Source organism: Folsomia candida, unplaced genomic scaffold (assembly GCF_002217175.1).
Source record: "Folsomia candida strain VU population unplaced genomic scaffold, ASM221717v1 Fcan01_Sc005, whole genome shotgun sequence".
Classification (NCBI taxonomy): domain Eukaryota; kingdom Metazoa; phylum Arthropoda; class Collembola; order Entomobryomorpha; family Isotomidae; genus Folsomia; species Folsomia candida.
The window spans coordinates 9,096,445-9,165,773 of record NW_019091197.1 but is presented as its reverse complement, the minus strand read 5'-3'; the positions used below and the strand labels follow the sequence as shown (position 1 = coordinate 9,165,773).

The 69,329-nt window shown below is 37.7% G+C and overlaps 11 protein-coding genes across 11 annotated transcripts; 5 read left to right on the top strand and 6 right to left on the bottom strand.

Moving 5' to 3' along the window:
* Positions 1 to 2,290: 2,290 nt before the first annotated feature.
* On the bottom strand, positions 2,291 to 3,056 carry LOC118435923. The gene is made up of 2 exons (XM_035852453.1): positions 2,747 to 3,056; positions 2,291 to 2,613 (listed from the first exon to the last, which is right to left on the bottom strand). The coding sequence occupies exons 1-2, from the start codon at positions 2,823 to 2,825 to the stop codon at positions 2,291 to 2,293; spliced, it is 402 nt and encodes a 133-aa protein (XP_035708346.1). The 5' UTR covers positions 2,826 to 3,056.
* Positions 3,057 to 3,302: 246 nt separating this feature from the next.
* LOC118435922 lies at positions 3,303 to 4,709 on the top strand. The gene is made up of 3 exons (XM_035852452.1): positions 3,303 to 4,323; positions 4,400 to 4,521; positions 4,599 to 4,709. The coding sequence occupies exons 1-3, from the start codon at positions 3,948 to 3,950 to the stop codon at positions 4,707 to 4,709; spliced, it is 609 nt and encodes a 202-aa protein (XP_035708345.1). The 5' UTR covers positions 3,303 to 3,947.
* A 126-nt stretch (positions 4,710 to 4,835) lies between these two features.
* On the bottom strand, positions 4,836 to 6,942 carry LOC118435970 (oocyte zinc finger protein XlCOF6-like). Its single transcript, XM_035852546.1, has 3 exons — positions 6,777 to 6,942; positions 6,132 to 6,555; positions 4,836 to 6,036 (listed from the first exon to the last, which is right to left on the bottom strand). Exons 2-3 carry the CDS (start codon positions 6,531 to 6,533, stop codon positions 5,056 to 5,058), a joined length of 1,383 nt encoding a protein of 460 aa, XP_035708439.1. The 5' UTR covers positions 6,534 to 6,555; positions 6,777 to 6,942; the 3' UTR covers positions 4,836 to 5,055.
* A 3,437-nt stretch (positions 6,943 to 10,379) lies between these two features.
* LOC118435740 (probable isoprenylcysteine alpha-carbonyl methylesterase ICMEL2) lies at positions 10,380 to 12,064 on the top strand. Its single transcript, XM_035852144.1, has 3 exons — positions 10,380 to 10,518; positions 10,636 to 10,857; positions 10,971 to 12,064. The coding sequence occupies exons 1-3, from the start codon at positions 10,458 to 10,460 to the stop codon at positions 11,507 to 11,509; spliced, it is 822 nt and encodes a 273-aa protein (XP_035708037.1). The 5' UTR covers positions 10,380 to 10,457; the 3' UTR covers positions 11,510 to 12,064.
* A 2,974-nt stretch (positions 12,065 to 15,038) lies between these two features.
* Positions 15,039 to 17,770, top strand: LOC118435921 (beta,beta-carotene 15,15'-dioxygenase-like). The gene is made up of 5 exons (XM_035852451.1): positions 15,039 to 15,169; positions 15,245 to 15,476; positions 15,564 to 15,649; positions 15,978 to 16,465; positions 16,630 to 17,770. Exons 1-5 carry the CDS (start codon positions 15,039 to 15,041, stop codon positions 17,355 to 17,357), a joined length of 1,665 nt encoding a protein of 554 aa, XP_035708344.1. The 3' UTR covers positions 17,358 to 17,770.
* Positions 17,771 to 17,776: 6 nt separating this feature from the next.
* On the bottom strand, positions 17,777 to 22,257 carry LOC110850132. The gene is made up of 2 exons (XM_035852394.1): positions 21,966 to 22,257; positions 17,777 to 21,453 (listed from the first exon to the last, which is right to left on the bottom strand). Exon 2 carries the CDS (start codon positions 19,713 to 19,715, stop codon positions 18,393 to 18,395), a length of 1,323 nt encoding a protein of 440 aa, XP_035708287.1. The 5' UTR covers positions 19,716 to 21,453; positions 21,966 to 22,257; the 3' UTR covers positions 17,777 to 18,392.
* Positions 22,258 to 42,549: 20,292 nt separating this feature from the next.
* On the bottom strand, positions 42,550 to 44,341 carry LOC110850514 (retinoid isomerohydrolase). The gene is made up of 6 exons (XM_022097950.1): positions 44,211 to 44,341; positions 43,920 to 44,148; positions 43,744 to 43,829; positions 43,633 to 43,670; positions 43,188 to 43,562; positions 42,550 to 43,121 (listed from the first exon to the last, which is right to left on the bottom strand). Exons 1-6 carry the CDS (start codon positions 44,339 to 44,341, stop codon positions 42,550 to 42,552), a joined length of 1,431 nt encoding a protein of 476 aa, XP_021953642.1.
* A 985-nt stretch (positions 44,342 to 45,326) lies between these two features.
* LOC110850251 lies at positions 45,327 to 47,902 on the bottom strand. The gene is made up of 6 exons (XM_022097711.2): positions 47,770 to 47,902; positions 47,237 to 47,622; positions 46,414 to 47,160; positions 45,895 to 46,339; positions 45,677 to 45,807; positions 45,327 to 45,586 (listed from the first exon to the last, which is right to left on the bottom strand). The coding sequence occupies exons 1-6, from the start codon at positions 47,801 to 47,803 to the stop codon at positions 45,488 to 45,490; spliced, it is 1,842 nt and encodes a 613-aa protein (XP_021953403.2). The 5' UTR covers positions 47,804 to 47,902; the 3' UTR covers positions 45,327 to 45,487.
* A 329-nt stretch (positions 47,903 to 48,231) lies between these two features.
* Positions 48,232 to 51,439, bottom strand: LOC110850513 (piwi-like protein Siwi). The gene is made up of 11 exons (XM_035852450.1): positions 50,825 to 51,439; positions 50,391 to 50,738; positions 49,891 to 50,319; positions 49,664 to 49,814; positions 49,454 to 49,598; positions 49,250 to 49,379; positions 49,047 to 49,157; positions 48,878 to 48,988; positions 48,616 to 48,783; positions 48,370 to 48,539; positions 48,232 to 48,259 (listed from the first exon to the last, which is right to left on the bottom strand). The coding sequence occupies exons 1-11, from the start codon at positions 51,437 to 51,439 to the stop codon at positions 48,232 to 48,234; spliced, it is 2,406 nt and encodes an 801-aa protein (XP_035708343.1).
* Positions 51,440 to 58,364: 6,925 nt separating this feature from the next.
* Positions 58,365 to 63,454, top strand: LOC110850511. The gene is made up of 2 exons (XM_022097948.1): positions 58,365 to 62,775; positions 63,249 to 63,454. Exons 1-2 carry the CDS (start codon positions 58,365 to 58,367, stop codon positions 63,452 to 63,454), a joined length of 4,617 nt encoding a protein of 1,538 aa, XP_021953640.1.
* A 783-nt stretch (positions 63,455 to 64,237) lies between these two features.
* LOC110850287 lies at positions 64,238 to 66,387 on the top strand. The gene is made up of 3 exons (XM_035851968.1): positions 64,238 to 64,613; positions 64,725 to 64,777; positions 64,854 to 66,387. Exons 2-3 carry the CDS (start codon positions 64,753 to 64,755, stop codon positions 65,348 to 65,350), a joined length of 522 nt encoding a protein of 173 aa, XP_035707861.1. The 5' UTR covers positions 64,238 to 64,613; positions 64,725 to 64,752; the 3' UTR covers positions 65,351 to 66,387.
* The last annotated feature ends 2,942 nt before the right edge of the window (positions 66,388 to 69,329 follow it).

Here is a 69,329-nt window from a genome sequence, read left to right as displayed (position 1 = left end):
GAATTTTGGAATGGTTTCCATGGCTACTTGTAATCCACCCGGGTTGAGTTACAGTGTAATTCATACTGTGTAAATATTATTTACATACATTAATTTAGAAATGCCAGGAAATGACAAGTCGTTAAATTAGAGACAATGCATATCGACGATGTCATATCATAAATTTCAAATTTATTGATTTTTATGAAGGTATTGTAGTTTAGCCGATTTACAAACTAATTATCAGATTTTTTGGCAAATACATTATTTGTAATGCCAATACATGTATTGTTCAATATACTTAGAATTTGTAACATTGCAAGAAAATTTGGCAGTATGAAAAATAATTGATTTTAAATAAACAGTATCCTACTGCCGCTGTCATTTGCATTAACTTAATTATAATGATCGTTCATCACGAATTAATTTATCAAAAGTTAAGTTATATTATTTAATTAAGAGGAGTTATATTAGTTCATCAAGATCAACTCAATCCTGGATTGAGTTGATCCGCAGAGTTGGTGCGGTGGTGGCGCTGGCTCATAGCTCCTCCTCTACCCGGGTTAGGGCAAAAAATGAAATTTTAAAAGTGTCCAAATTTTAAAAAAAATTTCTATCGTGTAGCCCATGTAATTGTGCGTCTAACCATATGCTTGGTTCCCGTTTGAACCACTGAAAATTTTGCAGAAAAAAATAAAAACTGAACGATTTTTATGTTTTTTAAAAATTTGAGATTCACATTATATAGAGTTTTCAAAAAATTTAAATTTGAGATTTCGAATTAATTCTCAAAAACTGTTATCAAGCTTGCTCTTTCAAATTAAATTTAGTTGGAATCCATATTCCAATTGATAGTGGAGAAATATTTTTTTGAAATCAGGTAGTTGACGTATCCTGTGTCACGTTAAAGAAAACCGGTTTTTGTTTTTTATGCAAAATTTTGCGTGATTCAAACCGGAACCGTATATATATTTAGATGCACGAGGACAAGACCTACATGATAGAACCAAAAATTATGAAATTTGGACAATTTTGAAATTTCATTTCATTGGGCGGTCCGTAAAGATTTTGGGACCAATAAAAAACTTGGGCAAATCGCGCAGGATACCTATCCACACTGCAAGATTTGCCCAAATCGGACAGACTAGAGTTATATGTGAGTAGCTCGGTGCTTTTCATGTAGTAAGTCTCATTTCTCAGGAAAAATGGACACTGTCGGAATATTGTCATTTTGACAATATTTTTTTGCACGTCTCCAAACATGACGTAATGCTTGCAAATTCTAGTAAATTATTCATAAACAAATCTTGCAAAAACTTTGAGCACTTTATTACTCGTAATAAAAATAGAGGCGTAATTGACAGAATAAATTTTACAAATCCGTGTCGCTCTGACCATCTTGTGGATCCCAGCCGTCCTCACCTTCAACAATTTCGTCGCCCTCCGTCCCAATTTCCGGTGTTTGTGCTGAATTACTAAAATTGATGCATTTAAGCCATGGACGTTTCAATTTTTTCCGTTCCTCCACAACGCGTGGGAGTGGGATGGGTGGTCCAAATTTAGGTTTTCGACTCCCCTGAGTGTGTGTCCTTTCGTGTCGGACGAGATTGTAGGTTCTGAAATTGAAATAAAGGATAAATTTAACTTTTTCAAATTATTTTGAATGTTAATGATGTAATTAATGATTGAAATTCCATACCTGGAGAAAGTTTGCTCGCACGCGTACACTTTCTGATTATGAATTCCATGAGATTGAAAATGATTTACGAATCTCGCCTCACTTTTAAATCGTAGCTCGCAAAGGTCACACGCAAACTTTTTTGCATTTGCATTTTTATGGAATTCCTGGTGGACTTGCAAACTCTGCCTTTGTGCAAACTGCTTGTCACAGACTTTGCAGGAGAATAAGTTTTGCACATTTTTTTCTTCCTCATCCCGCTCGTGTCGGTTCAGGTGGAATTTTAAATTTTGTTGGGTTTGAATGGTGATTTTGCATCGAGCACAGTTGCGCTTTGTGACCCTTCTTGTGTGCCGTGTTTACGTGACGGATAAGATTGTACTTTCGTGGGAAAATGCTTCTGCAGGTGGAGCAAGTGAAAGACTTGGTGGAGTTATCGCTGAGGGGTGGAGGTGGCTTAATGATAAGTCCGAGGGTGTGGTTTTTCTGGGAAGGACGTTTCCGTATGGAGGATTTGGCCTAGAAAATTAATACAATTAATGAATTTAGTTCATCTCCATCAGTACCTTACTGACGTCACTGACGACGAGTTATTTTAATTAATAAATAATTGTAATTGCTAAAATGAAGTTGTTAAGTGCCTACCTGCGTGGAGGAGGCGGAATTTGAAACTTCTGATGATGTAGAGTGATTAAGGTCGGCGAGAGGATCGCCATGGTCGATGAAGTGAAAGGTGTTGCTTCCACTTTCTCCAGGATTGGCAGGATTATTATCCGATGGGTCGTGTGAAAGTAGATCGAGAGGTATCATTTCTTCTTCGTCGGACGCTACTTCAATCGCTTCAATTTTTACGCCTTCTTCAATGTCGAATTGATCGTTGATAAGTTGGCGACTGTCAACACTTGTGTGAGAAAGAGAAATGGTTCCGTCCAACTCATTTCCGGTGGGGACACTCGCTGTAAATGGATACATTTATTTATGAATTGTATTGAATATATTTAAGTAGTTAATGATGAATTACTAATTAACTATTATTAATTGATGGCCGTTCTTTAATTTTTATACTTATATTTTTAAATAATTTCTTACTTGTCGTGTAGTTAGTCCAGTTAACCAATTCTGACACCATTTTCTCCAATTGGGTAACTCGCTGGAGAAGGTGATCCATATTTGAGTGCTATTTAATTAATGAAATTTTTTATGTGGCAAAGTAATAATTAAATTAAATTTGCCTGTTTTTTCTTGCAAAAAGATTCACCATCAACTTCTGCTACTTTCTCCCGCACTTCGTCTCACCACCACCACCATCGATCTTACTTTGTTGCAAAAATTCGCGTCCAAAATATGGAAAAACTTGATGAACTATTTCTGACAGAAATTATTACTAAAATAAACTCTATAAATACAATCATATAATTTAAGACAGCTATTTGATTAATGCATTTATTTTTAGTTATGGCTATTCATTTAACTTAAAAGATATGAGAATGAGAAAATAAGTCCTTGTTGATCCTATATTTTCATATCGTACAAATTCACATTTCATAAATTTTGAGCTATAGTTAAGTCCGATATTTTTGCAATTAAAAACCCATCAGATTTTTAAATCCTTAATATAAATTTTTAGCAATGTGACATTTTGCACTGGAAAATCCGCTCTTGCCCCGTGGCACAGCCAACACTAAATTATAATCACTCAACGTTTATTTCGCAACAGAGTTGGATTTGCTGATTTTTGTTTACGAATTTTAATAATTGTTGATAAATAAAATGTCCCCACTAAGATTGCAGTTAGCTTGTGAAGATGAAAGATCGCCGAAGACAGGTATGTCGATAATGTAAAATAATTTATTTTATAACAACTAGCAGAAGTTTGTATTTACAATTATTTCCAAATTAATTGAAAACTTTTAATTTTAGGGAACATTATCTCCAATAATAATGAAACGATGGAAGAATGTAATCTCGATGACGACCCGATGCTGACAGCGCTTTTCAATCCGTTGGTAGCTTTTATACTTTAGTATTTAGTTAATTAATTCCATTAAAAATTGTATCTCAAAATTCCTCCATCTCTTTTCCAGGTCCTGCAATCAATATTTTCCTCCTTACACCTCTCTGACCTTAAGTCGGTTCGCCTCGTTTGCAACTTTTGGAATGATCACAGTGGCCTCGTCGCCCTGGGGAAGAAAGGGTATCTCAATTTGAAAAAGACCTGGCCTTGTTGTCAAATCTCCGATCCGCCCGAATTCGACACCGCTCTAGCAAAAAGGGTCAAAGTTACGGCAAGATGTCGCTGTGCTGGGTCGGATCACCTCGTCGACGCCGCTCTGACCGAAAACTTCTCCTCTTTTGTTTCCCCTATCAAGGAAATTGTGGAGGAAATGGTGCTCGAAGTGGACCTCAATTTTCTCGCTTTTTGGAAACTTTGGAGATTAAAGATTTCCAGAGACTGATGGAATTGTTTCCGTGTGTGAAGAAGCTTAATCTGGAACTGGAGACGAATTCTGACCTGTGGTCGGGATCGAGGGACAAGAAGACGCACTTGAAGAATTTGCTGGACGTGTTGGCCGACTGGAAATTGGAACGGGGTCACGTCGTCGTCAACTTTGCGGAGGATGCCGACATTGTGGAGGCTGTCGTTAGCGGAATGTTGGAGTGGACTGGTAACTAAATATTAAGATAAGGTTGGGGAGTACTAATTTATCTATTTAATTGAAGTGTCGTCATTTATTTAAATAGGGCGGAAAACAGCAGTTTTCCATCGTTCGCATTCTCGCATGAATTTTGGGATGGTCGTGCTGATCAAGGATCCATTTATGCCGTGTAATAAATTTGACTGGGTTGAATTTCGTGGGTTTGCTGTAAGTTGTTTACGTAACTTTTAATTAATCATTTAAAGTAATAATATGTTTTTAACAATTGATATTTGTTAATGCAGAAGAACACTTGGGCCGTGCCAGACACTGACGTTTGGGAAACCGTGCTAGAGGCGAAGATTAAGGAATTTGCCGAAAAACGGATGTGTTCTCGGCACAGACGTTCCCAGTGATGTGACGCTATAAGAGTGACGAAATTTTTTTACTTTTTGACTACTTATTATTTTTATAAAATAAAAGTTTTATTTAGTGATTAAAAATTTATTAAGTATATAAATTATTTTATTACTCTTGGTCGGGTAGTAAAAATCATACTTAATTTAATTATTAATTAAGGAATCAGTCTAAATATACATATAATTACTTTTTATGTACCAAAACTATCACCATTTTTTAATAATCTTTACCCGAAACACCCCATGATAAGTACATATCTCATTTCCTCTCCTTATCCCTCCTTTCCCTCCACCCACGTCTTGCTCGCCTCATCGTACACCACGTCCACGCCATGCTTCCCCTTCACATGCGCCACCATCCCAGCCGTCGTCGCCAACCTGGAGAAACACTTCTTGATCGGACACCGCTCCAAATCCGCCAGTCCATGCACCGCCGTCCTGTGCCCTTCAACGCCCCCATCGTCGGGAACGACCTCTCACACCCCGCAACCCCACACGGTTTCCCAGCCCCCACCCCATGCTCCACCAGTTTGTGATACTTCACCCCGTTCCAATTAGTAAACTGCCTCCCACACCCCGCCACTGGACAAGTCCGCTTCACCTCCTCGTGAACCGCCCGCATGTGCCGCTTCAAGTTCGCTTTCTCCGTGTACGTCCTCCCACATCCCGGCCATGCGCAGGGGAAGCAGTCGCGCTGACCGAGGTGGGTCGCCTCATGGCTGGTCAGTCTCTTCTGGTCGGCGAGCTTCTTGCCGCACGTGGCGCACGAGAAGGGCGACTCGTCCAGATTGTGGAGAATCGCGTGCTTCTGCAGGCCATCTTTTGTCGTGAAGCATTTGCCGCAGGTGGGACACACGATTGGCTTCCGGTCCGTGGTGGCGTCGTGGTTCGCTTTGACATGCTTTCGGAGCGTGCTCGCCTGTTTGAACGCCGCCGAGCAGAGGTCACACTTGACGGTGCGTTCCGTCGAGTGGGACAACAAGTGCTGCTTCAGCTTCCAACCGGAAGTGGAGCGGTGGTCGCACAAGTGACAGGCGTAGGGGCACACGTCGTCGTGCAGTTTGAGGTGGGCGCCGAGTTCGGGGCGGAATTTGAACGCCTTGTCGCAACTGTGGCAGAGGAACGTTTTCGCGGAGGAGTGGCGGGGGAGGTGGATGGCGAGGTCGGAGGGGGCGCGGAACTTGGTGTGGCAGATGGGACAGGGGTACTTCCAGCTCGACCGGATGTGGGAGAGGGAGGAGGTGTGGGCTTTTAAGAGGTGGACTTTGAGGCTGGTGGGATCAGTGTAAGATTTCGGGCAGGTGGGGCAGAAATAGGGGCGGAGCTGGAAGCAAAGAGAGTAAATTTGAAAAGTTTTAGTTTTAGATTTTTTTTGAAATTTGTATAATTTTGGAAGAAATTTATGACAGATTTATTTACCCGGGTGTGCTTATGGCTGTGCGCCTCCAAAGATAATCTGTGGAGGAAGACGTCCTCGCAGAAACAGCAGACGTAGTGGGTTATCCCCTTCTCGATTAGTTCGGCCCGACCGAGGTGGGTGGTTTCGTGGTGTCGTTTCCTACCTTCAGAAACGAATTCAGGTTTTCCGCAAATTTTGCAGGGGGTGGAGACGGGGGCAGAATTATGAGTCCTGGTCCGATAGAGGCGTAGCGAATGAGGGGTGGCGAACACTTTGTGGCAAATTTGGCAAGTGGGGGGACCATCGAAGTCAGATTTGACGTGAGAAATTACCACATTTGGGAAATTGTCGTCAAGTCCAGCGTCGTCGTCGATATCGTCGAGTGGTTCTTCCTTGATGATGATGGGATTAATCGTCATCATCGTAATCTTCGTTGTCTTCCATCTATTTAAGAAAATGTAAAGTACACAAAAATTAATTTTATATTCATAATTGGAGATTTTTATCTAAAAGTAGAAATGTTGGAGAAATTTGAAATTTGTTTCAAATACATGTACGGAACTACTATGATCACATTATTTAAAAAAATTAGCATGCCAAATTTTGTGGATTTTACAAATTTATCATAAATTGGGAATAAAATGCAAAATTTAACACAGACTTACTTCCAACTCCAAATCCTTACACCTATTATCCAATCCTATAGCCGAACGTATTTAACAGTTTTACGAATTGATTTTTTCAATAATTTATTTCACAGGAATTACAAAATAAGCTGCAATTTAACTATTTTCCTAATTGCCATTAGAGCTGGACGGAACATGTGTTAATTTTTTAACGCGATGACCACAAGTTTCGCAGAAAAATGTGAGTTGTCCTATTTGAGACGGAATCTCAATTTCGCAACCGTTTCTTACTTTGTTGATGTTTCATGCATTTGCAAAATCGCATGAAAAACCTTATAACTATGCACAAAATAATTATTTCGTGCTTAATTACTCACATGATAATGTTCACTTCTCGTGATATGGATTAAGGAGTAATGTCTACTTACATATTTAATTTTCTCCTGCATTTTAATACTTTACACCACTTTATGAATACATACCTGTAATTTTACCTTTCTTTTCGTCACAACTTCACAAAAAATGACCACGAGAGAAACAACACTAGCAAATATCCAGACAAAAAATATTCCCACAAAATTATTCCGCAAGTCCAACTTTCTCCAGGGTTGTTTGGCATTTTCCGCTTTTCTCGATAAATTCTTAGAAATTCTGACCCGTGCATTTTTCACTTCTCTGCTCCATTTCGCCCCCAATCCGGACGTTATCAAGGACCCCAATCGGTCCAAAATGGACGCATCCGGAACATTATGGACCGCCCACCCCTTCTGGATCGGCGTCAAGGGGTGCACACTCCTACTGACGGTGCTGTCTTTTCGAAGGACTTTCAATTCGTGATAAATTTCTTCCACGTCGTCCGACCAGCCGGCGAAAGCTGTGCGAATTTCGCAATTATCTACCGTCCTTGCAAATGTATCATTTCCGTTTAATATGTTCCCATAGTTTTTCGGAAACCTGGCAACTTCTCCTAGTCGTTTCAGCTTTTCTGAATCTGCGTTCGGATTGTAAATATCGCTCTGAGAACTTCCTGGATATAAATTCTGGTCGTAGAAGATGGAGTAAAACACTTTGGGCAGAATTGCAGAAACACTACAGTCGAAGAAGTGTTCTATATTTGACAAATACTTGAAGAGAGTGACGTCATAGGCGCCAGAGTAAATTGTAAAATTTCGCGAATAAAGTTGGGCGAAATCCGTAAATTTTGGAGGATTTGGTCGAATCGTGAAACTTTTGACGTACTCGCTACGGTAAGAGTGTGTCAGCACGATCGCGGTTAAGATCCAAATTGTGCATAGAATGTAGGTAAATTTATAGGTGTCTCTGTTTGCCCCGGAAGTCGACGCCTTCTCGTTTTTTGCGTAAGGATTGCTCTGTTCTAGCAATGTGGCGTAACCGAGGTGGAACAGGGTAAGGAGAAAAAACTGTCGATGATCTTTGCACGTACTTTTCATCGACGTAATAATTTTGTGACTGGCCGCCATAACAGCGGAAATAGAAACAGCTGAAACGGAAATGAGAAACCAGCTGATCCAATCTAAAGAACCAAATAGGGCGGAAAACGAATCTTCCCACGGTTTCGAATTCTGGATGGGATAACACGTAACGAACTCTAAGCCTTCGATCTTCAAGGAAAAGTATGGAAAGCTGAACATCCCCATGAGAACGAGCGGGATGTTTGAACGTGGATCAATCTTTGGATCAATTTCTGGAAGAAAGACGAGTTGAGAGTGGGTCTTGGCAAAATTTGAATTCTTTGGGCGGGGTTGCACCTCATTTTCGCAATCGATTTCCAATCCGGTTATCGTAATGTTTGGGAATGTCAAACGGATTAGAATAAATTCAACAAGGAGTGGTATTGATTTATCGTTTTTAGTAATATTGCCAAAATATTGGCTACGTTGCCCGTTATATTTTGCCACTTGGTTAATGTTCAAAACAGTGTGTTGAAATCGCCAAGGTCGATTTTGTAGGGGCGTTTTTTGCAATATTTTGAAGGCTTGTCTTATTAGGGCAAGATTTAGCTCCCCATAATATTCAAAGTATTCCATATAACAAGGGGTGCACATTTCACAAACCAGATAAATTTTCAAATCTTCAAATTTCGCAGGATTTCGACTAACTTCTATGATAAACATCTGGCTGGGATGGACACTGTTCCCCCGGTTCCATTGAAATATTGGAACTGCCCAATTGTCCCAGGCCAATGTAGATTCAGAATTTGTAACCAGGATACGAAATATATTCTCCAAATTTAGGTATGGCGAAATTGCGTCTGTATGCAATCGTTTGAATCGCCATAGAGGTGGGGGAGATGTGAGATACCAATCGGTCAAGAGGGGGACGTTCAAACCACCAATTTGTTTCCGGACAGATGGAAACAAGTAGAGTGAAACTGCGCAAATAAAAGGTGGGTAGATTTTCGCAAATGGCAAATATAACGTTGCGTTTGGTGTGAAATAGGTCATAGAATGGGTAATATTTTTTGACCATTCGTACGGGTCACGCCTTATCGAGACAACTGATTGGATTGTAGGCACTCCGGGAACAAAATTGATGTTATTTAGTTCAGTCGAGCTATTTTCTGGGAAATGGAGCAGGATTACCAAACAGTTTTCCAACGGCTGCAGTATCGAATTTATATTCAAAGCCACACCCGTAACCCTGTAAATCAGGACAAATTGCAGACAAAAATTCAGCGAACTCTTCATACCGAATTTAAATGTGGTGCTGAGAAAAGAGATAAAATTGAAATGTTTGGAATTTTATGTTGTTAGTATGGCTATAGTGAAAGTAAAAAAATTGTATTATGTAGTTTGTTCATTTGATTAACAGTAAAACACTTTGTCTTTCATTCTGCTCCAATTCGATGTAAATAGATAAGTAGAAAATCAACAACGCAAACTTATTGTTTCTTTTGAGAGGTGGTCAACGCCCATCTGTTTATATAAAGGAAAGCAATGTATTCGCAGGGTTCATATATTGTTTGGCAATCCAGAATTATTAAAATATTAACTGCTAAGGAGTCGAACATCGGAATTTTTAACCTTACACAAAAACCTAACCTTATATTTATATATAAGAATATTACATATATATGTATGTGTGAACTGTGGGTATGGACATGACTAAAAACATGTTTCGTACAATTTTAAAAACAGTTAGTCGATATTGTCTTCAACCTTGAATGGAGGTAATCCTAAGTGCATTGATGTATTGATAATTCTCAAAAGAGCTAACGGTAACGGTGCTAAAATTCCGAAATGAGTATATGTACGAGCACGTGTGTACATACGCTCTAGGGTTTGATGGTACAAATTGCTAAGAAAATTAAGAAAATAAAGTACATAAATCCTCTCATCTATTATTTGACTGGCGATACGTAGATACATGCATTTATGAAAATCGTCACTATTTTGTTGTTCATTTTCTTTGACTGTATTTCAATTTGTCCACGTTAAATCAATTAAGCTTTGTGCCACACAATTTAATCATAAAATAATTAGACAATGGTCAATTAATGATACACTTATCAAAATTTGGTAATATTATCAACGTGATAAGAGTGACGTAAATCATTCACGCAACCCATCCGTACTATGCCAGATTAAACGATTATTGCAGTCACTTGCTGCGAGACACCGTTTAAGGTCAAGCAAATTATTAATATTTAAAATTACAGAATCTTTTTGAAAAAGATACATACATCAAAAATATTCAAAAATGTCTAAATTTCTTAAAATGCAACTGTATTTTCTGTTTTGTATGCTTCTGCACGTGCGTGGTAAGTATTCAGTTATTCTGAATTTCTGAAAGGTTATTTAAGAATCTGAAACAACCTTTTGCACTAAATTTGTGTATAATTACTTAATTATCTGAACATAATTACTTAACTGTCTAGGCCAACACATTCTAATTCCTGACGTCCCTTATGGCACCCACCCAGAACAAATCATGGACATCTATCTGCCCTCTGGGAACACTACTCGAGTGTCAAAAGTGGTAGTGCTGATTCACGGTGGTGCCTGGTTTTCTGGACAAAAGGAAGACATGCTGGAATTTGTTCCTTTCCTCGAACGAGACTTTCCAGAATATTGTATCGCAAACATGAACTACAGACTAGGTCAGGAAATTCAAATTTATGTCCATTATTCATGTCAGCAATTAATATCGAATTTAAAACTTGGCGCCGAAATGTGATGTAATCAAAAATATTATTTAATGTCGAATATCAAGGCACGCACGAAGATCCCGGCTTCCCTAAACAGGTCGACGACCTTGACCTAGCCTTGACCTATCTCCGCGGCACATTCACGGACGATGTGACCTTTGCCCTGTTCGGGACCAGTGCCGGGGCTCACCTGTCAATGCTCTACTCATTCTCCCGGGATATCACCAACGACGTCAAGGTCATCGTTTCTCACGTCGGACCGGTCGACCTGACTGACCCTTCCTACGTCGCGAATCCCCTCTACAACGGACTGTTCTACAATTTAGTAGGTCCATGTTTGTATGCCGAATGCCCCGAACTTTACAACGTTACGAGCCCAATCATCTACGTGGACGAGAATTCTCCAAAAACTATCGGTTTTTACGGAAATCTTGATCTTCAAGTGCCGTCCACGCAGATGCCGATGTTGCGGGAGAAGTTGGACCTGTTTGGGATTCCTAATAAATTTACGTTGTACCAAGGCGGGCACGGGTGGAATTGGTCGGACGAGGATAAGGAAGATTTGAGGGTGCAGATCACACAATTTTTTAATCAGCATTGGTAAATAATTTGTGAAGAAGTTGTAAAGTGAAATTTATGTTAAATGCATGAAATTAATAAATTATGTTTTTGAGTTGTTCGTTTGAATTCAGTTGTAAATGTGTACTTCGTAATGTGGTATGGATTTACCGAATTTGATTACTTTGTGGTATATGTATTAATTAAATAATTCTTTGACCTTTCAATATAGGCCGTTTAAATATTTCATTTGATCAAATAATATAACCCATGGCATGGCCTAATTGTAATTGTGCACGTTAACATTTGCCTGGCTATTTAATTAAGTCTGAAATTGTTGTTTTTGGTTACATTAGTTCCAAGAATGCTCTCTGTACATTACTTTGGCAAATATATATGTAGAAAATATATATGTAGAGAGAATTATGTAGGGATACAAGATTAAATTTGTCAACATATAAGAAATATTAAGTTATATGTTTCATAATAGTACTCGTTGTTATGTAATATCTGTTCTGATATGTTCATATCCTGTATTGAATAATTCTTACAACCTATTACGTATACTGTATTACCAATACCGTACTAGGATTGTTTAATGAATAAATAATTGTCGTGACAAAATTAACAAGAAATTTAAAACCAAACCAAGTTATGATAGAAATACACATAAGTAAATAGAGTATTTATTACCATCCATGCCATGTCGGCTCAGTGGACTTGAAATTCCAAGATTAGTTTAGAAATTCCCACTTATGCATAAAAAGCTTTGTCCATACAGAAAGCTAAATAACTATTGTCGAAAAATGGTGGCTTTCTTGTTCCAATATACAAAAATTATTCATTTTTATGTCCCATCTTTGGGACTTAATCAGATTAGATATGATTCCCTTCGAAACCGATGTTATTCATATCCATTTGATGGATTTTCTCGATTTAGAAACATCCTGTTTGTCTTTCTTACCTGTATTTTAGCTTTGAATGGAGTCTACAAAATTGTGACGATTCAACTACCATTACTGGAAACTGTGAGTCTTCTATTTTTCGTGGGTGGATTTTGTACGTTTCTGTACGGATTCTTCTCACTGCTTGTGAGTAGTAATGTTGTGGTGGACTTCGTTATCTTGTTGAATATGGAAAAGATTCTTCATGAAAAAGAAAAAGCTGTTCAACTATTGGGTAAGCTTGCAACACATAACATGGAACATATAGTAAAAATATTGTTATAATAGAGGAAATATATTGTGATTTACCAGAGCTGGTACATCACAATATATTTCCTCTATTATCAAATATCAAGCTCTTGATATTTGGTAGATAAACTTATTACCGCATGGTAACAGAAATTATTAGAGGCAAAAATTTCTACCAATTGGCAATATGACGTGTTACCAAGCTGTAATAATTTGTCATAATAGCCTTGATCGCATTCGCACCTTAGTGTCCCCGGTAAATACGTGAATTATCTAAATCGCATTTAATATTTTTAAGGCTCTTCACCAAGCTGGATCAGGTACTACAAGTTTCTGAAGAAACACTGCTCCAGAATTTCTAATCTAGCAGCGATGTCCCTCTCATGTTCGTCTTCCCTGATAGCCTGGTACCGGGAAGACCTCCAACTGATCACAAGTATTCTGCTACCGATTTGGAGTTCCTTTTCCACACCTTATTACATCATTTCAGCTATTGGAATCTTATCACAAACTTGGATAAGCTTTGCGTTATGTTTCACCTTTTGTTATTTTTTGTTTGATATCTTCATGATTGCCATACTCAAAGTGACGTTAAATCTTGTTCGATTGAAAAGGTAAAAATTTTAAATCTTTATTTTTTTCTTCTTTTTTCTTCTTCGTCTTTATTTTATTAAATAGTTTTCGCCAATGCAGATCTTTGCAAATATGTACATAAGTAATAAGTACATGCATAATTTAAACTGTTGATATAATTGATAATTGTAGATTGAAAGTACGAAATACAATCTCAGGAATAATTTTAATTTTGATTTAAGACAAGGTTTAAGGAATCGCCAGGTTTGCTACGAGAAGAATTATTAACATACAAGAAAATTCAAATATTGACGGCGCAAATCAACACATGTTTCAAGGATTCCATACTGCCTTCAATTCTCCTAATTTGTGTACACAGCATTCTACTCGGGACGTATTTAGCAATTTCCATTCGTGAGAAATTACTTGACCACGTGGGAAATCTATTGTTTCCACTTTGTGCAATTTTTGCGATAGGTGCAGTTTTTGGGATCGGAACAATGACCGGGTTCGTGAATAAGGGATCAATACAAGTAATTAGAAAGCTACGAAACGTAGATGTGTCTAAATGTGGTTTGGAAAATAGATCACGAAATTTGAAGGTGATTATGAAATTTAGTAAATCATTAAGCCCAATGAAAATCAGATTTGGAAATAATTTTATGTCAATTTCCACACCATTGGTTATCTTGGTGTTTTGTGCGAGAAATATTGTGAGGTTATTATTGATTAGATAATTGGAAGGACTTGTTTGCTTTTATGTAGGAATGGTAAACATCACATACATATTTAATTAAATATTTCTACCAACAGGGTATTCATTGTAATCAAAGCGGCTGTTGGTAAATTTGACGCCGAACCCGTTGTATAATTCTGAATTATACAACGGGTACCGAAATTGTACTATGTATTAACTCCGGCAAAAATATATATGTAAAGCTATGTATGTTTAAGGTGATTTTAATTCTTAATTAATGCAGCAATCAATGTGAAAAACTTATTCTGGGGAAAGTAGATTTAAAAAAAATTGTAAACAGGAGATGAGTATCCACAGTATGATAATCAAAATAATCGTAACATTGTGATATTAGATATGAAAATAAGATAGCACACAACTTGTGACACTTGGCTACATTAAAATATGGGCGAACCAATTTTTCTACCCAGACAGAATTCTACGGAGCCAGTTGACTGAATATTGCGCAAGTGGTGATAAATTATTTGGTAATGACGGAAAATGATTTAATGATTTGGCAAGATCTGGTGGAGATTGGCAAGTTTTTTATTACTTTGACTGAAAATTTCCTATATGTAGCACTTCATTCAGTTTGGTTGTTGAATTAATTGAGCAAAATTTACAATACAGCAAACATATTAAATGCTATTTAAATTTTTATTCTTTATTGCTGATCATAATAATATAATATTTCCAGTTTTCCTTCTTTCAACCATACATATTTATTTCATTGGTGGATATTAATTTGTCAGTAACGTCTTCCTGGATAATAACGTAAATGATATAAATTAAATCAGATCATGTCTAAACATGTGTCTATGTAACATAGACTACATAATATAAAACTGATAAATTTTGAAGTTCAAGTTCAATAAAATATTTATTGACTTGCAGTATGCGTAAATGTGCTTAAATTGGTTACTGATTTACTTGTCCATTAAACTTCTTTATTCTTCTATTTGGAAATACGGAAGCAATTAAATGCTTTAAAATCCATCAGCTACTCTTTGATGTATTTTGACTTTGATGTCCAGAAAAATATTTCTTGCAGACGTGCTGGAGACATCGCTACCATGGCCACGAAGGACGTTAAAGTAAAAGTTTTCAAATCCTTCCGGGAAACCAGAAACCCAGAATTTGCTCAAATAATTGGAGAAATTCCAGTATGGGCGAGCGGTCTTCTTTTACGAAGTTGTCCAGCCAAGTAAGTTTCCCTGGAAATTTATTAATTAGATATTCTTTGACTCACGTACTAAAATAAAGCGTTTATTTCCATCAGATGGGATTACCCCAAATTCCGGCTGAACCATGCCGTCGATGGGTACACAATGATTACTAAATTTGAAGTGGTGGGTGGCAAATCTGGCAGTGTGGGCTTTTCGTCGAAATTCTTGCAATCAGAAGCCTTCAAGAAGGCAGAAGTTGCCCAGAAACCAATTATTCACGAGTTTTCGACCCGTTCTGCTGGATCAGATTCAAAATCAGCGATCTGCAAAGTAGTTTCATCAGTGGTAGGGTACTCAAATACATCAAACTTATCAAATACTAAATATATAAATAACTGATAAATAAACCTTAAACTTGATAACTTTGTCCAGCTTCCGGAAGTCACAGATAATTGCAAGTACATCTGTAATTCTGATCTTTGTCGGAACCCCACAATTAATGCAGATAACGGCTTCTTGTAATTATTTTTTAACTATAAGGGTAGTCAAGGTTAACGATCATTTGGATTATAATCGATTATTTTTGAAAATAATCGTCAAAATATACGATTATTTTTAGGCGATTATAATCAGGAATAGATTATAATCGCTTATGATCGTTAACCTTGACTACCCTTTATGTATCATCCTTTTATGATGGTTTCCAGTTAAATAATCCGTGTACCCTCCCACGCTTACAACTTATTTCAAATTATTCCTCCACAGATTCGAGTTGGATCCAAAAACGTTAAACTGCCTCTCAAGTAATACATATTACATCAATTACCTTTGCAATCACTAATTAAGAAAATTACGTAATCATACTTTTCCACAAAACTCGACAGGACAAGAGCCCGTCAAAGATCTCGGTCTCCACGGCATCTCCTCCCACCCGCTCACCGACCCTGAGTCTGGCGATACTTACAACGTCGGCCTTCATCTCGTGCCAACTGCAAAATGGAAAGTCATCAAGTTTCCGACAGGTTGCAAATCTTCGTTGAAGGAAACGTTGAAGAAAGGCAAAATCATCGCGTCGCATCCATGTCGAAATAAAACTTTGGCGCCATGGGTGCACTCGTTTGGAATGTCGAAGAACTACGTGGTCTGGATTGATCAGCCGGCCCACTTCAACCTCACCAAGGCGTTCAAGTCCGTCCTGAAGGGTTTCTGCCCGAGAGAAGTGCTGGAGTGGTGTCCCGAGAAGAAGAACCAATTTTGTGCGTTTAATATGTGCACAGTTTATCATCAATTAAATATCTATGGCAAGATTTCATCCGCTAGATTTGAATTGTGGGGCTCATTATAGCCGGAACTTCAATTTTTCATTGTCATGATGCACATGAAAAATTGTGTTCTTGATCCCACCTAATATGTGTTTATAGACAAAGAATTAAGCGATTTGTAGATAAATCTCTTACGTAGTGGATTTTCTAACTATTATCGTTTCTATAATTGTTAGATTTCCTGAACAAGAAAACCCTGAAAGTGGTCAAGACCGAAATCATTTCAAAAGATGCCTTTTTCTTCACCCATTTTCTTAACTGTTACGAAGAAGCCGGTCACATGGTCGTGGATCTCTTTGGCATGCTAAACATTCAATATTGTGACGGTCAAGCGCTCGCAAGACTTCGATCTGGAAAAGTGATGCAAGACAAAGATTGTCCGCGCCTCTTGCGGTTCGTCGCACCCATCGGCGCATTCGAGGACGTTAGAAAGTTTCCCGAAAACAGAAATCTGGTCAAGATGAATTCAACCGGAAAAGCTGTCCGGATTGGGGAAAAGGTCATTCTTGAACCGGAAATAATGTCAGAAATCAAAATGGATCTGGCAGTTTGGAACAAGAAGTTTTATGGAGAAAACCTTCGTTTTATTTACGCCACGGGAGCGTTATGTCCCTCCGTTCATCACCATAAAGTGGTAAAGTTCGACCTGAAAACTAGGAAGGTTATTACATGGGAAGCTGAACTTCATCAAACTGTGGGGGAAGCATGCTTCATTCCACGACCTAATTGTAACGAGCAGGATGACGGACTGATTGTTCTTGTCGTGATTAATTATTTGGAATTGGCAGAAAAACAAAGAGATTTCGTGGTTTGGTTAAATGCTAAAGATTTTAAAGAGGTTGGAAGAGCTTACTTCGATGTTGAAATTCCTATCGGACTTCACTCGATTTTTTTGGCAAAATAATTCTAAAGTTAATTTATTGACCATTGACGCATTGACCAACAGGTTATTTATCAGCTATTTACATAAAAGTTAATAAATGTAGCATAAATCAATTAATAATCAATAAATTTCTCAATGCATATTGACCTACATAAATACATAAGTACATATCACACTGTAAAAAATATTACCACCGGGCAGTGACTGTACATAACTCTACAGACACGGTGATACTGTGTCACCGTGTGGTAGTGATAGTTCGTAACCGGGCGGTGGTGGCAGTTTACCTTGCGGTAATACGTTGTCATTTGTCACCATTTCGGTGGTAATTTGTCATCCAGTGGTAATACACCATCACCAAGAAGCATAAGAGTGCATAATATTCACTTCATCAGTGTTTCATATCTGAGGAATCATAAAAAAAATTAAATAAATCTAAATATATTTATTTCTTTTCGGTTCCAATTTTGATTTTATATTTAATATGGATAAACTAAAAATTGTAATTGAAGAATTTTGATATATCAAGAGGAACCATCATAAGAAAAACTTTAAATGCAATTTCAAACCGATTCTAGTGTTCAATCATATTACGCAAATTTTTGGAAATAATAAAATAAATGCAAAACATTATGGGCTTCATTTCCTTAAAAGTTAGGAATGCATTTTGTTAGGGAATTTTAAAATTGAAAAATCGATTATTTATTTATATTTCTTAAAATTTGATATAGCTGACGTAGTTAATTTAGGATGCAATTTTTATGAAAGTAACAACTTAATATAAATTTAGATGTCATTTAAATTTTTATTAAATTACCAAAATATTTTAACGCTACCCATTATTAAGTAGTAATTTTTACAAGCATTAGCATTATGTACATATTATTTTTTTAGGTTAGAAATACAATCCTCCTTTGCGAAAGTATCGCAATGGAGGATTGTATTTAGCTGGTTGTAAAATTTCAAACGGCGTCTCCTCCATCAACACTAATGGATCCCCGCTTTTCCCAATCCGTAAACCAACAGATCCTTATACACTTCGTAAACTAGATTTACTCATGATTTGAACCTCCGGATAATAAACTTCCCATTTTCTAACACAAACCCAATCAGTGCAAGCCCAAACGAAACTGCACATATTGTAAAAACAGGTCGAATTAGTTCTATCGAGATGGAGTTTCCCTCATGTAAAGTCATTGTGTCCTTCTGATTCCATAAGTAGTTTTGTAGGGCAACAAAACGTTTTCGTTTTTCCAACTGTCCCCGGTTCGCGTGAAAATATAGTGAAATGCTGTGCACTTTACTCCAAATCAGGTTTAATCCTGTCGTGAACATGCGCCCCCATTCTTTACCAAAATAGGGCGCCAACAAACTTCCAAACCCAACCTGAAATCGTATTACCCTGAATGGAGAATCACCCTTGTTTTTCACGCTACGACGGTTTCCCAATATTTTAATTTGTTTCACGACGTCATCTAATTTATCTTCGAAAAACAGTAGCACAATTGTTTTGTGCGTCCGGCTCGTATTTCCAGAAACAGTTTTATGTATCATATCTGATTCGGCCTTGTTGAGCGATAAAACCCTGGCTTGAAATTCGGTCAGGAAATTAACAAATTTTGAATTTTTCACATAACTTGTGATTAATTCTGGGATGATGAAGAACTTAAGGAATGTTTGATATGACCGGCTACGAGTGCTATACACAGTATCCATCGCTACCATGGGCACATCCCAGTTGAGGAGGTCTTCCACTCCGCGGGGAGTTTGAGGTGGTACGAGTACCGCTAAACACGAATATATCGAGCCCTGGTACAAATTTGATGTGAGAAAAAGGTTCCCAAACAGCCAGAAGGTGATCAAGACCAAAGCAACTTTTCCGCTTGCATACGCCTTTCCTGTCGTCTCTAAAACCTGTCCGAGCAGAATGGACACTACAGCAATTGCCACGTTGATCGAGGATACCCATTGATCATCCTGCCGAATTGCAAAATTCAAAAACCCCGCGAGTGAAAGTGTGATGACCAACAGACACATCCACGTCGCCAGGTCGAACGGAGTGACGAAAGTCTCCACCCCGTTGGACGGAGAGGGCGGGTTGGTAACCGTTAAGAAGTTGATGGACCTTAGATTGACGTTGAGAATGTAATCTCGCGTGCCCACCTTATTCAGTTGAATAGAAAAGAAACTGCCAAAACTCTTCTGGAAGGAAAAGTGAGCCTCTCCACCTCCGCTGTCCTCCTGCATGGTCAGGTTATACTTTTCCGCAACTATTGCTATAGGACAGAAGTATTGGTTTTTTACATTGGCATTTCGCCAATAGAGCAGCCCGCAAGTTGCGTTTGGTGAACCCCAAACTAGGACAGAGTACTGGTGCATGTTCCTATTTTGGGCGTCCCAAGCGGCACGGATGACGGACAATGAGACGATCTCTAAATTTTGAAAAAGCGGTGGGACTGCATGTCAGACAAGGCAGTAGCAGGGGTGTTGTGAAATTGTCTTCGAACAGTATCAATTTCGCACTACCTATTAATTTAGCGGCACGTTTGAAGCATTCAGCATCACGGTGGGGAGATGTTTGTCCAAAGATATATTCTGGTCGGGCTACCTCGTTAGCGAAGAGGATTAAGTATTCACATCTTAGAAATATTGCGATATTTATATCATGTGGGGAATTGTGTATCCGAACGAAGGAGGATTTTTGTCTGGGTGATTTGTCAGTGGGAGGATTCCATTTCCAAGTGATGGTCTCGTCGATAATGATCGGTCCGGATAAATTGTTGCAGTAAAGGATTTGTCTGAGGGGACTGTAGGAATTATGAGACCAAACAGGCTGAAAGTCAGACAGGTCTGCGTCGAGATCAGATAATTTGTCACAGTTCGGGGTAAAGATGATGGTGAGGGCGGTATCGGCGAAGACGTCACTCCAAATGCTTGTTGAACATAGTGAGTATGGTGATAATGTGATGATTGTAGCGAGAAGGTGAAAAATTGGATAGGGCCACATTTTCAGTTTTACTAAAATAATATATGTTTTTGTTTTAAAATGGTTTGGTCGGCTTATTTTAAACTGCTCTGTTTTATAGCTGTGTCCCATTGTGCTGAGGATTAGATTAAGCCGTATCGGCCAAATTGGTGTTGGTTGAAATTTGAGATAAAACGTAGGACGTCTGAATAGCCGAATTTTCCATTTCTTAAACATAGTTTACAGGTATGCTAATAGAGAAAGGAGCTACAATAAACGATCTCGTAAGCATTTTGCTTTTACCAGACTTAATACCTATCACGCCATCAATTTTTATATATTTTTTTTCCTTTGAATAATTATGCATGCTAATGATACTTGCCCGTAATAATTGTGTAACTAAACTATATGTTAGTTTTTAGCAATATTATCAGGGTTCCGGGTGGTAATTCACAGTGTTAATTAACGTTAATTACCGTTAATTACCACCCGACCTTACTGTGAATAACTGTGAAGAACTGGGAAATTCAAATTGGGGCTATACGAGACAAGTTGCACACGTAAAACTGCTAGATAATTTGTCTCAACCAGTCAGTTTAAATCAATCAATTCATTTTCTAAGAAATTGTCACTACTACATAATATTTTACCGATAATTAGACTTCAATATAAAACTATTAATCACATGCTTATTCGTTTGTAATAAATACTTGATTAAGATGGGTCCGCACAAATGAATATTTTTATTAAAAATTTACATTGCAAGAGCGAAACTCATGAAATCAGTAGTGAATTGCTTTTCTTGAGATCGACAAAGACATTTTTTACTACTAATGGATGTAGATTGAACAATTAATTTTTTAATATGGATTCATACACGATATATTAAATATATTAGTCATTGACCAATGTGTAAGCATTAACTAATTTTATGCAAAACTTGCATGAAAAATTTCAAGTTTAGTTCAGTGAGAACAGCAAATAAAGATACCACTTTTTGCCTTTGCAAAATACATGAATTTAAATTATCACAGTTTATCGACGAGATTATCGATTATCGATAATTAAATTATCACAGGATTCGGTGGAAGTTGACGAAGCTTTTTTTGCTCCTTTATTCCGAGTAGTTGGCCAAGTGGGTGAAATAAGTTTCTAAAAATTTATAGCGAATCCATAATTAGTAAGTCATATTAAAAAATTTCTTTTTCAATTTTTTTGTTAATTGATACAATAAAGAATTTTATACAGAAACGCAATTGCAATCAAAATTTTCATGTGCGTGATATTAACTGCAAAACATTGTGTGGCCTTTATGGCATTATAAGATGGTGATGAGCATGTAATATTTACAACCTATTTAAATTGCCAGATTTGGCAATCTTTAGTAGATTTTGCAAGGATTTTCTAAAACAAAGTTAGTTTTGACTTCGAGGTTGTTTTTTCTAATTAAAAAATATGTGATCGTAGAAATTTATTACTTGTGTAATATTTATTTAGTATTTAGCTAAATAGAAATAGAATCCTATTATTTGTTGATAAGTTTTTATCATCGATTTTTTAACACACCAAAATTTAGTATGTATAATTACTCAGATTTGTGTGGTAAATGAATTCCAACTGTGTAATTAACATTTTCACAAACAATATTTTACAAAATATCTCACCTCTCTAGAAAATATCTCACAAAAACCATACAAATTCCGATAGGAATCGCGTAAAGCAGGTCGTATGGCACCGCATATTTAACTTCCTTCGTAGGAACGATGTCTTTCCAGTCGAATCCTGGTGGCAACCAGACATCCGGATTCCAAAACCAGTCAAGAAATTGTCTCAAAATCATGACTACGTTTCCCAAACAAATCTACAATCTAAGCTAAAAATATTTTAACCAAATTTAGCACAATCGAATGACAAACTAAAACTTGCCCACACTCTCCCGTACATGAAATGGTGAAACACACGACGCGATGAATCAGGACATCGCCACGTTATCACGGCAGTCATGCTTATTTACTTTTGGATAAGATAAGATAGCAGCAAAAATGTTGGAATGGATGACTCGCTCGCTGGTTCGTTCAGTTAAATTAACGTTTGTATCGATCACACAAATTGGCATGGATAATCTGCCAAATAAACTTCCAACTGTGCACTTCACTACTTTGCAATTCCTCTTAAATGGCATGCCAATGAGTAATATGGCGTGTTCGACTCGAGTTAAATTTATTATTTGCGTGTGACAAGTGATGAGTCGGCATTTTTAATGGTGAGCAGTGTTTGTCAGGTTTGTCAAGTGTTCAACACACTTGTCTCGTATTTGCAATACTTAGTATTAATATTGTAAGCATACGTACATATGTGTATGAATGACAGACTACAGACAATAATTTGACAAAATAAATAGGAATCGATATACTTTATTAATCAGGTTTTTTGAAAGAAACAAATAGGAGAGTCAAGGTATCCTATTATAAGTAGCTGAATTTTAATGGATTATTTTTTTAAATACATAATTTTCAACCTAAACGATAATAGATTTTAATTGGTAATCTCAACTTCAAAATCTGTATTGCAACATATGTTAGTTATTTTCAGGATAATGTTGAGCCATAAATGCACACTATCTAAATATGTATTTAAAATCCCGAAAACGACGTCCTTGACCATACGACAGGCGTAATAACCAATCGAAATTACTAACAGCTATCATTATCTAATGTCGGTACCCGGCGTTGCTGAAGATATTGATATTTTTCTCAAATTTTAACCACCTTCGCACTTTCACTAATCGATACCCAAAGTAATTTTTCTCTTTGAGAAGCCTTTATATTAAAGTTTCAAGATATTTGTCTTTACGGCAGGACAGTCTGTCAAGTAAATAAATTCAAAAGTAATATTCTATTTAACTATTAATCAAACACTTACTATTGTCTCACGATCAATATTATGGAATGTGCTACATAGTCCAGGTTCACATTCTTTACTAAAATTGTGTAAAATTATTGCAAAAACTGAAAAAAACATCATTTTTACATGGAAGGAAGAGACTTGTTAAAATTACATAATTATATTACTTGCAAAACGGGATTTGCCAATCTGAGGGCAAAATTGTTATTTTGGGAAGTTTAACACGCAAATTATTTTAAACTTAGATTCTAATCAATTCGAGAAAATTTTTGATGACTTTTAGCTAACGCTAAACTATCCACGTCCAAATATTTTAGCAAACATAGGACAAATTATTACAAATTAATTAATTAATTACAAATTTAGTTGTGCATTTAGTGGGAAATCGAACTGTTTTTTAATACGCACCGAATTATCACAATGCCCCTTTCTGCTATCCTTTTCGTAATAGTGATACTTACCAGAACTTCATCCACCAGGTCATCTAGTTGGGCTGGCGTCTTTCTCGATGCCGACCTTACCTTTATATTTACCCCAAAATGTTCCCAATTATTCGATTTAGACGAAGACTTGTCTTACTATCAAGCCGTAAGATTCCACAATTTGTATACCCCACTCCGTCAGATCGTTATTTGTCGTTGGGACTCTCAAACTCCTATGCCAGACTTGCCACCATTTTTGAAAACGTATCAGTATCGCCCCACGGAAAAATCGGCACGACCAAAATCCATCTTTGTTCGGCTAAAACCGACCCCATGGCATACAGCAGCCGAAACATATTTGAACTGTGAATACTTCATCCTTACCCTGAGTGAAATACTTCAACAAGAATATATATTTGGTCGCATTAGCGCTTTCCAGGATACCGTTTGCCTCAAACGCGCCACTAAGTTAGTTGGTACCGCGAAACTCATCCTTTTCGATGACAGTATCAACTCACCCCTAATAATTCCGTGTTTAACTTGCAACCCCATTTCGTTTTCAAAACTCAACATTGTCTCATTCTCTGGGATCCTGGCAGCTTGGGACGCTCAAAATATGGACCTGCACCAATATTCGGTTTCAGTATGGGGTGTGTTAAACGGAACATGTGGTTTGGTATATTGGCGGCATGGGAACTCGAAATACCCCGACTTCTGCGCCGTAGCAACAATGGCGGAAAAGTATAATCTGACTATCACTGAAGACACTGGAGACGACGAGGATTACTTTTCCTTTACTCTTAGTTTTGGCCGTTTTTTGTATTCCCGCCTGAATAAAGTAGTGGAACGAGACTACATTCTCAACGTCAATCTAAGATCCATCAACTTCTTAACGGTTACCAACCCGCCCTCTCCGTCCAACGGGGTGGAGACTTTCGTCACCCCGTTCGACCTAGCGACGTGGACGTGTCTGCTGGTTAGCGTGGTGTCACTGGCGGTGTTTTTAAATTTCGCAATTCGGCAGGGTAATCACTGGATATCGTCGATCAACATGGTAATTACCGTAGCTTCCATTCTGCTCGGACAGGCTGGAGAAACGACAGGAAAGGCGTATGCCACGGGAAAAGTTTCCTTGGTCCTCATCACGTTTTGTCTGTTCGGAAACTTCTTTCTCACATCGAATTTGTACCAGGGCTCGATATTTTCCTGTTTAGCGGTGCTCGTCCCACCTCAAACTCCCCGCGGGGTGGAAGACCTCCTCAACTGGGATGTCCCCATGGTAGCGATGGATACTGCGTATAGTACTCGTACCATGTCATATCAAACATACCTTAAAGGGTACATAATCCCTGAATTAATCGACAGTGGTGTGGCAAATTCAAGCTTTGTGAAATTCTTAGCCCAATTTCAAGCAAAAGTTTTGTCGATCAAGGAAAACTTGGTGTTGAATATGGTGGATAACGCTATTTTTGAAAATTCGAGCCAAACCCGTCCGAAATTGGTCTTGTTCTATGCCGAAGATAAATTGGATGATGCCGTCAACCAAATTAATTTATTGGGAAACCGTCGCGCTGTGAGAAGTAAGGGCGACTCGCCATTCCGGATGCTGCAATTTGAAGTTGGTGCTAAAAATTTGCTAGCCACGTACATTGCTAAGGAATGGAGTCGCATGCGTGAAATAGGGTTGAAACAGATTTGGAGTAAAGTTTATAGAATTGCGCTGTTCTTTCGGCTTAATGAGAAACAAATAGGGAAACACAAAAATTTTGAGGCCATCCAAAATTTCTTTTGGAATCAGAAAGACGATTTGACTTCATATGAGGGAAATCCCATCTCGGTAGAACTAGTTCGACCTATTTTTGTGGTATGTGCAGTGATGCTAGGGCTTACAGTGGTAGCATTTGTGGTAGAAAATAGGAATTTTATCATCCAGGTCGGGAAAGTAGGAGTGATTCGGGCCTACAAAATATGTAAATTATTATTGTTTTCAAGATTATGAAATGGAAGAACAGGGAAACTTGTCGAAACCGTGGGAAACGGATGCTCTTAGAACTACGGTGTATGAATAGTAGCTATGGACACTGTGTATTATACTCGTACATACCTAGTCGTATGAAACATTCCTTAGCTCTTCATCATCCCAGAATCCTAAAATTGTACACATTTGTAGTCGTGTCCGTCCCTATAGGTACTGTCATTCTTTATACAGAATAAATAATAAATGAATACAGAATACGTAATATTCTTATATAAATACAAGGTCATATCTTTGTATAAGGTTAAAGATTCTGCTATTGTTTGTGATGCAGTCAATATTTTAATGGTTTTGGATTGTTAAACAATATATCAACCCTGCGAATACATTGCTTTCTTTTATGTAAACATATCCGAACGGGCGTTGACGACCTTTACAAAGAAACAATAAGTTTGTTTGTTTATTTTCTACTTATCTTTTCACGATGTATTGGTGCAGAACGAAAGACAAAGTGTTTTGCTTTTAATCAAATAAAAATGTTTATAAGTTCAGAAGATCGTGTTGTATCTCTATTAGCAGATTTGTAAACTATATTCAGGAAATTGTAAAATTATCATTATAATACATGTTTAGACGCCTTACACTTTATTTCAATCTCAAGTAATACCAAATTTTCTCTAAACTGCATACATACATATGTAAGCTAATCCTAGGCATAATTTGTATACTATTAGTAATAAAATAGGACAGTTTCAGAACGTGAGCAAACATGCCCAAAGTCACGTGACCGAATTTGTAGATCAATTCCACGATCAAACCGATTCAAAATATAAACACACATAATTTTAGCATAACTAAAAATGTGGCCCTATCCAATTTTTTACCTTCTCACTACAATCATCACATTATCATCATACACCTTATGCTCCACAAGCAGTTGGAGTGACGTCTTCGCCGAGGCCGACCTGACCTTCATCTTCACCCCGTACTGTGACAAATTATCTGACCTCGACGAAGACCTGTCTGATTTTCAGACTGTTTGGTCTCATAATTCGTACACACCCCTCCGACACATTATTCCCTGCGACAATTCATCTAGGCCGATAATTATCAATAAGTCCCTTACTCTCAAATGGAATCCTCCCTCAGACAAATCACCCAGAATAAAATCCTCTTTCGTTCGGATACACAATTCCCCACAAAATACAAATATCTACATATTTTCAAGATGTGAATACTTAATCCTATTCGCAAATGATGTTGTCCGACCAGAATATATCTTCGGACACACATCTCCCCACCGTGATTCCGATTGCTTCGAACGTGCCGCTAAATTAATAGGTACTCAGAAATTGATACTATTCGAAGACAGTCTCGCAACACCACTCCTACTGCCTTGTCTGACATGCAATCCCATCGCTTTTTCAAGATTGGAGATCGTCTCATTGTCAGTCATCCAGGCATCTTGGGATGCTCAAAATAGTACCATGCACCAGTATTCATTACTAGTTTGGGGTCCACCAAACGCAACTTGCGGGCTGCTATTTTTGCGAAATGCCAATTCAAAAAACCCTTACTTCTGTGGCATAGCAATAGTTGCAGAAAAGTATAATCTGACCATGGCAGAAGAGTCCGACAGTGAAGAATCTTACTTTTCCTTCAAAAAGAGTTTTAGCCATTTCTTTACTAGTCAACTAAATAAGGTGGGCCCGCGAGAATACATTTTCCACACCCAACTGCAATCCATCAATTTCTTAACGATTACCAACCCGCCCTCCCCGTCCAACGGAGTGGAGACTTTCGTCACCCCGTTCGACCTGGCAACCTGGATTTGCCTTCTAGTTAGCGTTGTGTCACTTGCGGGTTTTTTGAACTTTGCCATTCGGCAGGATAATCAATGGATATCGTCGATCAACATGGTAATTACCGTAACTTCCATTCTGCTCGGACAGGTTGGTGAGACGACGAGAAAGGCGTATGCCACGGGAAAAATAGCATTGGTCTTGATCATCTTTTGGCTGTGCGGGGACGTCTTTCTCACAACGAATTTGTACCAGGGCTCGATATATTCGTGTTTAGCGGTGCTCGTCCCACCTCAAACTCCCCGCGGTGTGGAAGACCTCCTCAACTGGAATGCCCCTACGGTAGCGATGGATACTGTGTACAGCAGTGATACTCGGTTATACGAAACATACCTTCAAAAGATCATAATCCCTGAATTAATTGACACTGCTGCGGTAAATTCAAGTTTTGTGAAATTCTTAACCCAATTTGAAGCAAAGCTTGTATCGATTACCGACAACGTGGTGTTAAATATGGTAAATAACGCTATTTTTGAAAATTCGAGCCAAACCCGTCCAACCATTGTCTTGTTCTATCTGGAAGATAAATTGGATGATGCCGTCAAGCAAATTAATTTATGGGGGAACCGTCGCGCTGTGAGAAGTAAGGGTGACTCGCCATTCGGAATGTTGCAATTTGAAGTTGGTTCTAAAAATTTGCTAACCAGTTGCGTTGCTAAACAATGGATTCGCATGCTTGAAACAGGGTTGAAGCAGATTTGGAGCAAAGTTTATAAGATTGCGCTGTTTTTTCGGCTTAATGGGAAACAAATGAGGAAACACCAAATTTTCGTGGCCATCCAAAATTTCTTCTGGAATCAGAAGGACGATATGACTTCAAATGAAGGAAATCCCATCTCGGTAGAACTAATTCGACCTATTTTTGTGGTATGTACAGTGATGCTAGGTCTTGCATTGGTAGCATTTGTGGTAGAAAATGGGAATTTTATCATCCGGATCGGGAAACTGGGGCTGATTTGGGCCTACAAAATGTATAAGTTATTGGTATTTTTAAGATTAGCAAACGGAAGAAGGAGGAAACTTGTTCGAACAGGTTGGAAAGGATGCTGTTAGAAAAATATTAAACTAATCATAAATTGTTGTTAACCTGGACATAGTTTAAGATTAAAATGTAAATGTAGTACAATTTTTTTAGTAATTTGAATGCAACCTTAGAGCATGTGTAAATAGGCAACTAACAGGTATTTGCCTAATAGTTAGTTACTAACTCCTGAGAGTTGTTCACTTTGATAAATAGATAAAACTGTCGTCGTCATCTGCCTTGTGCAACAATTGACGAAAATTATAATTTATGCCAATGCAAACTTAAAATCTTATTACTAGAGGTTCAGAAATTCTAAACTGTATCCAGAGTTAGACCTAATCGTATTACATAAATACATTCTGTAACGACACAAAAACTGGAATTGCGCATACAAGTTTTATTGAAATATCCAGTTTTCAAGGAACCATCATCCATAATATTCATATTAATGTTGAGGTACTGTAAATAAGTCAAGTCAGGTGAAGTCATCCTTTATTCATGTGTTAATGGATATCAGTTTACCAAAATGGTTTAAAAACTATGACACAACAACAATATAACTATATGTTTAACCTAGACTATAAACTAATAGTAAGAATAATAATATTATGTGTAAGACATTGTCGTCGCAAATGCAATAAAACAAAACAAAGGTAGCTTATATAAATATTGCTTCTCTCTTCTTTAGAAGCAATTCACGACATGATTTAACGAAATCATAATATTTTACATAATTTTGGATCCCAATCTTTAGGGAGTTTATTCCAAAGCTTAATAGCTCATGCATTTTCAACCAAAAGACAAAGAGGGGACGGTTATCAGTGGCAACAAACGGTAACAAATTTCCAGAATGGTGAATCGAGACTTATAAGAATTTAGGAAAAGCCGCAGGCGGCCAGTGAAAAGTATGAATAATAATATAGTTACTTAAAATTAAATACTTTATTGTTTTAATTGCCAATATTTTAATTATTAACACCATTCTTAACTATGACGAAGATTAAGCCGACCGATTAAACAGAAACATATCTTACACCCTAGAAAGTCAGTAGGGCACTGGTCGTGTAATCCACCACATTTCCCATTATCGCCACCATCCAAGACTTTGTAGCGTGTCCAAACGGTCCAATTGCAAACCCAACGTTTCTCACGGATCGCAGCAATCTTACTTCATATTTCGAGTAGCACCTCCCCCTCAAATAGTCCAAATGACTGCGTGATGTTTCCCACACCATGACCGCCAATGGTAGAATCGTCCAAAGTGCAAAAATTCCGATCAAGCTTGTCGCTGGACACGCCCAATACGCAATTAAAGGAAGCTTTCCTGGCAATCTGATTGTCCCATAATTTGCAAAAATGAAGACAGACACGCCAAAAAAAATGAGAGGCGGCAGTGCAAAATAACAAAAGTTTTGGTTTACGTAATCATTCCAAATTTGCAATTCTTTGTACATTGCTATCACCCTGACTTCCAGGTTATTTTTTGTTTCTAAAACTTTTCGGCACTTAGCCATTATTTCGATGGATCCTGATAAAACCGCCAGGGTCACGATGGTGAGACCGCACACCGATTTCAAAAATTCTTCCCCAGCCCATGTATAAAGTAGGAATTTTAACGTCATAGTAACAAAATTTGACGAACCGGGAAACTTGATCGGATCTATGTCCAGCCAAACACCGATTGGAAGTAAAAGTGGGGGGACGAGGGGACAGGTTTGAATAAAAGCGCGTAACCCGATCTCCGTGAGCCTATTTATGGCGGAATGATATGTAATTTTTCCCAGGGCTGTGGAACAAGAACAAAAATATTTATATAATATCGGAAATTACGATTATATTTAACATTTCAAGTTATTTATGTAAATGCTAGCAAGGAAAGCCTGCCGCAAGACAGGCGTTGACGTCAGCATGCCAATGCCAAAGTTACTCTCGACTAATCAGAATGTCACGAAAAATTTAACTGGGTGGATTTTTCGAAATTAAAACATAAATATCGTCGTTGTAACTTGGAAAAGAGCTAAGTGCACGCGATCTTTAATTTTGAATAGAGCTAAGTGCAAAATATAAACTTGCAAAAAATTGCCAATGGTAATGCTTAAATTTTATTAAATAATTACTGACGTAAAACTATAGTTAATGATATTTCAGATCAACGTAGTTCGGTAATTTTGTATTTTCCTAACAGTTATATATTTAAATAGTTTTTAGTTTGCACATAGCTCATTTCCAAACTGCCAACAGTGCATTTAGCACTTTTCCGAATTAAGGATTGAGTGTACTTAGCTCTTTTCCAAGTTGCAACAATGATATGTACTTTGTATTCTGTCGCGAAATTCTCTAATTGGATTGACAATTTGACAAACTGAATTCCCCCGGAAGCCGATGATGAGACTGGTTGGGATAATTGCGGGAACAAGCAAACTGATGTAGAGTAGACCAATGGTTTTACGATATCGCGATGACTGAGCATTAGTTTCGACCAGCTGAAATACAGTTGGTTAAATAGTTGGATAGATATCAACGCAAAAAAAGCGAGTATGAGAACTGGGGACAATTTTAGTATAACGTTTTGCAGAACAGAGCAATTTTTCAACCGTATTTGTCTCGTTTTTACCAAAATACTGAATGGGTTGAGAAATCGGAATGAGGAGGCGTAAGTGGCTGCGATTTCCCACAATTGTGAGTTTATGTAATTTTCCGTTGTGTCGGGGGGATGCGGGACGTACGAAGAGTTTACGAAATTTTGAAAATTTTTGAAAAGTAGGTCGTATCCGTATCTTAGACATTGCCACAGAGTTGTTAGGTAAAGGATGAATAATTTTCGAGTGAGGTTATTTTAAGCAATGGTTTGAAATTGGAATAAGAATGGCTGCTAAATTGTATACCAGAAATGAATCGAATTATTGATTAGTCTAAATTCTTAACTGGTAAGCTAAAGCTTATTTTAGAAAATAAACTCTTATTTAATTATGTTATAGATGGGATATTTCTTACAGACATCGCTTTTCGGTATGTATAGAATATTATTCTAAATAAATTATGTATACGTAGCTACTTCACAATATTTGTCCAAAATAATTTTACGACCAGTTTTCATACATAAGTATTTGACCAAGTTTTTGACAAGTTTTGGTCAAAAGTTAAATATCTGATAATTCGCGATAAATTTACACATATCGGCTTGCAGCGCAAAAATTGGCACGGCACCAGTACATCAATCGTATGATAAGTCTTAGTAAAGCATTATGTGTAATAAGCCATTATTTTACTGAAATCTTACATAATTAGATACATATCTGGAACAAATGAATAAAATGATTTTTCGATACCTCAAACGGTATTGAGTAATTACAATTACTTACATATATTTATGCTCGATTTAACTCTAAGGTTGTATATTTTCTACCAATTACAGTTACCAACGTTATGCAAACGATATTTTTTTTACTGACATCACTTGGAATTGAAAATCCGTCTCGATAATTTACATACGTTTCATCCTCTAGAAATAGTTTATTTCTTTCCATAAACCGATATAAGTGTGCATATATGTTATGTAGACTTAACAAAATTAAAAAATAATATTTATTATGGAACAATTGTTAACATATTCGCATCGTTTATTCAAAGCTTAGAATAGGCCTCCTGTCTATCGTTGCTAATCATATTATCGACTTTTCAATTGCAAAACTTTGTAAGTTATCAAGAAACAAATGCCTTTTATAAGGAGAGACCGGTGTTTTGTGATGTATTTAATACATAACAAAAGGCATATTACATATTATGTAAAACACATCCACCTTTTAAGTTAGTTTTGGCAAGGTTTTGGTTACAAGCCTGGATTTCCGTTAAAACTATGGAAAACAAAGAAGTAAATGGTATCACAATTATGCTAATAACCTTCCAACAAAACAATTAACGAATTCTCGACATACATATCTTACTCTTATGTATGCATATATATGCCGGAGCTAAGGAATTTTTGCATAGTTGGTTGCAATTTTAATGCTAATAATTATTATTTGTATTTATCGATGCAAAGAATCGATAAAAACTGCAGATACTATAGACGAATTAATGCAAAGCTGTGGATGCTATTGTTATTATGCTTAAATAAAATACTTTCCATTTAATTAGAGAATGTTGCCAAAATACATGTTATCCTAATGGCACCAGCATGTTACATACTATGCAGCAACGCAGTCTACATGACAAAAAGTAGGAGTTCGTGACAACCTGTCCCTTGCAGGTCGTCACGAATGTCGGATATGGACCTGTCTCAAAGTTTTCAGCTACAGCTTCCTGTAATGTCTATTTCCGGCATTGTAAGATAGGACAGGGAGGGACATTTATAGAATGGGCAGACTAGTGTGACATCGAATTTCTGGGGGGACAATGTCCCGTTTTCCCCTGATTCCCCTCCAATGACCTGAGCATTATGTATTTATGTATGCATACTAATGCAAAGCAATAATTTTCTTGACTTTAGAGAACCTGCAATATTTCGATGAAATGAAGATCCGACGTCAAACAAATTGGATTATATCTACCCACAAAAACAGTCTACTTAGCTGTTCAGCTACAGGTATCAACCAATCGAAGATACATATGTGTGTAGTGTATACTGACAGATCCGCGTAGTTACTGTAAATAGGAACGCTAAACTAACGATTAATGTTGTTGAGAAAGAAGCTAAATTAAGGGTATTCTAAAATGCGAATTATGTATGTTTTAGTAAAGCGTTGCGAAATTTCTTAATTAAACCATTTTTGTATACAATTTTGTATTTAAATCTAGATTTTGTACAATGTGTATTTCTTCGATTATTTTCACACTCACGACATTGTCCAAAATCTCATCCACCAGTTCGTCGAATTGGGCTGGCATCTTTCTTGATTCATAGCTTACATTCATATTCACCCCAAAATGTTCAATATTATTCAACTTGGAGGAAAATTTGTTTTTTTTTAACTATTAGGATTGCTAATTTGTACACTCCACTTAGGCAAATAGTTATGTGCCATGGTCAGTCTGAATCACACCATTCCAACAGATCACTCAGAATTTTTGAATATCGCGTCACAGAAAAATCTGCTCAGCCAAAATCCGTCTTCGTTCCTTTAGAATGGACGCCATGGTCTGCTGCAGTGGCAGGATATTTGATCCACTTTCTTAACATAGCACTTCGACATGAATACATCTTGGGCGCAATATTCCCCACCGTGATACTGAATGCTTCGTACGCGCAACCCAACTCATAGGTACCGTGAAACTTATCCTTTTCCATGACAGTACCAGTTCACCCCTCTTCACTCCTTGCTTAACTTAAAATCCCAACACATTTTCACAATTGGAGAAAATCTCATTACCAGACAGCGGCCAAGAGTGGGACGTTCAAAATTAGGACATGCCCAAATACACCGCATTCATTCAAAATTCACTGAATGCCACATGCGGCCTACTCCACAGAGGATTTTCAAATTTACAATATCCCGCCTTCTGACAAATTGCGAGAAAATATAACTTAACTCTACTGCAAGACAGTGGAAAAGGTCATTACAACTTTACTTTCAACTTCGGCTATGTCCTAACAACCCGCCTGAACAATATTGGAAAACAGGATGCCATTTACGGATTGGATTTTAGATCTATCAAATTCATAACAGCATTATAATTAGTCTGCATTGTTTCTGCCGTTGTATTTCTGACATGGACAGGATGGCACAGCGAAAACCGTGATTCCTGGATGGCCTATATTGTTACGGTCTTCTCCAGATGTATCGTGGTACTGTCAATTTACCTCGGCCAGTAATTAAATACTGACACCCATGACCATCACCATAATTTCTTAAAATACAACAATCCATTCCAGAGGTCAATCGACATAGAAACAAACAGTTTCATCAATGCATAAATATTTAATCCAATAAATATTGGATTTGTCCAAGCTCAAGTAAAATATTTTACGTGTATAATGATTGGAAACATATGGCGCGGTTGAACACGTCCGACTTGTTAAAATTACAATGTGCACATTTTAACTTTACACGTAATATTTATATTAATATTGTTAATCTGGATTATCCAACGCTATTTTTAGTTAATAAACTTCAGTAACTACTGTAAAATTTGAATAATTTGTATAAGGGTTTATATCTTTACTCTTTAAGTATCTATGTAAATTGCAAAATTACAATGGCTTTAACTTTTATTATCTTGTATACACACACAATTTACCTTAAACATCTTAAATCTTATTACAATATCTAGTTTGATTGGATACGCTTGAATACTAGCAAGTATATTTATTCACAACTCGTTTGAAATTAAGGTTTCGCAACACATTTTTTGACTATATAAATAACGTATTTAAATTTTAAAGTATATTTAAACCTTAAAATTTCCGTGAATAACACCAGTCCACAAATCATCAAACAAACCCCACAAATATAAAAGCCTGGTGATATCTTAGAATTAAAATCCAATTTAACAACTGCATCAATTCTAGGGTGTGTCCAGTTTGCATATTCATGCAGAAGTCTTTTAGGTCTCCACAAATTATAAATTATTTCCCATCGTTTGAAAATCCCTGACCACATCAAAACCTTTATACGTTTCTCTATATACCTTCCTCTATCTGGATTAAACGTCCAACCTCTCGTTACCGAAAAGAAAGTATCACCATCAACCCTTACATATGTTCTCTTGTCCTCATTATCGTTCAGATAACTCGTTGTTGCCTTAATATTCTCCTTTAAATCGATTAAAGCTACTTTTTCGCAACTAGATAAAGTTTTGACTATTCCATGGCTGTCCTTTTCGTCATACTCCACCGGCTTTACGGTATGGTATTTCGAAAGGTATTGCAAACTCGTATTAAATTCCGTTAAATTCCATTCGTGGAAACTCAAAGTTTCTAACTTCACCGGAACCCCGACATAAGGGAGAATCATTTCCGCCATTGCCCTTGCTATCTTCTTATAACGACCGAGGTGCCCTCCTTCTCCAGCTCCAAATACTATTCGTTTTGCGCGGGCAAAAATTTCATAATAGAAATTCGAGTAGCGACGTTTATTTGCACTAATTCCTTCTTTCCCATATTTATTGAATAGGTAGAGTGGCATTAAAATTTTAATGCCGTCAACATCCATTACAGTTTCCCATGGTGAATGGTAAATCGTTGGTATAATCAGCTCCATGGTGAAAGAAGTTTTATACCAATTCGTCAAACTGGTTCCTATCAACAGAATTCATATAGCGACAATAGTGTAAAGGCCTAACATCCGATGAGGCTTCCCGCTAATTGTTGTCTCATACATGGAATCACTCCATAAGACAGAGTTTTCAGGTCATTCCGACTATCTGCATCACCCCACTAGATAGAGCTGTCCTATGTAGCGCTGTTAAAATAAGGACCACTATTGCGAAGCATGCCACTAGAGCAACCCATGTTGCCTCATCAAATGGACTCGTTAGTGAGGACAGCATGCCAGAAGTCGAACTAATTTTGTAACACGACACAAAGCTGTATGTCCGAACATCATACATGACATTGACGACACCATTTTTTCCCCAGCCACCAAATTTATCAATTATTGGGAATACGTGAAGGGCATTACCCGGTGTATATTCATATTCAAACACGTCCTGTACGACCAAAAACCATATAAAAGTAGAAAACGACGAGACTATACGACGATACCCTAGGTGGGAATTTCGAACATTGATATTTAGTCGATGTCGACCTGAAGAGTTTTATTATAGTTTGGATCGGAAAAGCGCGTTGGAGACCAGAAATATTTGCTCAGTTTGGACACATTTTTACCAACAATGTTCAACAGGTAGCAGCACTCTGATGGGAGGCAATCGATCTTGTACCATTCCTCAGACCGTCTAATACCAAGTGGCGGTGTCTCGAGGTGGTACACGTTTTGGTAATGCATCTCTAATAAAGGCGTGTACTTCAACAAGGTCGCGACATCCACCACAATTACTTCTCTTAAGCGAATATTGTGGTAAAGATGGCACAGATACTGCTTAATACTTGGAATCGCGGTGAATAAAATGAAATATTGTGATCTCCAGTTTTCGCCAATGACACGAGGCAGTCCCATCAATTTAAAAAAACGTTCTTGCAGTAAGCTATTCTTTTCAGGTAGCATGGTAAATGTTGCCCAGCAATGGTGTTTGGGATTGCGACGGCGCTGAATAGAAAATTTATTACCAAGACTGTCTTCATTCATGTTGTCTCCTTTGATGTCGTAATCGAGTAGAATAATCGGTCCGAAGTTGGGCGTGGTTGAGAAGGCCCAAATAAATTTGTTCGGAATGTATAAAATCGTAGTACAGTGTTCAAAGGGGTATAGGTACTTGGTAAATTTGAGCGAATTGGATTCTGGCATTGTAATGTTTTTTACTACACTTAGATCCAGAGTGGGCCTAGTAAATGGAGACATTGCCAAAATGTATTGAAATATTAAGAAAAAGACTGCAGTACACAGACAACTGGAGTTGTGGGACCACATTATTATTTAGTGTGGTTAACTTAGATGATTTAAATGTGACAATATTTATACAACAATTTTGTATGGAGGATTGAAAGGTGTACGTTCTTATAGTGGACTGGAATAAAGTAAGCTATTTAGTGTTTGTACATCCACCCACGATTTTTTCAGCGGTTTTTTCATAAGGATGAAAAATGTCCAGGTTTTACTGAGAAGTGGAAATATTAATTTAAATAAACCGTAATCAGGTTAACTGAGTCGCATTACTAAAGTATTATGATAATCATCTTAGTTTATTTCTTCCTGTAATCATTTCGTTGAGGGATGCATAATAAAGTGAAGGAAACAACAATAACCGATGAGATACATATTTAATTCAGAAGGCAGAAAAGTTTTTAGAGCTATCGATGTGTTCACAAATGTACATTTTAGCATGTGATTACATTTGTGGGTTATATAGTTAATTTGATAATATGTTTTTTAGGAAGTTCCTACTTAAATTTAATTTTGTTAAACTTTTCTTCTTGTTAGTGCCAGATAAGGAATAATGTATATGCTTACTTTATGCCTTATTCAGAATATTAACTTTCACATTTACTTAAATAATTTTGAAATAAAAAGTAGATAAACCTAATTACCGGAAAGGAAATTTGGAAGCATACAAACTTCGAACTATTAAATATATATAAATGAAATTCCATATGTAGGCATGAATTACTGGATTGCAGTATAACTTTATACAAAGATGTACGAAGGAACAAGTACTGTCGTTATTTGACAAATCGTTCCTGATGTGTGGCGAGGTGGGGATTCTTGAAAATCGTGATTTTTGCGTTGCATAATTTATGGACGACTCCTTATTTGTAAAAAATTACTTTGCATTTTCATTCGTAAACCTGCACACTGCAGTATGCATTTACAGAAGATATACATAAGTTACGAAAATTATGTCCTAATGGATTCATATCCATTTATTTTAAGATAACCACCCTAATTTTCAACGTTGTCTAAACTTTGCAAATAAGCAACAGTAAAGTACAACCTAGAAGGCTTAACCAAATAAGAAAGAACGTTCATATTCCCTCCTGTGTCGTTAACGGTAAAGGATTTTCCCTTTTTTTCAAATATGTGATAAGCAATCTTGTGAAATTCGATCGCTGTTACTGCCATGTGAGACGATCTCTCCAGAATTTTCCACACCTTGCCTCGATAAAACCTTGAAAATATGTAATATTTAACTTTCGACCATCCCACCGTTCTAAATTTCCATGCATAATTATCAAACAATATTGATTCCTTAATCGTATATAACTGTTTCCAGTAATAATTCCTCCCTAGATATTTCATCTCTGCCTTAATATTCGCATGGAAATCGGTATATGCCAACTTGCCACATTTTACTAGCTCATATTCCACAATGCTGTCCTGCTGGAGACGTCATTCAAACGGAATTTCACGTCCATGAAAGCTCTCCATGAGGAATTTGCCGTAACTGACCGCGGCCAAAATTGAATTCTCCCATCTTAACGGATTTTCAGATAATATAGTCCCAACCCAACGTTCGATTGGTTGCCTCTTGTGAAAACCTTCTACCATAATCATTTTCATACTTCTGCCAAGTTAAATCTAAATGATACTTAAGTATAAGGTTAGCCGCTTGTGTAGATAACTATTAACATACTTTAGAAATCATACTTTGGGATAGTGTTTACAACTGATTCAAATGTGCAAAAACCAATTCTAGAAGTCTGTTACCCATCTTACCGAGAGACAAATACAACATATGTTGTATGTGTCAGTTATATATACATATAACTGACAATATTATTTATGTTCGCTACTTGCACGTTTCCTTTGTAAAAATGGATTTTAAACTGTTAAATACAAAAATGTCAACTCATTGTCAAAAAATAAAGCATTTACATTATGTTATGTTAATGTTAGTAAGTACAAAAGAAAGTTGAAACTTTCATTTACTTTATACTGTTAATTATTTCACTGTATTATATTTTTTATTTAGCCATACATTTACTTATACCATATATCAATTATATCATATGTATGCTGTAAGATTCTTTAATTAGTTAAAATTACATATTGTTGTGTACCAATCTTTATCTTGCCATTAATGAAATGTAGGATTATTTAGAAATATATTTACCTATGTAAACTTTACATATATGTATAATGCAGACTTAAAAGATGGCAATTTGTTTGGCATGCATTTCATATCAACTTTTGGCAATCAAAGAAACACTCATTTCATACGAGAAAAATAATTGAAGAACACTTTATGCTAAACTTGTGTATGTAGCCCATATCCGCTTCGAAATGAGCAATTTAACACGTGCACTGAATATTCGTAATAAGCTCGGTCGGAAATGAACTAAATAATCGAGAACACTATTATGCAAATCTTTTACTCTTCTAAGTTCTAGCAAAACTTTAGAGAATAAAATGACACGTTTATATTTATCAGAAGCACCACAAAACTTTTCGAAACAAAGATTTTTGAATTTACCATTATTTATTTTATAAGAAATAGTAAATTAATTCTTAAAACTTCAGCTCAAAAGTGCGAATTTTATTTCGCCTATAATATCCTGGGGCTGCAATGTAGTGTTGATTGCTGCAAAAGCACGTATTGTTTTCTGAAATATTTAAGTGGAAAGAAATTTCATTATGATAACGATCATCTTGCCTTGTTACTTATTTGTAGTATTTCCATCCTTCTTTTTATGTTCACCCATTTGGAATAACGTCTTTCTCAAGGCCGACCTCACCTTCATATTTAGTCCGAAATGTTACAACTTATTCAATTTAGACGCAGATTTGCCTTACTTTGAAGAACTAAAAGTCGCCAATCTGTACACCCCGCTCCGTCTTATTGTTATTTGCCACACGTCTTCTCAAACTCTCACGCCCAGCTGGCCCAAATCTCTAAGACCGTTTAAGTATCGTTCTAGAGAAAAATCGGCGCGAACAAAATCCACCTTTGTTCAGCTAGAACAGACCCCGTGGTCCACAGCAGTTGCAGGATATTTAAGCTGTGAGTACTTGATTCTCATTCTTGGCGAAGTTTTTCGACAAGAATACATATTTATCAACGCTAACCCTCACCGTGATGCGGTTTGCTTCGAACGTGCCGCTAATATTCTTGGAACAACGAAACTGATCATTTTCGAGAAGACTGTCACTTCTACCCTCTTAATTCCATGTTTGACATGTAAACCAATCGTTTTTCAATACCTCGAAATCATCACATTTCAAGAAATCGGTCAAGCTTGGCATACTCATAATAAGGACATGCACAAATATTCGGCGTTTGTCGACGATTCAATCAACACAACGTGTGGTCTGCTACACAGCGGGTTCACAAATTCAAAATATCCCGACTTTTGCCCGATAGCGACAATTGCGGCCAAATACAATCTGACCTTGATTGAAGACCACGTTTTCTCTTATTCCTATAACGAAAGTTTTGGTCGTCTACTCGTTACCCGCCTTAATCATTTTTTTCTCCGTGACGCCATTTTTCAAGTCAACTTTAAGTCGTTCAACTTCGTAACTGTTACCAACCCGTCGACCCATGCAAGTGGGGTGGAGACGTTTGTGTCTCCTCTGGACGTTGAGACGTGGATTTGTCTCTTAATAAGTGTGGTATCAACAGTGGGATTCTTAGCGTGTCAAGGCACAAATCGTAATATCTTGACGGTCACAATGGTTGCTGACAAACTAATCACCATAACGTCCCTCCTCCTCGGTCAGGTTGGCGAAACAAGTGGCAAACCATATCAAACAGGCAAAGTGATCTTGATCTTGATAACGTTATGGTTTTTTGGGAATCTCATCCTGATGTCAAATGTGTACCAAGGAATGATATATTCATGCTTGGCCGTTCTCGTCCCGCCCCAGACGCCAAGCGGGATGGACGACCTGGTAAATTGGGACATTCCAATTGTAGCCATGGATATTGCTTTTGATTCCCGCACAAATACGTACAAACCATACTTGTCGAGATATATCATTCCAGAGTTAATCTTGAGCAGTGAGCAGAATCCGAAATTTATGCAATTCCTGACGAAATTTAAGGCAAAGATTTCTTCTATAAGTACCAAGTCGGTGTCTACCATGGTGGATACAGTATTTCTCGAAAATTCCGACAAAAGCCATCAAACTATTGCCCTTCTGTGTAGCGATGATGTCTTAGATGATATCGCGAAACAAATTAAATTTCAGGGAAATCGTCGCGGCGTGCGAAACCGGGGTGACTCGCCATTTAGGAATGTGGAGTTTAAAGTGGGAATTAGAAATTTGCTGGCGCCATATTTTGCGAAGGAGTGGAGAAACTTGAACGCGGCTGGTTTGAACCAGATGTGGAATAAGGTGTACAGGATTAGTTTGTTTTTGCGGGTTAGGGGAACACATTTGGGAAAGCAGAAATATTTTGAGGTAACACAAAGCTTCTTCGGTAATCCGAGAGAAGGAGTAGTATTTCATGAGGCTACGCCCGTGTCGGTAGGATTGATCCGACCAATCTTTGCCATATGTGCAGTAATCTTGGCAATAGCGGTGGTACAATTTATGGCAGAAAGTAAGATATGTTTTAGAAACAAGGTAACATTAAGGTCAGTTTTTTGTAATGTTTCAACGAAAATTATATCGATTCGCGATGAAATCGATTAGAATTTTTATGTAAAGGAGGAATGAAATTTGTTGTTCAAGCTGTAGGATCCCCCTTGATTTCTGAAATTAACTCGGACCGGAACTTACCAACCCGAACTGTTGTCAGCAATGAGTTGCCGCGGCTAGTCGTGGTTTCTATTTATGGATGTAATGAAGTTGGGCCACCTCACAAAGCATAACCCGAACCGCGTGGCTAGAATTCATGTTCAGGAAATGTTAAGTGTTTGAGAAATGTAGTCATTGGAAGAATCGATTAAAGATATGAATCTTTCCCCGAGCGACGTTTTGGGCATACTGAAACGTCACATTATTGAACATTGGCTATCCCAACGAAATCACGATCGAATACCTCATTCGGATCTTCGTCATAACAATTTAGAGCATGAAGAGGAACGATCAGTAAAGTTTTATTTGTATGTCCTTATAATCCGGAAGCTATATATAATGAAGATTTATCCCTAGTGAGTTGGCACTTTCATATGATAGGATAGAAGGGGAATTAATAACAAGGGAGGATTGAGGGGACAGAGTTTTTGGGTGGGCAATATCCCCCTTCCAACATTGTTGCAACGTCGGTGTACATCCATGCATGCCTCGTGTCAGTAAATGTTTATTGTTAATTGCCTTCAAAAATTTATCGGTTATAGTGATGTACGTTCCAGGAACGAATTAATGTATAATTAGTACATATGCAGCAATAAACCAAATATGATTCGAAAAAAACAGTAGATTTTATATTTTTGAGGAAAAGTAATGACAAATGCAATTTTAAAACCATCAATATATTTGACTTTATTCTACATTTTGCTCAATTGTTTAAACAATTTAACCCGAGAACAAAACAGAATGAAGGGATATAGGAATTTCTGAATCAAAATAAGCCCTTCCGACCTCTCTCAAATCCCTCCCATCCAGCCATACCATAAAATCCTGCCATTTCTCCTTCATTGCCAAATAGTTTACCAAACCAAATAGTTTTAAGTTTTATAACCTTATGATGGTGCACGGAAGGACATAATGCACCCGTTGTCCAAACGAATCGGAGATCTTTGCCAGAAAATTTCTTGTTCCAAGTCGGAAAATCCATCTTGACATCAGACACTAGTTCAGGTTGAAGAAAAATTTTGTCGTCGATTTTTAACGCCGTTGCGGTAGAATTAACACTGACCAAATTCTTGTTTTCTGGACATATTCCTATTGTCGCGACACCTAACGGGATCACAAAGCGAAGAAGGCGTGGACACTCTGCATCTCTTAGAACATGCCAAGCTCGAAGTTTAGCAAGTACTTGAGCATCGACAAATTGAATATTCGGCATTCCAAAGAGATCCACGATTAGATGGTCATTTTCTTCGTAACAATTGAGAATGTGGAGGAACACAAAGGCATCCTTTGATAGAATTTCAGTCTTCATCACTTTCAGTGTTTTCTTGTTAAAGATATCTAAAGAATTTAATAATGTAGACAAAACAACACATTTGGAAAAAATTATTTTCTGTATGAACTTACAAAATTGGTTCTTCTTCTCTGGAAACCAGTCCATCACCTCCCTCTGACAGAAACCTTTAAACATTAACTTAATTGCTTTGGCTAAATTGAAGTGGCACGGTTGATCAATCCAGACGAGGTAATTGTTGGACATTCCGAACGAGTGGAGCAGCGGGACACCTGATTTCGTTCGACATGAATGCGACCCAATAATCTTCCCTTTCTTCAAAGTTTCCTTGAGCGGACTTGACTTGCATCCCTGCGGATACTTTACGACCTTCCACTTGACAGCGGGAACTATGCTGATGCCAACATTGTACGTCTCGCCGGTCGCCGGGTCGGTTAGGGGATGTGCTGATATGGCGTGCAGGCTGAAGTCATTCGCGGAATCGTATTCTGATTGGCGGAAATTTTGAATAGTTTGAAATGTCAGTGTATCATGTTTTTAAAAGGTTAAGAGACTTACTCGATATACAGTGCAAAGATTTCGGGTCAAGCTCGTACCTGCAAATTCAAAGTATGGAGATACGTATGTGTAGCTAAATATGTTAAATTATGACATGGTTGGTTTAGTTACATGAAGCCGGCGTGTCCAATAACGATTGGATTTCGACAAATCTCCGATGTGCAGATGTATTGGCAATTATCGGTAGCTTGAAGTATCTGGTTTATCAATTAAAAAAATGTTCCATTTTTATTATTAAATGTATGCGTATAAACAAGTTTATTTTACTGTTAAGTTAAATATTTTACCATAGCTACAATTTTTCCAAGTGCAGATTTCGCATCTGAACCTGCTGTTCTGGTGGAGAATTCGCTAATTATTGGTTTCTGTGATGCTTCTGCCCTTTTGAAGGCTTCCGACGACACAAATTTTGAAGTGAAAGAAACGCTGCCAGATTTGCCTCCTTTAATATCAAATTTGGTTATCATTTGATAGCCGTCGAAAGTGTGGTTCAGTCTGAATTTCGGATAGTCCCACCTGATCGGTAGAAGACATTTGCTATTTAAAATTTAGAGTAAAATTAAAACGAAAGGACTTACTTGGCCGGACAACTTCGGGAAACCTGGCCAGCTGCCCATTCTGGAATTTCTCCAATAATTTTTGCAACTTCTGGCTTTCTGGTTTCCTTTAAGGATTTGAAAACCCTGATTTGGTTTTCTGCCATCGCCATGATTTTTTTCTTTAATATTTCGTGACTGATTCAATTTTAGTAAGAGTGAAAAAGTGTGTAATTCCTATATTTACAAAAAATTTATTTAACCTGCAGTAATAAAAATGAATCCAATAAAGATTTAAACGATAGCACATTTATTCTTCAGTCATATTTGTTAACAGATTTCGCGTGCGTCCCTCGTAAAAGTTTATTAAGCAATATTGCAGAATATCCCCTCCTTTATGAATTGCTGATTTTGCATAACATCGGAGCGCCTGGATGCAGGAAGAGGTTAAATTTTAAGGACATGTAAAAAAATTGTAAACCAACTTTAACTTCTTGTACATCGTTGCCTAAAGGAAACTACGCATCCATGAGAATTTATCTCATTTGAGAAAAGTGTTGGTTCTGAGTGTACATATTATGTTGATGTTAACTTGCTTAAAATAATTTCCAATTTTTTAGGTCAAAGTCGGTTTCACGTGTCACTTTTGTTGAGATAATCATTTCTTAAATAACCTGTGCCTTATTTAGTATAAAGCATGGTAGAATTAATCAATTTTCTTTCGGAATGAAGCAACAGTGAATATTTAATGTTCGTAGTTCGACTCATAATTTAGTTTACTGCAGTAAACTCATGAGGATGAGTATGTATGTATGTATGCGTCGTACATATATGATACAAATATCAAGTTTTGTTATCTAATATAATATAATAAGATAACATAAGATAACAAAACTTGATATTTGTATAGATAATATCTATAGGCAATTTTGATGTGTGTTGTAAAAAGTAAAGATGTTTGCGAAGTATGATAATTACTATTTATGCAAAACTAAAAAAACACACTGGATGAGAAAAATCTTAAAATATATAAATCTTATAATGAGACACTGCTTACTTAGTTACGTAATAGATATATAGTTTGTTGAGTTACGTAATAAAGTCAAATAAAATACAGAGAATGATTTCCGCAAATAAAAAAAGGAAAAAAAATTAAAATTAGAATTAAAAAAAATTTATTTGGAGCAAAAATCTAGCAATTCCATACATTGTACAATTAATTAAATTAGTAAATGTATGTGGTCTAAATGTTTGAAATAAATAAGTCAATGCTTTTAAATGTCAATAATGGAAAGTTAAGCAGTAATTGTAACGTAAAATTAGAATCCAGGCAGCTCATTTTTCACAGCGAACGCCCGAATCGCCTCCTCCAGGATGGTCTCGCGCTCCTCATTCTTTGGCTGCACCAAATTACTTTTCTGCATTAAAATAAATACAAAATCAGTTTCAAAATGGTTAATATTTAAAATTTGATATTTTAATTTAGAAATACGCCAAAAAACACTTACCCCAAAGCCATGAAACTCCACCCTTGAAAATTGCTGTTTCGGTGGCAAAAATAGGAATGGCTTCGGCATATTAATCTTTGTAGGAGAACCAGTGTTAACGTCAAACCGGTGGAAAACGACTGATTTCTGTCCTACATTAAATATTCCACCAGATCACAAGTTAATACATTTAGTTACTTATTTGACTTTATTAATTATGGCAAGTTAATTTAAATTACCCCTCCACGCCCTTATCCCACTAAGCACTGCCTCCACAACGTTCATATTCTCGGCGTAGGTGACTTCGACATGTGCACGGACCAAGTCCTTCCAGCCTTCAAAAATTTTCAGGACATCCCTTAACAGAATCTTCCTTTCATATAACTTAACGTTCTTAACCATCTCCAATTCCAGGTTAAGTTTCTTGACGGAAGGAAATGATGCTAAAATTCTAGAAATGTCTCCTTTATCCGAAATTTTCAAAAAGTTTAAGCCTTTCAAGTGCAGCGATTCTATATTCGGATATTGATCTCCTAGCGTCATATTTCTCGTCCGCCACGAACCATCCAGCAGCAATCCGAGATGTTTCAGGTTTGGAAATATGTCACGCTGTAAAAAACTGGGCAGTACGTTTGAAAAGGGGGCGTGAAGCGTGGTCAAATTTGGCATGAGAGGGAGATTGACCTGCAAAAATTATAAGAAATTCTGGTAATAATTACGCTGTAAAATTATACGAAATTAGCATGTATATTTCTTACTATTCCACTTGCTATCTTTAATTGTGAAGATAACAGTAATTCCTGCAGAGATGTTTTTATCGGTTCCAAGATTTCAAATGGAATATTTATTGTTCCTTCCTTCAACGCCACGAACTCAAAGATTTTGATGTTTGGACAATTTTCCAAGCTTGTGTTCAGTCCTGGAGGCATAGTCACGAATTCCAGCTTGGGGGCCGAGTTGAGGATTAATTGTTGAATGGGAGCAATACGTCGCAGCAGGGCAACATTGTAAAGGGTGTATTTTAAGATGAATGACTTCAAGGAGGGCAGTTGCACGGAGGGGTTGGTGCAATCAAGTACCTCTTGTCGCCGAGAGTTTAAGTCAATCGTGACGGAGAGACAGTTTAGATTGATAAAATTGTCCAGGAAACGGGGCAGGTTGGAGAAGAAGTTGACGTCGACAGTGAGCACCATTTCCTCTACGACTTGCTGAATCGGTGCGACAAATTTGGGAAAGTTTTCGGACAGCGCATGGTCCACGAGACCTAGTGACCCAGGGCAGGAACATTCCCCCATGACAATGACCCTTTTGGCGAGATTAGTGTCGTATTCTGGTGGCACGGCGTCGGAAAGGTCACAGCAAGTCCACATCTTTTTCAAGTTGACAACAGTGATAACTCCCCTTATCGCCAAGGCATGGACTCCGGCTTTATTCCATTCTTTACAAACTTGTCTGGTTGATTTCAGGTCGGGAAGGTCGAAGCAGGCGAAAATTGCGTCGAGCACCTGACGAGGGTGAAGAAATTGAGTGTTATGGGATATATTTTTGTATATAAATTACGGGAACTTAATTAGTAATTACCACAGTGTTCATTAATGCCCTCGTCATCACGTCGACATCTCTATCCAGGTCGACATTTTCTCCATTCACGTCGACATTTTCTCCATTCACGTCGACATTTTCTCCATTCACGTCCACATTTTCTCCATTCACGTCGACATTTTCTCCATTCACGTCGACATTTTCTCCATTCACGTCGACGTTTTCTCCATTCACGTCGACATTTTCTCCATTCACGTCGACATTTCCTCCATTCACGTCGACATTTCCTCCATTCACGTCGACATTTCCTCCATTCACGTCGACATTTCCTCCATTCACGTCGACATTTCCTCCATTAATGTCCCGATCCACGTCGCCGGCTTCCTCATCCAGATCGGATGTTTCGTCGTCCGAAGTGTAGGAACCTGTGAAAAGTGAAAGTTATGATTTGTATCTGTACTGACATGTAATTAATTTTGAATATAAAAAATCAAAATATTTCGTATCGTTTTAAAAACAGAATAAAATTATTTTCTAAAATATCGTGCTTGTGTAAATATTCATGTACTTACTATCACTTGGTAACCACCACTCATCCTCAGACATATTATTAATTAAATTTAAATGATAATGCTTAATTCACGGATGAAACTACGTATTTAACTCCGTCACATAAATAACATGGCCCGACCAGTTGGGCTGCTCGTTAAAAAATAATGATGATGCAATCTCAGCATGAGAGAACACTTGGCCGACAGTCGTCGCGTCGCTTATCAATCTGACTATCGATTTCACATGCAACGATTAGCATGCCGACATAAAAATATGTCGGCATGCTAATCGTAAAAGTTATCTTATCTATTAATGCGTCATAGTTATAGTTACTAATTACCTTGGTGTCAAATTGTGACGATATTTAAAGTTTACGGTGATTCGATGCGAAAAAATGACAGCACACAAATGAGATGGATAGATTTAATTAGTGATATAATTTCGTCCTTTAATAAAAACCGAAGATTATAAAACACCGAGATTTAATCCACATTAAAGCAGTAGTAGCACCTACAAAAAGTGGAGCAAAAAGTGGTAAAAGTCGAATCTGTGCAGAAAAACACGCAAAAACTAGTATGACATCATGATAAGGCAGCTTTATCAATCTTTGCTTTGCTTACCTCTCTGGCAGGGTAATAGCGTCATCAACAATCGTTCCAGCGTCGGGATTCTCAAACCGGCAGGGACTAGGATTCGCAAAGATTCGCGTGTTGATCTTCTTCGTTACGACGATGAATGTGAACTTGGGGAGAGGTCGCCCAGCAGATGTGTAAACTAGCTCCATCGCGTTCTATAATTATTAATTAATTATTAATTGCTATTCAAAAAGATAGATAAAACATGAATATATTTAACAAATAGCGAACCCGAATCTGCCTAATTTCCGTTTCAAACACGAAATTCAACTGCCCTTCACCCACTCCGTCGCGATACATGATGATCCTGTCGGGCAGAGCTTTGTTTACACTGTTGAAAGCGTGCAGACACTCTGAGGAGAGGAAAAAGTGGACAATTTTCGAAAAAATATCAGAAATATAAATTTTGTGACAAAAAACAGCCCAGAATTAGACTCGTAATGTCGCCACACAGATTGGAAGACAATTCCTCCTTGCTGTTGTGAAAGCTGACCGTGCTGAAATATTTCGCCTGCGTTTCGCTCGTCGTTGCCACCATAGCGCCCACACTGGCCCCCTTCCGCTTGCCGCCGTGGTAAACGTCAAAGCCGACAATCATTAATCTCTGAAAATAAGGAGGTCAGAGGTCATTCGGTGGTCCGCCAAGTCAAAGAAAAACTCACCTTCAACGGGATCTGCACGAACCACGGCTCTCCTCCCAACTTGGCGTTAATCTGCACCACTACAACCTCTCGGATTGGCAGCATTCTTAGCGACGAAACATTGCGACGGGACTAAAAAAGTATGTGATTAGCTAATTTTTTATAAATTAATTGCTGTATTAAAGTCACTCACTCCCAAAGTCGACGGCGCAGCGTTTCTTTACGGCGGCGTAAATGTCCGTGACTTGTCGGGGGAGGACGATGAAGAGCAGCTGGAGTTTCCCCTTCTGGTTAGCCATGGCTTTGTCGATAGCTGCCAAGTAAGTGGGGATGCGAATGTCGGGAATTCGTATCCTGCAACAAATGATAAGCAAATAGCGGTAAATAATTTAAGATACCTTATCTCACATAACTCGCCGAAATCTTACACTTCTCTCGGATTGGCCAGCCTGAATCGAATGGGCGCTCCGACTCGCTGCATTCTTGTAATGAGTTCATCAATCGGTTGAGCATTTCGCTGGGGCACGATGACCGCCCAGTAATTGAGAGGGACGGTGGACGCCATTTCGTGATCTGGAAAACATAAATTTTATCTTTCTCTTCTAAATGACATTTAAAAGAAAAATATAAAATCTCACTTCTAAACGCAGAGTTCCAGTCCGCCCTGTCCCCCACTGTTTCAAATTGATTCAGCCCAAACATGACTCGTTCTCTGTCCGCGACGCGACCCTGCACGCGGACGAGGTCACTGTCGAACTTCAGCCCCCACCGACTCAGTTCTTCGTCCACCTAGGAAAAAATTCAAAATCAGAAAAATCACATGAAAAAAATTCAATTTTTGCGCAAAAAATGAAAAATCTCTCACCCCCGGAGCTCGCTTCAACCTCGCCATAAACTTCCTCACCGCATCCACCCTCCGCTCCGGACTGACGTGCAAATACCCCGTGAGAGACTTCATCAATTGGAAGTTGGACCGCATCTCATCCGTGAGTCCGGTCATTTGACAAAATTCCGGGATGAGGAGCACCGACCCAATTTGCCCCCTGTGGTAATCCCTCTTCTTCGGACGGGACACCAGCATCGGTTGCCGCATGTCGGTGCAGACAAGTCCATACTTTTGAGCAAAATAGTCAACAAATGTGACAGTTCCGCCAACTCCGGCACTTCCGGCAGCCCCTTTCATGTCAAAGGTTGACATGGGGCTGTTATCCCAGTCGATGTCGTCGACGCGGTATGTTTTTCTGTTATAGTGCGTCATCACGACGGCGCCCACTAATTCTTCCTTGATGACGTGCTGTAAAATAATTATTAAATTAAAACAAGCATCACTTAAAGTTTAATTATTAACTAGTGATAACCACTCACTTGATAATTCTGCTCTCCCCTCAACCGGGTCATGACGTGTAAACAGTTATCCGTCCTGAGGACCTTGTGCGTAATTTCCACCCCGAGCAACACACCGCGCTCATGATTTCGCATCGACGTCTTATACCCAGGCCAGAGCTCGAGCCGATGCGCCTCGATCTTGATGGCCTGATGCCGATCGTAAAAGTGGCGACCGAGTTCCTCCAACTCCATGAATTCGAGACATTTGCGAACGATGATGTTGTAAATTTGCAAATATACGACGTCCGTAGGATCCAAGGAGGCGACGAGGCGGACGGAAAGTTCCACCATCGTTCCGTTGACGTGTAACGAGGAGAGAATGAGGGGCTGGAAATGATTAAGAAGATTGATACCAATTTATGCGCTAATTTAATAATAATTACACCAGTAAACATTTTAATTAATTGACTCACCTCTGGCGAAAGTCTGTGTGACAAGTATAGAGAGCTCCCGTCGAAAATATACGCCCCGAGAACGGTTTGATGGGCTCGGAGGAGAGTCTTCTTAACCCGCGTGTTCCTCTCTTCGGGGAGAAAGTCGACGTGATAATGGTAAATCGCCCAGTCAGTCCTCTTCTGGAGGACGAAGTAGTTCGCTAAAAGGTTCACCTGTCTGCCAGTGCTGCCCTGCTTCTTCAACTTGTCCCCGTGCTGGTCTATGCCGCGAGAGATGACGAGATCGTGCTGCTCGATACGCTCGAGTTTGCGCTGCTCTGGCGTTTGACGAGTTCGACCGCCGCGACCAGAGCGGACGCCACGTCCACCACGTCCTCCGCCACGATCATCGCCGCCACCAGCACCACCATCTTCGCCACCACCAGAGACGACACCACCTCCTTCTTCTTCAGGTGGCGTATCGGGGGCGACTATGTTCTCTGACTCTGTCCCGTCCCCTGGGACGATCCCTTTCTTCTGGGGAGCGATCATCTCTGTGTCGACCACTGGAATGACGGCGTTTTTCTTCTGAAGGGCGATCGTCTCGGTGTCGACGACTGGAATGACCACGATTTTCTTCTGGAGAGTGATCATCTCTATGTCGACCCCTGGAACGGTCTCGCTCCCTGTCTCCTCCTCGTCCAGAATGACTCATGTTTGTCTCAACTAAAAGAAAAAAGGGGGGAGGAGGGGGTATTAGAACAAAATATGCATTTCTTGACCACGGTCAAGAGTAGAAAGTGCCAAAATTACCAAAAAATTAGTAAACAATGCAACTGTTGGTAAGTACGTATTGCATTATTATTGAAGTAATTAAACTGGAAAAAACAATAATGACAAGATTAATAGTATTCACTTACCTTATTTTTAACCAGTCGGACACAGATTACACGTTAATGGAATTAAATTTTGGTGGAATTAATTAAATTTCGATTTTTACTAAACCCAGATGATGTTCTTCCTGTAAAAAATGCTGCTGGTAGGTTTGAGCTGCCCGGCGAGTACTACTTACCGTGTACCGTCCAAATTCGTACCGCTCGTCGCCTACCTGCTACTTCTTACCGCTGAAAGATCTACAGAATTAATGTAAATTTTTTTATCGCTTTCAGATTAAATCGAAAATCTTTTGGGGATAAGATTCTTGGAGAAGTAGGATTTGGAATTTCTACGTACTAATATTCCGTACATATAATAATAGTTGAGAATCAAAAGAATTCATCAAATTAGTTTTTCCATTATAATTAAAAAGAATTAATTTAACGGGGTTTTAAATGGTTACAGTCTGATGAAAATTTACACTTTCTAACTGGCATAATTTCTCAAATTATTCTACCAGATAAGTTTACCAGCATAACTATAGTTTTCATGCACTTATTTCACATTTTAACATAAAAACTAAATTGACTTAATATTTGTGTGATCGTTAAAAATAGTATTGAAGTCATTAACTAGCTAATTCTTGCGTAATTTTATATTTTAAAATTGTGTAATAATGTTAAATCAATTAATTAATTAAGATTAATTATTAAATTTTATGTTTAAACAATGAAACACCATGTTACATTTTTATGTTTTTATTTATCACAATAAAATTACTAATTTTATTTTATTTATCCAAGTTCTAATTTTAAATTAGAACTTGGATTAGTTAAACAATAAATAAAGCAGCTAATTTTAAATGTCTAGTAAAAAATAAATAACAGAAATTGACTTTATTTCAGCATTAAAAATAAGTCCAATCTAGTTTAATCCCAACACAACGGTCATCGTATTATCTAACCAAGCCGCGAACATATGAAGCAGTGTCACCCGCCCAATAATCCCAACCCCGCTGCATTCCATTCCAATCGTTTTCATCGCTCTGGCCAACCGGACATGCCGCTTAACGCCCCCTTCTCGAAATTCTCCACGTCCCCACTCATCCACAAACTGTACCGACACGATATTCAATTTTGCCGCGAATGGACAAATTAACCCCATAACGAAAATCATAATACTCGAACAGATAATGAATATCAGGTAGACGAAGATGTCAACCTTGCCGTAGTACTTGATCGCGACGGACATTGAAACAACGAAAATTCCAGACCCTAACCCTGTCGCGATTGAAACGGTCCATCGAGCGATTTTGTTAACTCTACAGACTAAGATTGAAATTGCCGCGTAGTCCGCACGGGCTGCGGCGGGATGTCCGGATCGATTCTTGACACAATTTGCCGTGACACAGTCTGTCGCCAAGGCGATAAATTCGAAGGCATACAGTACTATGGAGATTGCGCCAATGAGCATGTGGTAGTTCAATGTGAGGGTTAACACGCAGCGTGACAATTTTCCAAGGCATGTCACCTCCCAGCTGGACGTGAGAAGAAGGATTTGAAAATAGTAGTACCCGCCATCCAGCTTTGGTCCAAAGAAACAGCTCAGACCAAGTAGGGTGTATTGGGCAAATAGTATGTAGAAACCGGACTGCAGGTGCAACGTCCATACTTTGCTGCGTAGCTGTGACCATTCCTTCATGCCGGTAGAAATCATTGTTGCCCGTCCTGAGAAAAAATGTCATTATAGTCTTACACTAATACAAGAGAGGTGTTGATATAAAATTTTAAAAACTGAAATTCTCTGAATTTTGAGAATACTGCAGAAAATATCGAGATATTTCTCAACAGCTGATTTTCTTCGGAGTATCAGCTAGAACACTACATTGTGAATAAGCTTACTTAATTTTTTTAATTCTCGACAAATCCAGTTGAGCTGGAGCCAGTCGTTGTAGAGGATTATGTCATAGCAGATATTCGATACAGCTTCAAACCCGACAACCAACTGGATAAAGAGGGACACAAAACTTATGACAAGACGCCCATCCCATGCGTACTTAAGGATGACACCTAATCCCAGTACGCAGGCAACGTTGAGAATCGAAATAACCAAGAAAGGAAGGAAGATATATCTGCCTTTTTTGTTCGGCTTTACCGGAACACCGAAAACGGGTGGGAATTTGTAAATCACGGAAATCTTTGCGAGGGTTCCTTCCACTAATTTGCAAGCGCTTTCCATCTTTGTTCAGTAATCTTAGCGTTATTTTCTGAGCAATTTTTCTCCTAATATAATAATGCAGATTTCACATTATTCCCTTAAATATTTTGAGAACGAGAGCCAGATTTTTAGTTCTTAGTTGAAATGTGCACTTTCAAAGGAATACAAAGCGGTTTGGCTGTATGTATTTAATTTTTGTCCATCGCTAAGGTTTTAACGATCTAGGTAGAGGGGATGACATTGAAAAAATTGCATTCTTGGTTAAGAATTTATCAAAAAAATCGATTTGCAAGCTTGCAATTAATCACGCGCATATCCATATCTTGGTTTAATTACTTTAAATATTTATAAACGAAATATGCATTGGCTTCGTTCCTTACCTGGTTTATTTATAGGGTTAAGAATCTTAAATTCATAATACTGTCAGACTTTTTTCCCTCGATATGAAAACTCTTTTATATCAAAAAGTTCTGGAAGGCTTGCCAACATTTGTAAGATTTATAAAACAATAATGACGTGCATGAAACATTCATTTCTTTTTTAATAGCTTTTGGTTAGGTTAGTAGTTAGTTATGACGAAAGTCTGAATTTTACTGTTGGTGAAAACTTTCTTAGAAACATTAATAAGAAGGTTGTTCTATAAAACATGTTGTCTTAACTTTTTCCATATGCTAGAATTTGATGAAATAAATGATTGCTAAATACTTCCGTTTATATCGACAAATAATACAAATCATAACTGGCGTGGATATGAAGTACAAAAATAAATTTATTCTCTTCAGATTAACATTAGGCTTACAGTGTAGGTCAACTGTATTGTGTAAGCATAATTCATTGCTGTTGCTTTATTTCGTCTAAGTGAACACACATACAAAAATATTGCAATTCCAATGTGTTTATAGAAATATTGAGTAAAGTCTAAATATTTAGTTGATCATGAAATTTAAAAAAATTATTAAATTAATAAGTACATCATCAGGTTTAATTGAACAAGATTATGTTTGTGCGCACAACTTCGATACATATTCACCGAGATGCATCAATACATATTATGCCATAAAGATAAGCTCATATTGCATATTTTCATTCTATTGTTAAATGTAACTCATTTATTTGCTTATCTAATCAAATTAGATTAATCCTTCACATCCTGTCTCCACAATATGAAGTCAGAGGAATAGGTAATTATTGATATGTAATTGAGTAAGTGTTGATGACGTCAGGTGGTGGAAAACTCGACTTATCTATCTTTAGCAATTAATGGGGCCGTACTTTAATATTTTGATGTAAATGTATCCATATAAGAATTGGCTGCAAACTTTGATTTGAACCACCCGTACACTGTTTCACATGACATGCAGTGAGTCTCTCATGGGAGCCACTTGGCCGCCGGCCGTCAGGTGTGGTACTGCTCTTCGGCAGACAAAAGCAGGCGGCCAACTCGCTGCCCCGCATACTGTCTCACCCTCTACTCTATCTCTCACGATGGACCATTTAGCCACCTGCCGTCAGGTAGTCTACTGCTATTTGGCAGTCTACTCGCTGACGGCTGGCGACTATGGATGATCATCTCTCCACTCCCCGTCTCCCCACTAAACTCAAACCGACACGCATTGCCACATTTCCAAGCATTGCAGCAGCAGCAATTCTCCTCCTCCTGCTCTCATCACTTTAAAAGTAAGTGGGGGTGGTAATTATTAATTACTTAATGGTTGGCATGGCAACCAGTGCGTTTATTGATTGTCATGCCAACCCTTTTATTTATATTTTTTTGTAGGGCACGACGACAATCATCACCACTGCCACCACACAGCCGCAGCAATTCTCCTCCTCCTCCTCCTGCTCTCATCATTTAAAAGTAAGTGGGGGTGGTAATTATTAATTACTTAATGGTTGGCATGGCAACCAGTGCGTTTATTGGTTGTCATGCCAACCCTTTTATTTATATTTTTTTGTAGGGCACGACGACAATCATCACCACTGCCACCACACAGCCGCAGCAATTCTCCTCCTCCTCCTCCTGCTCTCATCACTTTAAAAGTAAGTGGGGGTGGTAATTATTAATTACTTAATGGTTGGCATGGCAACCAGTGCGTTTATTGGTTGTCATGCCAACCCTTTTATTTATATTTTTTTGTAGGGCAGGGCAACGACGACGATCATCCTCCTCACCACTGGCATCACACAGCAGCAGCATTTCTGCTCCACCTCCTCCTCCAGCTCTCCTCATCACTTTAAAAGTAAGTGGGGGTGGTAATTATTAATTACTTAAAGGTTGGCATGGCAATAAGTACGTTTATTGGTTGTCATGCCAACCCTTTTATTTATATTTTTTTTGTAGGGCACGACGACAATCATCACCACTGCCACCACACAGCCGCAGCAATTCTCCTCCTCCTCCTCCTGCTCTCATCACTTTAAAAGTAAGTGGGGGTGGTAATTATTAATTACTTAATGGTTGGCATGGCAACCAGTACGTTTATTGGTTGTCATGCCAACCCTTTTATTTAGATTTTATGTGTAGGGCAGGGCAACGACGACAATCATCACCATCACCACTGCCGCCACACAGCAGCAAATTTCCTCCTCCTCCTGCTCTCATCACTTTAAAGTAAGTGGGGATGGTAATTATTAATTACTTAATGGTTGGCATGGCAACCAGTACGTTTATTGGTTGTCATGCCAACCCTTTTATTTATATTTTTTGTAGGGCAACGACGACAATCATCACCATCACCACTGCCGCCACACAGCAGCAAATTTCCTCCTCCTCCAGCTCTCCTAATCAATTAAAGAGTAAGTGGGGGTGGCAATTACTAATTAATTAATGGTTCGCATGGCAATCAATACGTTTATTGATTGTCATGCCAACCCCTTTATTAAATTTTTTTTGTAGGGCAGGGCAACGAAGATCATCCTCATCACCACTGCCAGCCACAACCCAGCAGCAGCACCCACTGCATACACCACACCCACTACATACATACATCACACCCACTACATACATACATCACACCCACTACATACATACACCACACCCACTACATACATACATCACACCCACTACATACATACATCACACCCACTACATACATATATACATCATCCACACACATTATATACATACCCTTCGGGGAATTTAGCCCTTCGGGGATTTTAACCCTTCGGGGAATTTAACCCTTCGGGGATTTTAACCCTTCGGGGATTTTAACCCTTCGGGGGATTTAACCCTTCGGGGGAATTTAACCCTTCGGGGAATTTAACCGTTCGGGGGATTTTAACCCTTCGGGGATTTTAACCCTTCGGGGATTTTAACCCTTCGGGGGATTTAACCCTTCGGGGGAATTTAACCCTTCGGGGAATTTAACCGTTCGGGGGATTTTAACCATTCGGGGATTTAACCTTTCGGGGAATTTAACCGTTCGGGGGATTTTAACCCTTCGGGGGATTTAACCCTTCGGGGAATTTAACCGTTCGGGGGATTTTAACCCTTCGGGGATTTAACCCTTCGGGGAATTTAACCGTTCGGGGGATTTTAACCCTTCGGGGATTTAACCCTTCGGGGAATTTAACCGTTCGGGGGATTTTAACCCTTCGGGGGAATTTAACCCTTCGGGGAATTTAACCGTTCGGGGGATTTTAACCCTTCGGGGGATTTAACCCTTCGGGGAATTTAACCGTTCGGGGGATTTTAACCCTTCGGGATTTAACCCTTCGGGGGATTTAACCCTTCGGGGATTTTAACCCTTCGGGGATTTTAACCCTTCGGGGATTTAACCGTTCGGGGAATTTAACCCTTCGGGGAATTTAACCGTTCGGGGGATTTTAACCCTTCGGGATTTAACCCTTCGGGGATTTAACCCTTCGGGATTTAACCTTCGGGGATTTTAACCCTTCGGGGATTTAACCCTTCGGGGGATTTAACCCTTCGGGGATTTTAACCCTTCGGGGATTTTAACCCTTCGGGGGATTTAACCCTTCGGGGAATTTAACCCTTCGGGGAATTTAACCGTTCGGGGATTTTAACCCTTCGGGGATTTAACCCTTCGGGGATTTAACCCTTCGGGGGATTTAACCCTTCGGGGGAATTTAACCCTTCGGGGAATTTAACCGTTCGGGGGAATTTAACCCTTCGGGGAATTTAACCCTTCGGGGATTTAACCTTTCGGGGAATTTAACCGTTCGGGGAATTTTAACCCTTCGGGGGATTTAACCCTTCGGGGAATTTAACCGTTCGGGGGATTTTAACCCTTCGGGGATTTAACCCTTCGGGGAATTTAACCCTTCGGGGATTTTAACCCTTCGGGGATTTAACCCTTCGGGGGAATTTAACCCTTCGGGGAATTTAACCGTTCGGGGGATTTTAACCCTTCGGGGATTTAACCTTTCGGGGAATTTAAGCATTTGAGGAAAATAGCCTAAAGTGGCACAAACCTTTTTGGCAAAATAATTATTAACTTAAACTGAAATCAAGCTAACCATTATAATGGTTCGACAGAAGCAGTTGTTTGTTGTTCGAGAAGAACAAACTGTTACCATCTCAGATTCTGAGCCTGAACCAGAACCAAAGAGATTTAGACTGCCGGGTGAAACGGAAGCCGGGTCTTCCAATAGACATGCTGGAGATCCTCAAGGAACAACCATAAGCCGACTAATGCAAACCGAAGAGCAAGTGTCAATTCGACATATAACAGAGGCACGAAGATTTGCTCAAAACCGACAAAATGAGACACCTGAACAGCGTAATGTAAGACTGGAAAGGGAACGGATAAACCGAGCTAATGTGGCATATAGGCGATTACAGGAAACAGCTCACGCTGCTGTCGTTGAGAGTCCAGACGAAGATACCGTAGTTCTGCATAATTTAGGTAACATGAATGTGTCATGCGAATTTTGCAATGCAATAAATTTTTTACAAGAACGACCTGTGGATAAAAAATTTACAGTTTGCTGTAATAAAGGAAAATTACGAATACCAAATTTTGAGAAAAATGAAAAACTCTTAACTGGAAAAGATCCTGATTCTAAGAATTTCATGGATAACATAAGGTCATACAATAGTGCATTTGCATTTGCATCAGTTGGAGCAAAAATTGCATCTCCTCCTGGATATGGTCCATACTGTTTCAGAATTCATGGTCAAATTTACCACAGAGCTGGAACATTACACCCTGAAGAGGGAGAACCACGAGTATACGCACAATTATATATCTTAGACCCTGACGAGGCCAATAATCGTAGGCTTAATGAACCAGCTAACTCTGCATGTAGAAATCATGTAATGGCAAATTTGTTGGATATTATGAAGGACAACCCTTTTGCTATGGCATACAAAATGTTGCATGAATTCGAGAAAGATGAGAATGCTCGAGCCATACGTGAAGGCCATGCAGTTAGCGAAGCTACTATGGCCATTGTCCAAGACCGGAATCTTGATCAACGCCGATACAATGCGCAAGCATGTAATGAAGTTGCAATTATCTTCAGCAACCTTGACGGGGAGCCCCCTTTTGAACGGGATTTATTAATCCATTTGAGACCTAATGGTGAAAATTCACCAAAAACAAAAAGAATCAGCATTTTGAATAAAAATCTTGATGCTTTAACGTACCCAATCCTTTATCCAAAAGGTGAACAAGGTTGGGGAGAAGACTTGGCACTATTTATTCCAAATCAAACAAATCCTAATGCACATAAAAGGGTAACCTTAAAAATGTACTACTCTTACTTATTCTCAATTCGAGAGACATTTAGCCCAATTCTAAGTGCTGGAAAGCTTACACAGCAGTATTTTGTTGATGCTTATGTAAAAGCTGAAGCCAACGATTTAAATTTTGTTAGGCAAAATCAGAAGCAGTTGAGAGCTGATGATTACGAGTCTTTAGTTGACCATGTAGGATCAGCAGCAGAGCAAGAAGGAATAGTTCCTGGGAAACGAACGATTCTCCCTTCAACCTTTCAAGCTAGCACAAGAAATATGACTCAAAATTATCAAGACGCAATGTCAATGGTACGGAAATTTGGAAAACCAGATTTGTTTATTACAATGACATGTAATCCAAAATGGGTAGAGATTACTGAAAATTTAAAGCACGGTCAAAAACCTGAAAATAGACCAGATTTGGTTTCACGAGTATTCAATCTTAAATTGAAATCACTTCTTGATGATTTACTTAAAAAGGATGTTCTCGGACATATCCAGGCAAAAATTCATGTTATTGAATTTCAAAAGAGAGGCTTGCCTCATGCACACATTTTAGTAATTCTTAATGAAGTGGATAAGCCAAAAACCACAGCTCTTATTGATAAGATTGTTTGCGCAGAAATACCAAATAAGGATACTCATCCAAGATTATTTGATATCGTTACAAAAAACATGATTCATGGACCGTGTGATAAACCCAACTCCAGGTCACCCTGTAAAACCTTAAAAGGCACATGTGAAAAAGAATTTCCTAAGCAATTTCAGGAAGAAACATTTGCAAATTGCAACGGGTATCCTTTATACCGGAGGCGTAGTAAACCCCCAGTTATGACTGATAAAAATATTGAAATTGACAATAGATGGGTAGTGCCATATAACCCATACTTGAGTTTAAAGTATAATTGTCATATTAACGTTGAAGTTTGCGCATCTATTCGAAGCGTTAAATATTTGTTCAAATATGCTTATAAGGGACATGATTGTGCATTGGTTGAACTACAACTAGATGAAATAAAAACACATGTAGACTCAAGATATGTTAGTCCTCCTGAGGCAGCTTGGAGAATTTTTCGACTGCCAATGCAGGACAAAACGCATTCAATAACTAGGTTGAAAGTTGATTTACCAGGTACAAAGCGAGTAACTTTTGATCCAAGTAGAATTCAAGAAGCTATTGACAGAGCAGAAAGTACTGACACTACTTTAACGGCATATTTTAAGCTTAATTGCGAAGACCCTGAAGCAAGGAAATACAAATATTCTGAAATTCCAGAATACTATGTATTTAATAGAACAAACTCTTGGGTGAGACGTAAGGATGGACATAATAATAAGGTGATTGGGCGATTGTATTCAGCAAATATGAAACAAAATAGCGAAAGATATTTTTTGCGACTTCTGCTTCTTCATGTTGCAGGACCCACTAAATATGATGATTTACTGGAATATCAGGGGCATGCACATGCCACATTTTATGAGGCTGCAAAGGCCAGAGGTTTAGTTTCCGATGAAACCGTATGGAATGACACATTAAATGATGCAGCTTATGCTGCAATGCCGAGGCAACTTCGCGAGTTATTTGCTTATATATGCGTATTCGGTGAATCGCCTGATATGTCCAGTTTGTGGGCTGCACACAAAGAAAGCTTGACTGAAGACTTTGCAAGAGTTCATGGACATACATCCAATGAAGATTGTGAAATGTGTGAATCATATGCACTTAGAGATATCTCAGAAACACTGATTACCCATGGTAAAAAATGTTCGAATTACAATTTAAGGGATCCTCCGAGAGATTTACCTTTAAACTTGAACGATTTTGTAAATATTGAAGTCGAGCGTGACCTCGGGGAAAATCTCAAATCAACATTGAATAAAGAACAGCTTCAGGCATTTGAAAAAATTGAAACTGCAATGAATTCCTCAGATGGGACTGAGAAATGTTTTTTCCTTGACGGTCCTGGAGGGAGCGGAAAAACTTATTTGTATAAAACATTTTTGAGCCATGTTAGAGGACAAGGTGAGACAGCTTTACCTGTTGCATCGACAGGTATAGCTGCCAATTTACTGAAAGGGGGTCGAACTTATCACTCCCAATACAAGGTACCTATAAACTTGAATGAAACATCTGTCTCTGGAATAGAGATGACTTCTAAAGATGCAAAAGTCATTCGAGATGCAAAATTATTAATTTGGGATGAAGCCACTATGGCGTCAGCTAATGCATTACATTGCATCGACAGATTGTTGAAAGAAATAATGAAGAGCGATCTTGCATTTGGAGGAAAAGTTTTACTTCTTGGAGGTGACTTTAGGCAAACTTTGCCAATAATACCGCATGCAGATGCAGTGGCAATTGTACAGGCAAGCATCAAATTTAGCCATCTGTGGAGAAAATTTCAGGTTTTAAAACTTGACAGTAATGTCAGATCCACTGATATTGAATATAGCGAATGGCTAATGAAACTTGGTGATGGAGAATTAACTAATGAACATTCACTTGGTGAAAATATAATAGAAATTCCAGAATCAATGTTGGCCTCGGAAAACATTGTAAAGGATATTTTTGGAGATTGTTTAACTCCTGAAAATGTTGAACAATTTTGTAACAGGGCAATTTTATGTCCCACAAACGCAGAGGTGGATAAAATAAATAATCAAGTTTTGCAGATTCTACAAGGTGAATGCAAGACCTATCTAAGTACAGATTCAATTGTAACTGATGAAGACTCTAGCAGAGATGATTATCCTGTAGAATTTTTGAACACCTTGAATCCGTCTGGGTCGTCACCTCATGAATTAAAACTAAAAGTTGGAGCATTAATTATGCTATTAAGAAATCTTAACACTAAGCGTGGGCTATGCAATGGTACACGATTAGTAGTTACAGAATTAAAGCCAAACTTGATTATTGCAAAAGTCCTTACTGGATCTGCTGAAGGAAACTTAGTTTTCATACCCAGAATTGACCTTATAACCGACTCTGACCTTCCATTTCACTTAAAAAGAAGACAGTTTCCTGTTAAATTAGCATTTGCAATGACAATAAATAAATCTCAAGGGCAGACATTAGATAAAGTGGGAATTTATCTCGCAAGCCCTGTATTTGGTCATGGGCAACTATATGTCGCATTTTCAAGAGTTAGACGATCAATTGACGTGAGAGTCCATGTCACTAATACATGTGAACAAGGTAATTTATTGCCTAATTCTAACAAAGTGTTTACAAGGAATGTTGTGTATAAAGACGTACTCCAAAGATAATATGCAAAATAAAAATGCGGCGGGCAATGATTGTAAGACTGAGCCCGCTGCACCAAAAAAACACCATCCAATAAGGATCATGTTTTATTTTTTCAGGGACAAACACTTCCACTACATTATTATATAGATTTCTAGGTGCCCGCTAGACGGGCACTAAAGACTAGTTGTTTTATAAATTCATAATAAAGAGTATAAACTAACCACCAATTATTTAGAAAAAGATTGAACACAGTAATCAGGTGTCGAGTATGTTTGGAAAGCACTATAAAAATTGTTTGGGATACGGAGGAAATTTCACTACTTTTTGCTAAAATTCATTCACATTCTTGATGTATCGATGTCCCGGATCTACTACTGAAGCATCATTCAAGTGATAAACCTATAAAACTGGATTATATTCAGTATTTCGAAAGAACACTATCTGTATAATTGGAATTTCTAGAAAACTTCAATTGGGTCTGGGTGTCGGGGCTCTTATTCTACTAGTTGTAATTCTTATTTGGATACGGGAATGTATCAGGGCTTGCATTGACAAGTGCTTCAATTTACTCTTGGACAGTCTTTGTCCTAGCTGTTGTGACGATGATGCTGACGACGACTCCGTATAGATCTTGTGAAGCGATATTTAACAATTAATTATTATGAGTCAAGAATAAAGTGTTATACTAGCACCGACTATGTAATAATTATCTATTAACTCGGTTTTAAGGCAATTGCAAGCGATTTAGAAAAGTTTTAATAAATTACAGTTTTCATTTTGGTATGAATTGTACAAACATATGCGAAACACGATTCTGTAGTATGGACTTAACATAAAATAACCCAACCGGTTTTAATTGTTTTTGCATAAAATAATTAAATAATGTCAAAATGCATTTTGATTCGATTACATCATGATGTAATCGATTCAAATTAGGGATGACATTATCAAAGGAGGTTATATTTTAAACTTATATAGAAACAATTTCAAGTATTCTTGAAATTATACATTGCATGGTTCGACCATAATTGTCATTAATTGTGGCTGTCCAAATTGCATCTCTTTATTAACGTTACTCTTTTGCATACGCTTATCTTCCATGGAGATTCACATCATTGTTCGCATCTAACACGGGAGCAGAGCAGATCGAGAGGAAAATCGTGTGAACTTTACGATATGTACATATCAGAAATGGGAGACGAAATCTACACTGCGCAATATCTCGAAAGGTGGGAAGCTATTATTAAGGGGATATCAATTTGTGCAGTAAACCTGTTACCAACTGACATAAACCACTTATCAAAATCACCATAGCAACTAATCCTCTGCCAATATGCGGGGCAGGTAAGGTGGAAAAGGAACACACATGCACGAACTGCTTACGGTAATAAATAAACTCGCGCTTTCAAATTTTATTGTAAAATACTCTAAATTATCTAAAAAATTTATTATTGGGAGCGAAATTTGGCAAGCACTGCAACATAGTTCAGAGGTTTATTCTTTATTCTTTTTGTTGAAATTATACATATAGAATTTTTGTACAGCCACATGGTAAATTGATGCTCCTGTTCGCGACGTTTTGATCTGAAGTGTGGTTAACACGGCTGGGTTCAGGTGTGGTCTTGTGTGCAAATTTATTACGTTTTTGTCGAACATCTGTCAGTTGATTGTTCAAGTGGAGTGAACGTAGGAATGGTTATAATTTTTTTTGAATAATTGAAATGGCAAAGGTCGAGTAAAGTTCTTGGTGACAAATCTTTTGAAAAAAATCACGGCGATACTTAAAGGTATGCGGGAAACATTCTAAAATAAATATTTCATATCCTATTTTAGACAGAGATTTTCTAAAATTAATAGTTTCGTGTTTAACTCTTAACATATATATGTCTTAATTTTAGGATATATTCCGCCATCAATAACATCACGATGGATGGAGATGGAGGAAAACCTGGTAAATTTTTTGAAGAAATTATTGTTCTAAAATTTGCGTTAAAAAAACTTAATTTGAGTACTAAAACAATTTCAAGGATTCGGTCAGGATATTTCATTTCCACCACGGGCAACGCCACCACCACGACACGACTTGGAAGATCAATCGTCGGTCGTAGAATTCAGCATGGTGCAACCCTCAAGGAAGGTAAAGCAGGAGAGGAAAAGGGGAAGTTCCAAAGAACTTGATAAAAATGAAGAACAAAAGAAAAGAAGACTTTATGATGAAATCCAGACCCCTAGAAGGGAGACAGTCGCTATTGCACTTCACGAAAATAGTCTCCATAAAAATGTAAATCCGGAGTCAGCAAATAAGGCTTTAAAAATTGAAAATGGGGCTTTAAAAGTGGAAAATAAGGTTTTAAAAGAGAATGACTGCCAACAATCAGGTCAAATCTTAGACCTAATTCTAGAGAAAGCTAGACAAGAGAAAGAAATTCGTAAGTACGCCGAGCGGCTCGGTATTTCATTTGAAACTCTTATTGGGATGGGTACAGGGGGAACGGATGTCGAAATGGCACATTTCCGTCAGTGAGGATGAGGAAGTCTTCGTGTAATTAGTTTCTAGAGTAGAATAGATAATTTGTATTTTTAGTTTTATGTGGCCCTATTTTTAGCTTTGAAATGTTTTACGTAATTTTGGGTAGTTTTGACCACATAGATTTTGAACCTACCAGGAAAATGTTATGATACATTGAATTTTATGTATGAGGCATATATAATAGTCCAGTTGGTACAGTGCACGGTTTATAGGAATTTTAACAACACAGGTTCCGGATTATAACATCTAGCCGATATTTTTTAGGAATATAAAGTGAGTAGGCGATGATGCATTAAATCTTTAAACAGGGTATTGTACACTCTAAATAATCTGACAACATTTTTTTATTTCTTGCTAATGAAGATCGGATATGTCCAAATGTATACCTGTGGTAAATTTATACATAACACAGGCTAGTAATATATACAAAAATTGTTGCCAGATTATTTAGAGTGTAGAAAAACGGCAAACTTAAAACTTTAAAGTAAAGGTATCATATTAAATGAAATTTTAGTTACCCATTTGCAAAGTTAGCAAATGATGATTTTTAAGACTGGTTCCGGTTCAACTAAATTTTCGAAAAGCAAGTCAGCTTTATCTTCGCTATACCATTTATTAATAAAATCAAAAAAAAATCAAAATACTTTTCCTAATTAAAGAAAAACTAATTAAAGAAAAACTAAAAAAATAAGAAAAAAGTTAATTAAAGCTGTTAAATATTTCGCAATTATTTAGGTTTGCCTTCTTATAAAAACAATACGACAACCATGGATAATTCCAACCTTGCTAAAAATTAACACATACGTAGTTCAAATATTTATAATGCTAAATTTATGGTATTCATATGTACAAAGGTGAAAAATACGAAATTTGTGTACATATGTATGTATGTATGTACATACATATGTCGTTTTAAATTAAAAACAATAGCTGTAACCTTACCGACATATCAATGAAAATTTCGCCGAAACCTTGTCATTAAGTACGTTTCAATTTATTTGAATAAATGTAAATCAGACAATAGTATTTATTTTAATTAATTCTAAATGTATCGACATAAAATTAATGCACTTTCAATTGCTAAAAGTAATTAACGAGTCGCACTTTTCAGAACTATAATAACGTACAAATTTACATTTCAACAGTGGAGCTGTCATGGTAAACTGAATTAATTCAATTTGCAAATCCAAAAGTGCAAAAAATCACAAAAAACTTTTGGACTTTGGGAGTATCGATCTCCCTACCTCTCACATGCTAAGCGAGCGCTCTACCATTTGAGCTAAAAGCCCTGCGATATATTTCAAATTAACAATTGATAGCTTTATTACAACCTGATGGAAATTGGTATCTAGATAAGTACTTAAGAAGGGATAGACTGCCTGCTGAACTGACCTGTCTAAAAAGTAAATTGATCACTTTATAATCTTGGGCGAGGCAGTTGTTGTGCAGTGATTGAGTACACGAGAGAATGGGAAGCGTGATGATGCTGTAATAAAACTGGTTCAGTCTGTTATTATGCTTGTAGAGTTGAACGGGCCGACATAATTTCATGCATTTTGCATATAAATATGCATGTAGAAATGCATATCTTGCATGGATTTGCTTGCGATGGACATCCTCTTGCACTTATGCTTGTATGAAGATTAGGTAAAAATTAATGTACATATTCCAAATAAATGTTTACTTGTTTCAGAATCAATGGACACATAACATGTTTACATAGATATTTATGGAATAATTTTATCGTGTGTATTTAAATACAGTGTAATTATCAGTACACTGTTGCTTGATTGCTTTGGTTTTTAGTTAATTACTAAATTATCTATTATCTAATAAAGGCGAATCGATTGCTGATATACTTATTTTTGCTGTTTACCTAGTGAATATAAATTATCATTTTAAAAATGTCTTTATCATTCGATTCACCAGCGAGCATATGAGACTGCCCTTGGAGACATAGCTTTGGAAAAAAGTTTCCGTCATAAAAGTAAAACTTGCCACAAAAAGTACCACCCCACAGAGGATGAACAGCGTAGAAATTGCTCCATCTAATCCAAATGGTGTTGCCATCTCAGTTTTCAATTTCATGACAGGAGTTCGATGTAAACTTTTTTGATATATTTCCTCTTTTCGTAGCCGTCCATATATTCCTGTTTCAATGGCAGCCTTAAAATATTTGGGCAATTTCGATATCCCTCGGTCAGTAAATTGCCAACCGAAACTTATCTTTTCCAAGATATCTTTCCCCTTGTAAAATTTTCTTGTTGGATAATGCCTCTCCAAAAACTGAAATTCGGCTTCAACTACTCCCGATTTGGCAATGAAAACTGACTTCCCGCAATCGATTAACTCGTTTTCTATACTATGTTGCAATTGTATCGCCGTCTGGTTATGATTAGAGTACCGAAAACCTCTCGGGTGGTGGGTGTGTTGTGGATCTAGAAAATTAAATGATCGAAGGGCCTGTTTACTAAATATATTTGCTTCCATTTGCAATATAGTGTCACCCCTTAAAGACAGGATAATATACTCCACAAACTCAGGATATTTGGAATAACCTGACACATACTGTCGTGGTAACGAAAGCAAGTGGAAACATTCATTTGACGAGAAAGGGTTGTCAAGTTCTTTGACTTGATATGTATCAAAGGAATAATCAGTATTGTTCACGTAATTTAGTTCTAACATATACAACATCAAAAAATGCCAAGCAATCCTATCATATATTGGCTTTGATATTTCTTCCCTTGGGTCAATCATGGCTAAGTGATTGTTTGATTTCCCCGCGTAGGCTTGCAACCTTTTAGCCATTTTGGGTATATCAATCGTGTTCAGTTTATCACAAAGGAGGTGTTCAAAGAAACTAGGGCGCTGAGTGGCAAAGGGCGAGTTAAGTTCTGATATCATAATTCCATTATAACAATTTGTAAGAACGACGGATACAATACACCACAAACCAAGGATTACGCGAAAGAACCAGTTTCGTCGAATTTTTAAAGGTAGATGGCCACACTCTTCAAAAATCGTGGCAAGAACAAATAACCATGGGGCGAAGTGAATCTTTCGATAACCTGCGAAATATTGATAGGCTGTCGTGCTTATAATGATTGCTATCAGCGAGAAAACCAACGTCATCCATAGCAATTTTTTAAATGGTGAAATGTACAACTTTAAAGAAATGTACTCTTCTCGATAACACGTTAAAAATTCATACCCTGAAGTTTCTGTAGTTACAGCGGTAACAGTTTCATCTGATTCTACAGGAGCTGATTCTATAATTAGTTTGGATTTATAGTGGCAGACGGTTTTAGAATTTAATGTTTCGTTTGCAGCAAGGAATATAATTCTCAAAATATTTTCTGACTTGAAATAATTTCCCTTAGCGTCGAACGGATTTTTTATTTCTTGCAGCCAGGATTGGACTAATTTCAATTTGCCGTCATAACACCACTTTGTAGAAGGTAGCACAATACTTTGGACCGTCCGAAATACGTTGGTGGCCCTTTCGGACCTACAAGATAAGTGTTTGTTGAGGTTCGACTTTGGCTTATCTTCATACATTATTGACCAAGTACAAACTTCATGTTGGTTTTCTAGTGAAATGAAAAGTATGGAAAGTTTAAGATGTTGCTGAGCCCAGAAGTATACCTGTCCTAACCTGTTTCTATTTACTTTTGTGGTGACAAATGTCATAACATTATTCCAGCCTGTAATAAACTGTCTTCCAGTCCATTCGGTATAAAACTCGTGGTAATTAAGTGCGATCCATATCCATTTCTCCAAATCTAATGTTGTTCCCGGGTTTGCTTGTCGAACATCAAGATATGAACCTGACAGAAATATAACAAATTTGTTGTTTAGGGCTACGCGTGTTTTGAAAATGTCAATAAACGATATCGCATAAATATTCTCTCGTCGGCACATAATTTTAGTGGGTAGGCTCAAACTGGGCCAATCAATATTGTTAATATTT

Excerpts from the sequence above, each read along its gene's own strand:
- LOC118435922 (XM_035852452.1), top strand. The coding sequence starts at position 3,948 with ATGTCGCTGTGCTGGGTCGGATCACCTCGTCGACGCCGCTCTGACCGA. Across the intron at positions 4,324-4,399 it reads CGGAATGTTGGAGTGGACTG|GGCGGAAAACAGCAGTTTTC; the intron begins GTAACTAAATAT and ends TTATTTAAATAG. Across the intron at positions 4,522-4,598 it reads TTGAATTTCGTGGGTTTGCT|AAGAACACTTGGGCCGTGCC; the intron begins GTAAGTTGTTTA and ends TTGTTAATGCAG.
- LOC110850132 (XM_035852394.1), bottom strand. The coding sequence starts at position 19,715 with ATGCACCAGTACTCTGTCCTAGTTTGGGGTTCACCAAACGCAACTTGC.
- LOC110850511 (XM_022097948.1), top strand. The coding sequence starts at position 58,365 with ATGGTTCGACAGAAGCAGTTGTTTGTTGTTCGAGAAGAACAAACTGTT. Across the intron at positions 62,776-63,248 it reads CACTAATACATGTGAACAAG|TATTTCGAAAGAACACTATC; the intron begins GTAATTTATTGC and ends GATTATATTCAG.
- LOC110850251 (XM_022097711.2), bottom strand. The coding sequence starts at position 47,803 with ATGTCTGAGGATGAGTGGTGGTTACCAAGTGATA. Across the intron at positions 47,623-47,769 it reads GTGGTGGTTACCAAGTGATA|GTTCCTACACTTCGGACGAC; the intron begins GTAAGTACATGA and ends CACTTTTCACAG. Across the intron at positions 46,340-46,413 it reads TAAAGATAGCAAGTGGAATA|GTCAATCTCCCTCTCATGCC; the intron begins GTAAGAAATATA and ends TAATTTTTGCAG.
- LOC118435923 (XM_035852453.1), bottom strand. The coding sequence starts at position 2,825 with ATGGATCACCTTCTCCAGCGAGTTACCCAATTGGAGAAAATGGTGTCA. Across the intron at positions 2,614-2,746 it reads CTGGACTAACTACACGACAA|CGAGTGTCCCCACCGGAAAT; the intron begins GTAAGAAATTAT and ends ATCCATTTACAG.
- LOC118435740 (XM_035852144.1), top strand. The coding sequence starts at position 10,458 with ATGTCTAAATTTCTTAAAATGCAACTGTATTTTCTGTTTTGTATGCTT. Across the intron at positions 10,519-10,635 it reads TATGCTTCTGCACGTGCGTG|GCCAACACATTCTAATTCCT; the intron begins GTAAGTATTCAG and ends TTAACTGTCTAG. Across the intron at positions 10,858-10,970 it reads AAACATGAACTACAGACTAG|GCACGCACGAAGATCCCGGC; the intron begins GTCAGGAAATTC and ends TCGAATATCAAG.
- LOC118435921 (XM_035852451.1), top strand. The coding sequence starts at position 15,039 with ATGGCCACGAAGGACGTTAAAGTAAAAGTTTTCAAATCCTTCCGGGAA. Across the intron at positions 15,477-15,563 it reads GCAAAGTAGTTTCATCAGTG|CTTCCGGAAGTCACAGATAA; the intron begins GTAGGGTACTCA and ends AACTTTGTCCAG. Across the intron at positions 15,650-15,977 it reads AATGCAGATAACGGCTTCTT|AAAATTACGTAATCATACTT; the intron begins GTAATTATTTTT and ends TCACTAATTAAG.
- LOC110850514 (XM_022097950.1), bottom strand. The coding sequence starts at position 44,341 with ATGGCGATGGCAGAAAACCAAATCAGGGTTTTCAAATCCTTAAAGGAA. Across the intron at positions 44,149-44,210 it reads TCCCGAAGTTGTCCGGCCAA|GTGGGACTATCCGAAATTCA; the intron begins GTAAGTCCTTTC and ends TCTACCGATCAG. Across the intron at positions 43,830-43,919 it reads TTGGAAAAATTGTAGCTATG|ATACTTCAAGCTACCGATAA; the intron begins GTAAAATATTTA and ends TTGATAAACCAG.
- LOC110850287 (XM_035851968.1), top strand. The coding sequence starts at position 64,753 with ATGGATGGAGATGGAGGAAAACCTG. Across the intron at positions 64,778-64,853 it reads TGGAGATGGAGGAAAACCTG|GATTCGGTCAGGATATTTCA; the intron begins GTAAATTTTTTG and ends AACAATTTCAAG.
- LOC118435970 (XM_035852546.1), bottom strand. The coding sequence starts at position 6,533 with ATGATGACGATTAATCCCATCATCATCAAGGAAGAACCACTCGACGAT. Across the intron at positions 6,037-6,131 it reads ACAGCCATAAGCACACCCGG|CTCCGCCCCTATTTCTGCCC; the intron begins GTAAATAAATCT and ends CTTTGCTTCCAG.
- LOC110850513 (XM_035852450.1), bottom strand. The coding sequence starts at position 51,439 with ATGATCACTCTCCAGAAGAAAATCGTGGTCATTCCAGTCGTCGACACC. Across the intron at positions 50,739-50,824 it reads CACACAGACTTTCGCCAGAG|CCCCTCATTCTCTCCTCGTT; the intron begins GTGAGTCAATTA and ends AATCATTTCCAG. Across the intron at positions 48,784-48,877 it reads AGGCGAAATATTTCAGCACG|ATTTCTGATATTTTTTCGAA; the intron begins GTCAGCTTTCAC and ends CACAAAATTTAT.